Source organism: Macrotis lagotis, chromosome 6 (assembly GCF_037893015.1).
Source record: "Macrotis lagotis isolate mMagLag1 chromosome 6, bilby.v1.9.chrom.fasta, whole genome shotgun sequence".
Classification (NCBI taxonomy): Eukaryota; Metazoa; Chordata; class Mammalia; order Peramelemorphia; family Peramelidae; genus Macrotis; species Macrotis lagotis.
The window spans coordinates 108,755,298-108,827,386 of NC_133663.1; the positions used below are offsets into that span (position 1 = coordinate 108,755,298).

The following is a 72,089-nucleotide window of genomic DNA, read 5'->3' on the forward strand; positions in this document are numbered from 1 at the left end:
ATGGGGTTAATTGGCTTGCCCAAGGCCACACAGCTAGGTAATTATTAAGTATCTGAGGTCAAATTTGAACACAGGTACTCCTGACTCTAGGCCTGGTACTTTATCCACTGTGCCACTTACCTGCCCCCACTCATGTTTTCTTATAGAATAATAGTACTCCTTAACATTCAGACACCATAGCTTGTTCAGTCAGATGATCAACATTATAAGAAGTATTTCATGAAATTTTATAAATACACCCAATAGTTAGCCTTAGCTTTACAATGGCTTTCTCCTTCTGCTTACTGCTTTTTGTCTATTTTTAAACTATTTTTGCTTTTACCTTATCTGAGATCAGAATTATTATCCCTGCTTTTTTTAACTTTACCTGAAATGTACTTTTCTGCTAGTTTTTAACCTCTATCCTCTGTGTATCTCTGTATCTAGTGTATACCTTAGACACACTGCAGCATTTTGTGTTTTTTTTTTTTCACCCCACTGCTATCAACTTCCATTTTAGGTGAAATAATATCCAATTTCTATTCAAAGATAAGATTATTTATTCTGTATTTCCTTCCAAACTATCTTCCTGCACTTTGTATTTTTTTCTCTCCCTCTTCACCAATGCTTTTCTTTTCACTGCTGCATCTCACGATCTTCCCCTCTTTCTGCCAGTTCTCTTCCCTTTGCTTTCCCCTTTCCTATTATACTTTGCATTTATCTTTTACTTTTACTTTAGCTTCCCCTTTACTTTTACTTTCCTCTTCCCCTTTATCAATCTCACCTTCTCCTTTCTTTCTTCTTCTTCCTCCATTTCCCTGTAGGTGGCAGAATAAATTATTTTTTAGGTTTTTGCAAGGCAAATGGGGTTAAGTGGCTTGCTCAAGGCCACACAGCTAGGTAATTATTAAGTGTCTGAGACTGGATTTGAACCCAGGTACTCCTGACTCCAGGGACGTATTTATCCACTGCACCACCTAGATGCCCCAGGATAAATTTTTTTAAATCCATTTGGGAATGTATATTATTTCTTCTTCAAGTTAAATCTGTTGAGAGTAAGATTTACTTAGACTCTACATCCACCCCTTTTTCCCTTTGCAATAATTCATTTGTGCTTCATACTTGTATGATTTGTCCTCTAATGCCTTCCTCTATTCTAATTTTCTTTCATGTATTAATTATTTTATATCTTTCTTATAATTTCACCTTCTATCAATGCACTACTTTTATCTGTCCTTATAGAGATACAGTTCTTAAGGTTGATTGATTTATAAGATTTTTTTTCACATCCAGGTCACGTCATTGTAATGCCCTCTGTCCCTCAAGTCTCCCAATAGAAATACAACTTTCTGGACTTTTAGGACAGAGTCAAGATGACAAGTGAACATAGCATGCTCTTGCAAGCTTTTCCCAATACAACTTTAAATAATTTTATACAGACCTTAAAGCTGCCAACGTGATCAAAAAAAAGTGCCAAACAAGTATGTTCAGTTCAGGTCTGTCCTTTTGGGGTTAAAGGAAAAAAATAGCGCAGCATAGGTGAGAGAGTGGGACAGTCAGAAAAAGCCTCTTAACAACAGCACATCTCAAGTCCCAGCTCAGCAATCAAGCAGGAAGTGTTCTAATTTCAGAAAAAAAACGCTGAGGTTTAGGAGCACTGGAGCAACAGACAAGATTAGATTCAGGACAAAGCATTCCATAGATCAAGCCTGGAGGATCAAACTAAAGGAGGGAAGGTGGCCTGCAAAGGTCAAATCTAGGCTAGCAATAAACCAGGGAAAAATTCCTGTTCCCAGCACACACACACACAAACACACAGACACACACACACAGAGACACACACATACACAAACACATAGACACACACACACACACAAACACACAGACAGACAGACAGACACACACACACTCACTCACACAAAACAACACCTTGGGATTATATTCCTTTAATTCAGGTGTATATCTCAATTATCAGAATGGACAAAAAAAGGAATGCATCTCATTTAAAATTAAATTAACTAACTGCAAAAGGAAACATTAAATTTAATTGAAGAAAATGAAACCCCCAAAATTCTTATTGTACAAATGGAATCGATTCCATCAAACAAAACCGAAAGGCTGAAAAGAATAGAAGGAATGCAAAGTGCCTTTTAGGGAAAAAAAAAAAACACATTACCTGGAAAATATATCCAGGGGATATGATTATTGAATTATTGGTATATCCAAAAGACTTGAATGGGAAAGGAACCTGAAAATTACCTTTAAGGGGATTAACATGAAAAACTGCTATGATGTTTTAGAAGAATAAGGCAAAATAATCCTTAAAAGAATCTATAGATTGCCTCCAGCAAAAGACTCCATAATATAAGCATCAAGGCATAATGGTAGCTAAATTCTAGAATTCTCAGCTAAAGGAGTAAATATTGCAAGCATCCAAAAAAAAGTAATTTAATTACAAAGAAAATGCAATCAGAACTACACAGTGCTTATCAATACCAGCAATAAAGGATTACAGAGTCTGGAACATGATATTCTAGAGGGGAAAGAACTTTGAATTATAACCATTAATTAACTGCCTTTTAAAATACAGCATATTCTTTTAAGGGGAAAAAGTGGATTTTCAATGAAATATAGAGAATTCCAAAGTTTTCTGATTAAAAATATCAGAATCTTCAAATATAAGATACAAGAAAGGTGTAAATTGATGTGGAAAATAGATCCAGTAGAGAAAATTTAAGAGTTGTTAAACTACCTTATAGCAATGATCAAAAAATAGAGTTAAAATACCAACTTTCAAGAAATTATGAAGGAAAACTAACTTGATATTTTATAAGCACAGAGTAAAATTAAAATTTAAAGAATTCACTGATCACCTCCTGAAAGACATTCCCAAATGAAAAATTTCCCAGAATAATATAATAAAATTACTAAACTCTCAGGTCAAGGAGCAAATATTACAACCCAGAAAGAAATAATTCAAGTATCTTGGAATCACAGTAACACAATGTTTAGCTACTTCTACATTAAAGGATTATAGTTTTTGGAAAATAATATCCCAGCAGGCAAAACAACTTGTTTTACAGTAAAAAATCAACTAGCTATTATAATTGAGCATACTCTTTCCCATGAAACATGGACATCCAATGAAGTAGTGGGATTTCAAAGCATTATGATGAATAGACCAGAACTGAAAATATGATCTTCAAGTGTAAGACTCAAGAGAAGCATAAAAAGATGAACATAAAAGGGAAATAATAAAGCATTTAATTCTGTTTTACTGTTTATATTCCTTCATGGGCTGATGGTATGGGTAACATGGGAATATTTCCATTATTCAAGAGTAGAAGCAACATATATATATATATATATATATATATATATATATATATATATATATATACATATATATAGACAGAGACAAAGTATGTTGAATATGAAAGTATGATATTTTTAAAAAATATGAGATAAAAGAAGAATAAACCAGGAGATAAGTAAAGGGGGAAGTAAACTGGAGTAAATTTTCTCATAAAAGAGGGAAGAGAAAGCAGATTGGGTAAGATAATAAGCACAAATTAAACACTTCTGAAGAGGGACAGGGTAAATTTGGACAGAGACCAGAATAAATTGGGTAGCTAAAACAAGTTTCATTGATGAAGACCTCATTTCTCAGATAACTGGCTCAAATTTTCAAAAATAAAAGTCATTCTCAATTGATACATCATCAAAAGATATGAAGTTTTCAGATGATACTGTCAATGCTATCAAAAAGTTTTTAATTGTGAACATTTTTCTTAATTCATAAGTTGGTGCTGTTTGTCCTTTTTACTTTTATAAACATTCATTTAAAAATATTTCATCCATTCATTTTTCCAATCACATGCAAAGATGATTTTCAATAATCATTTTTGTAAGAGTTTGAGTTTTACATTTTTCTCCGTCCCTCTTTCTGACAGAAAGCAATCTAATATAAGTTATGTGTAAAATTGTGTCAAACATAAATATGAATCAATCATGTCAGGAAAGAAGAATCAAATCAAAAAAGAGAGAGGGAAAAGCAAAATAAAAAAAAATTTTAAAATGGAAAATAGTAAGCTTTTAGTTACTTTCAGATTTCATCTTTCCTTCTCTTGGTCTGGATGCCATTTTCCATCACATATTCTTAAAGTTGTCTACAATAATTGTATTGCTGAAAGTCCCTCAAAGTTTATTACCACAAAATTTTACTGTTAGTTACAGTATTCTTCTGGTTGTGATCACTGCACTCAGCTTCAGTTCATGCAATTCTTTCAAGACTTTTCTGAAGTCCTGTCCATCAGATACTATTTAAAATTTATTTTTAACTTTATTTTTCCAATTTGATACAAAAGGTGTTTTCAACATTTATTCATTTGCAAATTTATGACTTCCATTTTTTTTTACCATTCTCTCTTCCTTTTTCTCTCTCAATGGCAGTGAACAATCTGGTAAAAGTTGTACATGTACACTTGTGTATAGTATATTTCTTTATTAGTCCATTGTGAAAGAGAAAGTAGATCTAAAGATGAAAAATGAGAAAGAAAAAAACAACTTCCCATTCACATCTACTGTTATTTCCCTCCATGCTTTCACAGTTAATTTATACTTTTCTCTGCCTTTTCCTGTTATGCCTCAACATTAATATTTTTGCTTCTGACTGCTGCCTTTTAATCATTTATTTCACTTCTTTTCCCTTTCCTTTTCCCTTTCCTCTTTTGCGGTTCTTTTAAACTTTTATGTTAACTTGACCTTTAGCTTTACCATTACTTTCACAATCTCTTTTATGACTCTCTATTCTTTTCCTTTCTTTGCCCTCCTCTGCCCTGTATCCTTTTTAGGATAGGCTAAATTTTTAAACATAATTTGGAATGTTATGTTATTCCTTCTGTGCCAAATCTGTTGAAATTATTATTTACTCAGTACTCACATTCTCCATTCATTCCCTCTATGTTAACTCATTTTTGGGTCCCTTCATGCGGTATAATGTATGCTCTTAGAAAAACCTGGAAAAATTTACATGCTCTGATGCAAAGTGAAATTTTATTGTATACAATTAAAAGCTATACTGTAAGATGATGGACTATGAATGATTTATCTTTTTTCAGTAATAGTTACCCAAGATAATTCTGAAGGACTTTTTATGAAGAATACGACCCCAGGGAAAGAGTTGAATGTGTCTGTATAGAGATTTAAGTGTTCATCCTTTTACTTTATTTTTTATGTGGTTTTGGGGGCATAGTGGGGATTCTATGTTTTCTTTCAGAACAAGACCATTATCAGAAACTTTTGCATGCTAAAAATATATAATCTATATCAAGTTTTTTGCTTTCTCAGTCAGGGGGCTTGAAGTGTTATGAAGGGAGATAATTTGAAACTCAAGGTTTAAAAAATGAAAGCTAACATTCTTTTTACAAGTAATTTGAAGAAAATAATATACTAAATAAAATAATATATTTGCATATATTTACATGTGGTAAAATGTTGCAACTTACTTATATCCATCACAAACACCTCTATTAATTGTTTGGTCACTTTTCTTTCATTTCATTTTATATAATTGCTGCAATGCTCCATAATTCATACCTTTTATTTGTTTTATAGTATTATATAAAGAATACCTGGGCTAAAATTTATATTTTGTTGCTATTGTTCTTGATCTTATTATTCCCATTGTTACTTTTCTTTTTTTTTGTGAAGCGGCTTGGTATTTGCAGTGCTATGCAATTTTTCAAATGTGATTCAGCTTATTTTGTTCTTCATATTCATTTCTGCTCTCATGTAATTATCCATCTAATTCCGATATAGACACTCTGATGGGACAGCTGAATCAACTGCTCTCCAAAATCCATCTCATTATTTAGATATTAGTTTGGTATTGTCATCTTTCTATTTGGTTAGTCTGTTGGTTTTCCTGTTTGTATTTTTAAATTAAACTACTTTGTGGGCTTATTAATAGAGTTTATAAATAGCTATAGTATACTGAGGCTTGATGCAATATGCAACTATTTTAAAAGAATTTAACAGTTCTAGAATATTCTTCCTCTATTTGGACTGTGGGCTAATAATTGCCCATACACTGAGAAAAAAAATGTCAAGCAAATATATATTTATGTTGATGAATATCAAATTTTCCATTCTTGTGTTTAAGAATGAATTTTAAATGATTACAATTGGAATAAGCGAGAGAGCTCATTAATAGAGACTATTTTTTCCTAATGTAGTAAACAGTAGCACATATTGTATAAAGCACTCTACTTTAGAGATAAAGAAAAAGAAAACTAAATCCTCATGAAGTTTAGATTATAGGTTGAATCGTAGATATAGCTATAGATTAGATACATAGATAGATAGATAGATAGATAGATAGATAGATAGATAGATAGATAGATATGAATGCAAGTAAGGAGAGTTATGGTCAGAAGAGAAAATCTGATCTGAAGGAATGAAAATAAGTAATCAAGATGAGAAGAATTAAACCAAAGATGGTTTCATTGTAGTTGTGATATCTGCTCTAAGTTTTATAATAGGGCATATATGTAAATAAAACAGAGGATAGATAATCCTAATTAAAGGGTATAGACTTTCTAAACAAAATAGAGTCCAAGTGACTTAAATATGTTTAAGGAATGCCTCATATTTATCAGAATATATTTTTGAGATAGCATATAAAAGTTGATGATTATAATTCTAAAGTATTTGACTTTTATTATTAGTTAGAATGTAGCCATGGAAGATTTTTGTTGAGGTCAACGAATACATCTTTGAGCATTAGAAAATATTATTTATATCAGTGTTAAGAACAAATTAAACTGGTTAGAGAAGTCATACTTGGGTTATATAGGAAAGAATAGATGAAAACTGAAGAGACAGATTTTATAGAGTGAAAACTTAAGAATTTGGAAGGTAAGAGAGAAGTAATAGTCAAGATTGATTCAGTTCTTGAAGTTGTAACATATCATAAAAGTTTGGTGCTGTCAATAAAAATAGGAAATTTTAGAGGAGAAGAAAGTTTGGTTGGAAGATGAAAATTCCAGAGACCTAGATTGAAATTCTGTATGTTTTCTTTTCCTTTTTTTTCAGTGTAACCTTAGGCAAATCATTTTTATCCTTCTAGGGTTCTAAACTGAACAATAAAATGTGAAAACCTAATAATGTTTCATGACTCTATGATGATTTGAGATTTGGATTTTCAAGATGTCCAATTCAAATTTCAACAACAAGTTCTAGACTGGAGCTGAGGAGAGCATGTGAGACAGACATAAAGATCACCAGATAATAAAAACAGATTCTAAATGTGACTGTAAAGTAAGAAAATACAGAGATTGGAAAGAAAATGAAAAAACCTTGAATGGGGTGCCTACATTAAGGGATTGAAAGGAAAAAGGAATATATAGTGAAAGTCAGTCATATAAGGGAATCAGAAATAAACAGGTTCATGGACCTTAGATGGAGAATATCAAGAAACAGGGAATGGTCAAAAAGTTAGAACCTAGCAAAGAATGAGGATTTTTTAAGGAACAATAGTTTTGATAAAAAGGAAGTCAATGGTGACATAAGAAGAGCAGTTGTATTAAAAAAGGCAAAAAAAGACATTACTTAATGATTTAGAGGGGAAATCAATCTAAATTTGTCTCAGTAGAAGTTAACCATAAAACAAAGAATAATAGCATTGGAGGATAGTACAATGTAGGGGGGGTGGATATTTTTTTCATTTTTTCTTCAGGAAACAGAAACAGAATTCAAGAGGATGTTAAGGAACCCATGGCATATTTGACCAAACCATTGAATGCAAAGGTAAAAAATAAGAATCAGATGATGATTGACTGAACAAGATCCCAAAAGCAATTACTTGGAAAAGAGCATCAGTAAAATTGCTTTGAAAGAAGGATTTCATCCTTAAATAGTATGAGTAGGGAAGAAAAGATTATCCAAGACAAATAACTTGCCCTTGAGACATGTTTCATACCTTCCATTTCCTAGGTTTTGCTCAACTCACCATCAACCCCCCTTTACCTATCAAAATCCAAGTTTTTCTTCAGATTAGCCTCTTCATATGTAGCTGCTATTTATATTAAAACTGAAAACTCCAGACTGCAGTAAACTTCACCGACTCCTTTTTGAATTATGTTACTTTTATTGTTGCTTTTCTTTGAAATGTGTAGACTTATCTCTCCATCTATAAAATGTATGGTTCCTTCAGAGAAGCAATTTTTTTCTTATAGACTTTTTCTAAATATTAAGTCTAATAGAAAACAAAGCATGTAATAAGTTCTTAAGCATACTTATTCAATTTTTTAATCTTGATTTTTCATATAGTCTCTGAAAAATCAACTTGTCTTGTCTGATTTCATGTCCACTGATTTTCCCTGCTTATGAATGTGGTTCACAGGCATCATGCATGTCTAGAAAGAGGTATTTGGAATAAAGTAATAATTGTAAATCAATTTATGTAGCACTTTACATTTGGCAAATCATCTTCCTCCCAACCACATGAACTATGGTTTTCATACTTCTTTTGACCATGTTACTTTAGAAAGAAATAGTTTATTGTGCATAGTTATATTCGGAGTGGTTAGACTTTCCTTATGACCTAGTTAGACTAGATTTTGAGAATCTAAGAAATTAAAAATACTGTATAATGTGGGCATTTACTTTAAAGTTTTTCATTTTTATTTTTTGACATTGGAATACCGTTCTTTCATTTTTAAATATTTTTGCTATATATTTTTGCTCTTGTCCAGATATATTAAAAAAAAAGAATTGTTCATTTTTCTATTCAAAAAACCAAGTAGTTATATTCTTTTATGATGAGAATAATGATAGATAAAGATATAAGATTCAGTATTAGTAGTCTTATTACTACTGACAATAAAATGCCTCTTTTCATTTGCCCATGATATTGAAGGAAGAATAAACTTATCAAAAGTGAACATGTACTTTTTTCCATCTTTTAATGTGGGCTAATAAATGCATTTAATATCTATGATTAAAATGCATGAGTTCCCTTATGATTAAATCATTCCTGGTAATAGCTAGGTTCAAATTCTAATTATTTTAACTACTTGCTTAAAATGCTGGGTTTGTATTTTATTTTCATATGCCTTTTCTTCAGAATAGAGCAGAAAAACAGTATTTTATCTGGAAAGTAATTTCTGGAGGGACTTTGGCTCCATCTTGTGGTTTTCTTAATTTCTAATAACTTGCCTATACAATATGCCTGGTTTAAATATAAATATGTTCAAACACAAACACATATGTAAACTTAAAACATGTGTGCCAAGGTCTTTTGTGAGCTTTTGTTTTGTTTTCTTTTTAGTGCAGTAAAAAGTTTTCATATTTTCATAAGTGCATACATTCCGAGTAAATAAACATTTCATTAACTTTATATAATTCAATGTAATTGTTGACAGGGATATATTTACTTTTCATAAAGAAAGGTCTAGACTCATGGTCATCAACTGGATATAAGGAAGTTTGATGATTATTGGACATGTGAATAAAATGATTCCTACCCTCAAGGACTTTATATTGTAATAAGAGACATAATTGATAGACAAGCATTAACCTATATGAATAATCTATTTACTGTCACTCTATTTATTTAAATGTTTTAGTCTTTTATATTAGTATGATGTTCTCAAATAGCTTTGCTAAGGCATACAATTTCTATTGTTTTCCCTATATGAATCGAATCTAGGAACCAATGCAGCATATGGATTAGATGGACCCAGAGGTAAGACACCTTGATTTCAAATCCTAGTTCAAGAATTTACTTGTCAAGAGACACTGATTAATTAAAAAATCTCCCTTGTTTAGTAAAAAATGGAAAAATATAAATGCCATAGTTTGACATTGTTAGAGTAGCTGGGTCCTATAGTATATTGAGTGCCTGACCTGAAGGTAGAAAGACTCATCTTCCTGTGTTCAAATTTGTTTATTGGTCATATGACCCTGGGCAAGTCACTGAACCAGTTTGCTTTAGTTTTTTCATCTGTAAAATGATCTGGAGAAGAAAATGAAAACAACTCCCATATCTTTGCCAAGAAAATCCCTAATGGAGTCACAAAACGTACATCATTCTTGAAATAACTCAATTACAACAAAAACCTGCCATTATTATTGTAAAACTCAAATGAATTCATTTATTTAAGATGTTTTGAAAGCATTGACCAAGAATATAGCTTACATATGTGACTGCATGCGGAATTTATAATCTGTAAATATTGTTTGCATTAAATGCAAAAACTTAATTTGCTATCACTCATATTTATTCAGTTGAAATGACCAATATGATCAGTTTCTTATAAGTTAGGATACTTCATTAAAAAGTATGACCTCCTTTTTTTGAGGCTTCTTTTTGCTGTCATAATTGGAAACTAATCCTGGCTTCTTGTCTTGGGCCTTTATTCTTATCCTATGTGAGGCTCTTCAATATACTGAAATGCGGCAATAGTTCTTAACCTTTTTTGATTACTTGATCACTTTCACAATCTAGTGAAGGATCTGAAACTTTTCAATATGGTATTTAACTGAATAAAGCAAAAATACTAATAAAATCAATTTTTATCAAAATATTGTTATCCTAAGCTTTCAAATGAATGTCTTTTAAATTTTCTTGAATGCCACTGAACCATGCAAGCGAAATATCGATTATCTCTTTTCATATGTAATCAGATTCCCCTCTTTTTTTTTTTTTAGGTTTCATCAAGGCAAATGGGGTTAAGTGGCTTGCCAGCATCCTACTGAACCCTGGTAGGCTGGCCTGGCCAATTCAATCAGTAGTCCATGTAATCTCTTTTTAACTTTAAAATTACTTTCTTAATATGCTGCAACTTCTCTATTTTCTTTCCAAAATCTCCATTCCTGAATCTGAGTCTCAATTCATTGCGGGGCAGAACAGATTCCCCGCTTCTTAAAGAAAAAAAGATAGTATATCTTCTTCAAAACCTTTTTATGGCACATTCTACATGCAAGTCATCAAAGCTTATCTACATCTGCCACATGTCTTTCTATTACATAGCTGTTTATTTTTCTTTTACATTGCTTGTGATGTTCCATAGGTTATATTGATATTGGATCACTTGGATAATAGTGATGCAAAAAAAGTCTACTGCTCCAAACTAAAGCTTGGAATCATTGAAAGTGTACCACAAAATTATCAATGCATTTTTCTTATTTTCTGATCCTATGTAATACATAACTACTCCTTAAATATATCCACTGTCAATTCATATGTGCTGGAAAATTAATTATTACAAGATGTACCATGTATATTAAATATGTTTTAGCTATTCCCCACCTCCTTTTATGAACTGTTAGACTTTTATCTTTTCTGTGATTGACTATTTTCTTCACTGAAGAAGCCTTATGGAATCCTTGAGTTCTTTGAAATCAGCGGTGTCAGCTATTCATAGAAATACCAGGAAATACATCCCTCCAAAGACAAAACATCTCCTTTTTGATTTGGTCTAGTGGTGCATATCAGCTTTGAGGGAAATGTCTGTTCTATATGTTACTTACTAATAATAATGATAATAATTTCATAGAACCAAATTAATTCTGTGAGCAGATCTGAAAATGAATGTAAAAGTTGTTTGTACTCCATGATGGAGGTATGATTTTATATATTACTCTAAGGATTTAATTTTTTTGATAATCAATTATGGCAATTTTTTTTCATATTTTCCTCACTTCTCAGTCTATAGTGTGAATATGGACATAGTTTGTTCTAAAATGCTTTATGAATCAAATCCATTACCTTCTAATATTGACATACCATTAATGTTTATTAACATTTCCATGAAGAATATGTTGAAGACTTCTAAATAGACATTTTGATTGATTACTGATAGTTATATTTGAAAGCCTTTATAGAAAATATGAATATAGTAGAAACAAATTTTAGTCTCATTTCTTTGAGATATCTTGAATATTTATTCTTGAGATGAAATATTTTGGCATTTAAGGAAATTTCTTCTATATGAATTGCTCTGTCAGGCATTTTCCCAAGCTCCTTTAAGATTTGCTTTTCAAATCTTATAACACATTGGGTACTGAGGTGTGATGGACAAAATGTCATGATTCCACTCTGACAATTATTGAAACAGAAAGTCATATAAATAATGACAAGTCTATGCAAACCAGAGAGATAAACATATAATAAAGGTGTTAAATAATGAAAAAAATACTTTTTGATAACAGGACTTTCATTAATTTTAATAAAGCTAAAGTTATGGCAAAATATATAACTTTATTAACAAAATAGCAAGGCATGGTATAAAGTCCAGCTAAATTTTTACTAATTTATTTATTGTATTCAAGTAATATCACACACCTGTCAAAGGATATATTTCCTAAGTTCCTTTCTGTGTTTACTAAAACTTATGGCAATAATGAAAGTATTTTTGTAGTTCTTGATGATTTGTTGTGGTCATAATGGACCCTTCATGATAGCATTAAAGGTTTATTTGGAATTGTCTTTGAGGAAAGATACTGGTTTGCCATTTCCATTTCCATTTCATTTTATAGATCAAAAAAGCTGTCACTAACAGGATTAATTGACTTGTCCAGTATTACACAATTAGTATGTAATTTAGTCCATACTTGAACTCAGGAAGGGGAATTTTCCTCACTCCAGGAAGCACTTTATCTGCATGTGTAACCATGTAAAAAATTCCCATATTAGTCACTTTGCACAGGAAGAATCAAAGGTAAAAGAATGAAAGAAAGAAAATGAAAATATTTTAAAAAATCATTAGTTCTTTCTCTGGAGGCCAATATTATGTTTCATCATCAGTCCTTTGAGATTTTCTTAGATTGCTGAAAATAGCAAAGTCATTCACAGTTTTCCATCAAACTATATTGCTGTTACTATTTAAAATGTTTTCCTATGTCTGTTTTCTTCATTTTGCATCATTTCAAGCAAGTTTTTCTAGATTTTTCTGAAATCATCCTGCTTGTCATTTAAAATAGCACAAGAATATTCCATTATATTCATATGGTACAACTAATTTAACCATTTCCCTTTGATGGACATTGCTTTAATTTCTAAATCTTAGTCAAGCATCAATTAGAAATAGTTGCTACAAATATTTTTATAAAAATAGTTCCTTTTTTTTGTAGGATGCAGGTTGAGATTTGGGATGTAGATGTAGCAATGGGTTGCTAGATCAAAGGGTATGGACAGTTTTATAATACTTTGGTAATAGTTCAAATTGCTCCCCAAAATTGTTGGTTCATTTCATATGTCTTAGGAATTTTTTTTAAAAAGGATTCTGTAGCATGAAAAGGTACATTATTCACTATTTTTTTCATTATAAAGAAGACCTTAGATTTGTCATCATCTCTTTAGATCCTTGAAGAAAAAGCAATTCCCTATTTTAGGTGACTGTCAGACCCTTGGTATTGTCATTTGATCTTCCCTGCTTGTCCAGCACTATTGAATGTATTGGGGTACCTCACAAATTTAGGAGGAAACAAAACCAATGCAAAAGCACAGTGACTCCCAGAGCAGACAGATCATCACCACCACCATCATTCTCTATCAATTCAGATCATGGAATAAATTGTTCTTGTACAGGCAAGTGAATAGAATGTCTTTGTATAATATTGTCCTCACTATAATAAACATACTGGTGCAAGGTATGTCATTATCCATATGATCCACATGGCTGACTTTTTTTTTTAGACTTTTTTCAAGGCAGTGGGGTTAAGTGGCTTGCACAAGGCCACACAGCTAGGTAATTATTAAGTGTCTGAGGTCAGATTTGAACCCAGGTACTCCTGACTCCACGGCTGGTACTCTATGCTCTGTGCCACCTAGCCATCCATGGTTGACTTTCAAAAGATGAACTTTACCATTTACTACTATTTCATGTACTGATATAACCTTAAGGACTTCTCATCACCAATATAGACTTTGAACTCCACTTACTAGTAAAGGCAAAATTTCTCTTTTGCTCACAAATTAAAATGTGAAAACCTTGAAAATAAAACTACATATTTTTTGTCCTCAGAATTTATCAAAACACCAGGAATTTATTAAAATAAATATGTGTAGTAATCTTTTATAATCTTTCCTGTATTCTTTAAGGAAGTTTTTATTTTTATATTTCTATTTCCTCATCTGTTAAATAAAGATGATAGTGTTTCCCCTTTATTCACACAATGTGGAAACTCCCATTCAGAAAGCCAACCTCTAGAAAGTCTTTCTTGCTACCCATACAAACTAAAAATGTTTTATTTCATGAAATTCACATAGAAATTTGTGCATATAACTCATAATGTTTACACATAATTTTTCATTATTCTTAATCTGAATATGTGTAATTATTCCAAATGAATGAAAATCTTGAAAATAAAATCAATGGGATTCAAGAAGCAAGTTGAACTGTGCAATCAAATTGTTACCTAGTTGATATTGTGAGAAACTGTTCATAGGAAAATGATTTCTTTAATGTTTTCCAGGTGGAAAATATTTAAAAAATAAATTATTCTTGCTTGATAATGTGCTCTATTCTTTTAATAATTATTTATAGGAAAAGACAATAAACTGGAGGAATAAAAGTTAATGTTTTCATCCATATGACTGATTTAAACATTTACTAAATGAAGAAAATAGAAGAAATAGGTAGATTAGCAATTTTTAAAAGTTGACTGGTTCACTCCTCAATTGAAAAATCATCAAAGCATATGAAAAGACAGTTTTCAAATGAAGAAATAAAAACTATATATAATAATATAAAAAAAATGCTCTAAATCAGTACTGATTAGAGAAATGCAAATTAAAATAGAATCACAAAAAGAGAAAACAGTCAACATTGGAGATATGGGCAAATTGGAACCTTAATATATTGTTGGTGGAGCTGTGAACTAATCTAATAGTTCTGGAGAAAAATATGGTAATAGGCCCAAAGAGCAACAAACCTATCATATCTTTTGACTCAATAATACTAGTATTAGACTTATATCCAGAAGAAAACATAAAAAAATGGGAAAAGTTCCAATTGTTCTAAATTATTCATAGCAACCCTTTTTTAGTGGCAAAGTATTAGAAATTGATGGGATGTCCATTTATTGATAAATGACTGAACAAGTTATCATATATGAATGTTAGGTAGTACTATTTTTGTATAAGAAAACAGGAATAGTGAGACTCTAGAGAAGCATGGAAAGAATTTCAGGATCTGATGCTGAGTGAAGGGAGTAGAGGGTTGATCAACTTTGATGGATGCCACTCCTTTCAGTAGTTCCAAGAGTTAGGACAACTCTGAGAGCCAATTTCTATGGACAAATGTTATCCAAATCCAGATGAAGAAAAAGCAAAATGAACAAAAATAAAACAAAAAAATCTATAGAATCTGAAAACCTCTGTTACCTTTTTAAAAATTTCTCTTATATTTTTCCTTCCTGTCTCATGGTTTTCTTTGTTTTCTCTTAGACTGAATTCCTCAAACAAAAAATGACTTATCTGCAAACATGCTAAACATAAATGAATATGTACAATATTCACGAGACTGTTTGCCATTGAGAGGAGGGGGTTGAGAAGGGAGGGTGGAATAAAATTATTATAAATATGCATATACATGTGAAAACATTTTTAAATGTTCATAGTATGTAATTGGAAAAATATATACAATATCAATTGCAAATAATAAAAAGGAAGTTGACAGGCTTTCTTAAAATGTGACAAGACTAATTTACCTTTCATATTTAAAAATACAATTTACAGTTTTCATTTAAATATGACAGAGCAAATACAATTTTCCTCTGAGTTTGGCTTGGTGTTGCACATATTTCACTTCATATATCACCAGAGAAAATTGATTCTACTAGGTGTAAGTTTTAAGGATGAAAACAGTAACATTAATTGTCACCATTATTCATCACTCACTTAAGCTTTGGGAAAACTGGAAAATTTAAATTATTTCCTTATATAAACAATCAGGTTTTTATGGGAGGAAGCAATTTCTTATATAACTGGTATCTGACAAATCGAAAGAAAAAAAGAGATAATGGGTTCATATGCTCTCTCATTAAATTAAAGAAGAAAACCCAAAGAGTATATTAAGATATTTTCAAATGCATGTCATTTTTCTCTTAATAAAAACACCGTGTGTGTGTGTGTCCATGTGTGAGAGTGTGTGTGTGTGTGGTTTTTTTCTTATTCTATTCCTATATTCCTTTTTTTTCCTCTCACAGAGATTTGATTTTGTTTCGGACAATTATGGAAGAAAAGAACAGCATTAACTCTGGTCTATCGTTTGTTATAAAAATATATTGATGAATTTTATTTATTCTGCTTTATTCTCAGAAGCTATGGATTGTTACTTTTAATTCCTGGGGTTTTTGTAGGTGTACAGGCAAAAAAGAATACACTTGCAAAAGTATAATAAGTATTAAATATGTTTCATCATATGTGTATTCAATTCTATATGTCTGCCCTGACTATTGAGATAAATCATATTTTAGTATGTTATTTTTTGAAATTTTTTATTTTCCAACTATATGCTATGAAAATTTTCCAACATTCAGCCACTTGCTTATTCATAAGTTACACATTATCCTACAACCCTTCCTTTACACCCCCACAAGCAAACAGTCTGCTAAAGATTAGCCATGTATGCCCAGGTTCAGCATACCCACAAAATAGTCATTTTGTGTATGATGAATTAGGAACAAGGGGAAAAAAAAGAAAATCATAACATAATTAGGATAAAAACAAGAATAGTTTGTTCTTTTTTAAAAGTGAGCAGTTCCCATTCCATTTGTGGATGGGGTTTTGTTTTTGTTTTTTTTTTTTCTCTAAATGTTTAACAGTTTTATTAATACCAGGTCTCCCACAGTTGCCGTGGATCTCTGAATTGCTAAGGAGATTTGCATCCTTTGTAATTGATCAAATCACAATTTTATTGACATTGTTATCTTCATTCAGCATCAGTTTCTACAATTCTTTCCATGCTTCTTCATGGTCTGAATATTCATGGTTTTGTATAGAAAAATGGTACTTCATAAAATTCATATACCATATCTTGTTCAGCAATTCCGCAATTGATGAACATCCACCCTTTCAATTTCTAATTCTTTCCACCGTAAAACATAAATACTTTTGAACATGTGGGAAATTTTCCATTTTTTTATAATTCTAATTGTATATAACTCTAGTATTGGGTATAGCTGGAACAAAGGTTATGGTCAGTTTTATTGCTTTGGGGACATAGTTCCATATTGCTTTCCAGAATGGTAGGATTATTTAATGCAACAGGAAATCAAAGTCACAATTTTCCCACACCTTCAACATTTATCATTTTTTTCTTTTTGTCATTTTAGCCATTCTGTGAGGTATGTGGTAGTACATCATAATTGTTTTAATTTACATTTCTCTAACCAACTACTGAGTAACACAAAGGTTGAGTCCATGTGCCACCTACATATCTTCATATCTGTGGATCAACTACCTTTTAACTCCACAGCATTTTCTAGTGTTTGTGGTCTTCACAACATTAACAATCCATTTTTTCATTATCCTTAACATAGAACGTTCCTCTATCCTTGTAACCTTTTCAACCCAGAACATGATTCTATGATTCTACTATCTTCTCCCTTTGGTGAGTTATTTCCAGAATCAATACTGTTAAGAAAGGCCTAGTCCAGCTATTCTTAGTGTTGTACTTGGCTCTTTTTCTAGCTCCAGAATTCTATATGAATATTTATTCTGTTTCCCTTTAATTTCAATATCATTCATGTATTATCCTTTATCATTAGAATCTAAACTTCTCAAGAACAGAGTCTGTTTTTCTTTTTCTTACATTTTTAATCCCCAATATTTAAGACCATACCAACAAAATTACTACTGGGTCTATACCCTGAAGAGATGGATAATTGCAGAGCATGCAAAATAAGATTCATAATCACTCAAAAGTCTTATTTATGAAAAAAAAAGTTTAATAGTCAAGCTGTGATAAGCTACTGAATAAACAGACAAGTGAATCTATTAAATTTATCTTGAATAGATACTAGAACATTAAACATGAATTATAGAATATCACAGTCTTCAATAATGAATATTTTAGATAAGTAAGTGCAGATGTATATTTACTGTACAATATTACATAAATGCAGAATGAAACAAGGGGATTTAAAAGTTACAATTGAAAGACAATTTGGGTTTAAATGTACACCAAGAAGAGATTATTAAATTTTGACTCTCACTTAAGTGCATACCAAGGTATTAACTTTTTATTTTCATTTACTAATTTCCTCAAAACATAATTTTCTTGCTATATTGCCCTTGTATCTTTCTCCTCACTTTCTTTAATGTGTGTATTCAATTTTTCCACATTTTAGATCTTCTTTGTATCTATATTTCTTTTTTGTCACCACCATGTAATAATTTGCCTCTGTTTTTATTTTTTTCTCTAACAATTTTTTAATGAGCCATTCATAAAGGACTATTAATATGTTGTTAATTATTTCACTTATAGTGCTTTATTTAGTTAATTGAATTTTAGCTATATCCTCAGTTTTCCCTTATTTTTAGTTAGAAACAAAGGAGAATTTGTAATTTTAAATTTCTCTATAAAAATTAATGTTAATTTTAGTATATCCAATTCAACCTAAATAATTTATCATTTGATAGAAAAAAAATTTCAACTTATACTTTTCATCTTTATCAACATTAAAAATTAATTACTATAATGAAAGTCTCAATATCTACATAATTTTTCTAGATTAGTCATTAAATTTTATTGAACACTTAAAGATGCCATGTCAAAGTGGCAACATATGCCTTAGAGAAGCATGTTTATTTTCAAATATATGTAGGATTCATATATGTAGATATTGGAGAAAGAGAAAATCTGTGTTATAACACTATAGTTAAAGGACATATTATGAGGAGATTATCATTTTCATAATGATAATGTTAAGGACTAAGGTGACAAAAAACCACAACATTTTTCTGAATCTTTCACCATCTTTACCTCAATTTAGCATTATGGTTATATGGGAAATGTATACAAATCCTTAAATTGATATCATATTTGCATACTGTTCTTAATATGTTTTAAATAAAGTAAATACGGTATTAGAAGAATCTATTCATTTAGAGTGGTTATTTTCTAAGAGTCAGATAAAAGACATATTGATGTAAGAATCCATGTGGAATACATGCTTCTAAGAGTACAATGCTCAATTAACATCTTGGAATGCATTAGTGAGTCTCTTTCTGGAATTTGGCTTCCTCATTTATACATGTTGCACATGTTTCCTGAATTTAGGTTCATTTAACTTTGGCAATAGAAAATAGTAGAAAATTTGAAGTAACTCTTAGGAAATAGGATCAGTCTGAAAAAAAACCATCTAGGACAGATAATATATGTATCATTTGTTTATCATAAAGCCATGACTAAAAAAAACATGTCAGTAACTTTTAGGAAATTATCATTGAATACTACCCTGTTATGCTAGAACAAAAATATCCTCCGTGATGGCTATAGTTGAAAATATCTTTGAATTTTCTCTTTTTCTTGGTGAGGTCTATAGTGTGAGTGTTTGAATAGAGGCCACATTTATCTTTGGTAGAGAAAGGTTCGAGGAGCAATTTAGCTATGTGCCACCATCTTGGCTCTACCCTGGAAGTTCTATATAAAGTATTCAAAAAAACAGGTAAAGGAAGAACTTTGCCCAATTTCCTCTATGACACCAATACAGTCCTATTACCTAAACAAGGAAGAGTCAAAACAGAGAGAGGAAATTATAATCCAATTTCTCTAATGAATATGGATGCAAAAGTCATGAAATGATTACAGCAAGTTATCATATTAATAATTACTATAATCATTCAGGTTTTATACCAGGAATGCAGGGTTGACTCAATGTTAGGAAAACTATCAGCATAATTAAATATATTAATAACAAACCTAATAAAAACCATATGATTTCAGTAGATGCTCAAAAAGTTTTTATAGATTTCAGCACCCATTCCTACTAAAAACAATAGTGAGCATAGGAATAAATGGATTCTTTCTTAAAATGATGAGTAGTATGTATCTGAAACCATCAGCAAGAATTTTATGGAATGGGGATAAAATCAAATCATTCCCAGTAAGATCAGGGGTGAAACAAAGATTTCCATTTGCACACTATTATTCAATATTGTATTAGAAATATCAGTTTTTTTCAAAAAAATGAAGAAAACAAAGTAGAAGGAATTAGAATAAGTACTGAGGGAGCAGTATTCTTTGCATTTGATATGACTACATACATAGAGAACTCTAGAAAATAATCTCAAAATTTATGGAAACAATTAGCAACTTTAACAAAGTCACAGAATTTGAAATAAACCCATAGAAATCCTCAGCATGGCTATATTTTATCAAAAAGATACAGCAGCAACAGATAGATAAATCCCTTTTAATATAACTTCAGACAACATAAAATACTTGAGTGTCTACTTGCCAAGGCAGATTCAGAAACATTAGGAAATCAACTGTAAAATACTTTTCACACAAATAAAATCAGAACTAAATAACTGGGAAAATAACAATTGTTAAAGGTTAGGTCAAGCTAATATAATAAAAATAACTATTATAATCAAGTTCAATTACATATTTATTTTCAAACCAAACAAAATTTCAGCAAATTACTTTATTTAGCTAGAAAAAATAAAAACTAAATTCATATGGAGAAATAAAAAGTTAAGGAAATCAAGGGAATTAAGGGGGGGGGAAACAGAAACAAAGGCAGTCTAGTTATATCAGATGAAAAATTAGAAATCAATATTGTGTCATACTGGCTAAGAATCAGAGTGGTGGATAAGTGAAATAGATTAAGTACAAAAGAGCGAACAGGAAATGATAGGAATCTACTGTTCCTTAAACCCAAAGATTCTGGCTTTTGAGATAAGAAATTACTCCTGGGGTGGGGGGGGGGAATGGAGAGAGATGAGATGGCAGCCTGAAGGCAGGATTTCCCTGAGACTCATTCCCCAAAACACTCCAAAAACCATAAAATTATGACTCTAGGTAAAATTCAGAGGGGGCAGTACCCACAGAAAGATTTAATGATATAATTTCTCAGTCTAAGACAACCTAGAAGTTCCCTGGTAAAGGTCTATTTCACCAGGACAAGGGTTTGAAAAGGCCACAGCACAGTGTAGTACAGCCCAAGAATCACCAGGAAGAGCTTGAAGTGGCAGTAAGAAAACTCGGCTGCACCAGACTGTGGACCACAGAACTCAGGTCAGCCCTGCAGCAAGAAAATGGAGCAGGAATTGGGGAAACCAGCCTGCAGTCCACAGAAAGTAAGGGGATAGGGGGAGATTATAGAAATCTCTGGGGCAGGACTCAACTGTTTGCCCACACTAAGTTCCAGGTTTCAGGTTGGGCTTCCATACTAAGATAGTTGAGCAGGGACCCTCCTCACACAGCTCTAGGGCAGAGGGAACCCCTGTGGTCATCTACATATCAAAGCACAGGTAAGAGAGCATAAGGCCCTGAAGGAATAAAGGTTGCAGTGGAGCATCCCCAAAAATCTCCTAAAGCCTTGGAAGTGTGATAGATTAGGCTTAGGTTGAGGAAATGTACAAGCAACACAAAAAGAAAAATAGAACCATAGAAAATTACTTTGCTCCCATGGAAGATTCAGAAGATGACATATTCAAAGTTTCAGTATCCAAAGCCTATAAGGAAAATGTAAAATGAGCTGAGGTTATGGATGAGCTCAAAAAAGACTTTGAAAGGGATTTAAGGGAGGTGGAGGCAAAATTGGAAGGACAGATGAGAGCAATGAAGATAAATCATGAAAAGCAAATCAGCAGTTAGGTGAAAGAAATACAAAAAAAAAATACTGAAGAAAATAATATGTTAAAAACCATCTTATGTCAAATGGAAAAAGCAAAACAGAAGGCAAATGAATAGAAGGCCTTAAAAAGCAGAATTGGCCAGTTGGAAAAGGAGATAAAAAAGCTCTTGGGAAGAAAATAACACCTTCAAATGCAGAGTGGAACTAAAGGAACCTGATGACTTTTCAACAAATCAGGAAGAAATAAAACTCTTCCAAAAAAGACAAAATTAGAAGAAAATTTGAAATATCTCATTGGAAAAACAACCAAGCTCAAAATCAGATCCAGAAGAAATAATTTAAAAATTATTGGGCTACCTGAAAGTCATGACCAGGAAAATACCTAGAATTCATTTTTCAAAAAATAATACAGCAAAATTGCCCTGAGATCCTAGAAGCAGAGGGTAAAATACAAATTGAAGGACTTCACTGGTCACCTCCTGAAATCTATCCCAAAAGAAAAACTTCCAGGAACATTATAGGGAAATTACAAAACTCTCAAGTCAAAGAGAAAGTAATAAAATCTGCCAGAAACAAACAATTCAACTACCGTGGTTCTATAGTCAGGATTACACAGGACATGGCAGCATCTACATTAAGGGCTCATAAGACTTGGAATATGATTTTCTAGAAGGCAAAATACCTTGGTTTCCAACTCAGAATCAACTAGCTAACAAAACTGAACATTCTCTTTCAGGGCAAGGAAGAACTTTCAATGAAACAGCAGACATTCAAACTTTCCTACTGAAACAACTGGAGCTTAAATGAAATTTGGTCTTCAAGCACAAGACTCTGGTGAATGATAGAGGGGATGAATGAGAAGGATAAACTATGAGGAACTTAATGATGTTGAACTATTTGTATTCCTGCATGGGAAGAAGATATTGATAACTCATTTGAACTTTCGCATTTATAAGAGCTGTTTGAAGGAGCATATATAGACAGGGTAAAGGAAGGCATAGAATGTAGTGGTATAATATAATAAATAGATGGAGTCAATGGGTGATAAAGAAAAGTACTGGTAGGAAGAGAAAGGAGAGGAAGAAGGGGCTAAGATATTCCACATAAGAGTCAAGAAAAAGCTTTTTCAATGGAACGGAACAGGGGAAGGTGAGGGGGGAATGAGTGTGGCTTCATTCTCATCAGAAATGATTCAGAGAGGAAATAACAAACACACTTAATAGGGTATAGAAATCTATCTTACTCTAGAGAAAAATGAGAAGAAAGGGATGGGATAAGAGGGAATTGGGGAGGAGGGAAGGAGGGAATAGGTGATATAAAAGAGGGAAGACTATGGGAGAAGGTATTCAGATACAACACACTTTTGGACAGGGAGAGCTTGAAAGAAGAGATAGAGAGAATAGAATAAATGTGAGTTGGGGGGGGGATAGAGTGGAGGAAGATTCAGCTAGTAATACCAACTTTGCATGACATGTTGAAGCAACTTCTCTGGTGGATTGATGATAAAGAAGGAAATTCTCACCAGAGACAGAGCCATTTCAATGTGAACAAAAACTGAAGTACATTTTTTTCTCTCTCACTATTCTTGAGGTTTCTCATCTTATGGGGGGGGTTATATTTATTCTCATAAGATTATTCTAACAATATAAAATAAAAAAGTTTAAAAAGTAATTGTTGCTCTATAAAAACTGATTGGAAAACTGGAAGACAGCATGACAAAACTACTAATAGATCAACATCTCACTCTTTATCAACTTAAGGTTAAAGTAGGTGCAGGAATTAGACATGTAAGATAATACTATGAGCAAATTAGGAGATCAAGAAAGTTAACCTGCTAGATTTATGGAAAGATGAGCAATTTATGACCAAGGAAGAGACAGGGAATATTATAAAAAACAAATTGGATAATTTTTATTGCATTAAAAAGTTTTTTTTTCCACAGGGCAGTTAGGTTACACAGTGGTTAGAGCACCAGCCCTGGAGTCAGGACAACCTGAATTCAGATCCAGCCTCATACATTTAATAATTACATAGTAGTGTGACCTTGATCAAATTATTTAACCCCCATGCCTTGCAAAAACCAAGGAAAATGGGAGGCTAGGTGGCACAGTGGATAGAGTACCAGCCCTGGAGTCAGGAGTAAATGGGTTCAAATCCAGCCTCAAAAACTCAATAATTACCTAGCTATGGAGCATTGGGCAAGCTACTTAAACCCACTGCCTTGCAAAGTAACATAAAAAGAAAAAAAAACAAGGAAGAAAAAGGTTTTTGCACAAAAAACCACTGCAATCAAGAAGGAAAGGAATGTACTGAATTGGGAAACAATTTTAACAGCTGATGTTGCTTACAGAGAACTCATTTCTTTCTTTTTAAAAATTTCTTTGTATATTTTCACATTACTACAATATTCTTGTAAAAAATAATCATCCCTCTCCAAACAAAGAAAGAGAAATGTCAAGAAAAATAAAGGGAGAGCAAAAAGTGTACTTCAGATAGCATCAGCTCTGTCTCTGGAATGAGTTGTATTCTTTATCATAAGTCCATCAGAGAAGTAGCTTCAATATTTTATCCCCACAGTTACTATTGTTAACTGTATTTTCTCCATTCTATTCCTCTCTACACCCATTTATTCTATTCTCTCTCTCTCCTTTCACCCTGTCTCTCTTCTAATATATATTTATCTAACCAACATTTCCCATGATCTTCCCTGTGCTCTCTTCCCACTGTCCCTTTTCTTCCATTCCTTTCCTCTTCTTGTTTCCTATAGGGTAAGAGAGATTTCTATTCTCTATTGAGTGTATATATTATTTCCTCTCTAAGCCACTTCAATAATAATAAATATTTCACAATCACATTACACTTAGTTCTCAAATCTTTTATGTTACTTCATTGAATTCTTGCAATAAAGTTTTGAAATAAATTCTATTTTATGAGTAAAACAAGTTGACTGATGAATTCAATCATCTAATATTTGTTAACTATCTACTTTGTCCTGACAATTTCACTAAATGGATTACTGTGCTAATCACTAAGGTTAAATGACTTTCTTTGGATCACATTGTTAGAAAGATGTGAGTATAATTCAAGTTGAGTTGTTATTAAAAATTCAGTGCTCATTTTAATAAACTGCTTAGTTTCATCATTTAACTTGATTGTCAAGAGGGACACTATAAAATTTTAGCATTTTATTGTTGAAAATTGGCCTCAAATATCATTTATTTTTCCCTACCTATAAAACATGAATTCTATCTATATTGTTCATTTTAGATGGACTTTTAGAGTGCTCTGCCCTTTTTTTAAAGTATTCTAGAGACTAGGAATGAATATGCCCCAATACATTTTTTGAATGCATTTTGCAATGTCAATTTTAGCAGATCATACAGTTATTCCTTGCTCCTGTCTATTAGATCTATGATTTTATTGATGTGGAGGATCCTTTCACTAGTGTAGTTAAAATTTTTTTTACCCCTCTGTACTATGAAATTCTTCCTTAACTAGATTTGTTTGTAGTTCATGCTTAGACAATTTGCTCAACATCTTAGTAGCATTTTCCTTTTTTATTTTGTACTTCATCTACAAATATATTACTGTTTGTCTATATACTGCCTTTCAAATTTAGATATGATCAGCTCACTTTTCCCACCTGTCATACAAATCCTTACTATTGTCTTTGAAAGCACTAGAAATGGTTGTAAACTATATATGCCTAATATGTTTCACCATTGCCCTTTGGATTATTAGTGTTTGTTTCTCATTTGTAATATTATAAGATCACAAAAATCTAACCGCTATTATTGAAATGGATATTTTTAACAACCAACAATTCCATGTATCATTCAGCATGATTTTCCCTTCTACAGGATATTTATTTCAGGAAGCAATTTATGCTATCTTTCATTACATCCTGGTGGACATGCAAGAAAAATATTACCTAGAAGAAGGAAGTGTTAAGTATGATGCTAGGTGAGAGATCAACTATAGTAAAACACAGCATATTAGTATTTGGGTTTTTGGAGTTAACACTAATTCACTCTGAGAAAATATGATAATGTGCAAATCATTTAAATCCTCTAGGATCTCTGTTTTCTCATCTGTAAGATAAGGCGGATTTAAACTCTAACCTTTAAGATCTCCTTTAGCTCAAAAACCCAGGATCAGTTTCTTTATCATTAAAATTGAAATGATGGTATGAATCTCAGATGGCTATTGTATTAGTTTTATATGTAAATCAATTTGTTAATTTTTTAATGTTTATTTTATTTTTTCATTTATAAGCAAATGTAGTTTTCAATACTCTTGTTTTCGTTAACTTTTAAGTTCCCCATTTTCTGGTACTCTCCCTTGCCTCACTCTTCCCCATGTATGTGTAATAAGGTATAGGCTATACCTATTTAAACTAATTCCATTTTAGTACAGCTGAAACAGAAGAATAAGAAAGGAAAAAATGCATGTGGAGGAAAAAGAACAAAATTAAAAAGAAGTTTTTAAAAGTGTAAATAGTTCCACATCTTACACCGTATACCAAAATAAGATCAAAATGGTTGCAGGACTTAGACATAAAGAGTGACATCATAGAAAAATTCTATTCTATAAGATCTATGGAAAGGGGATAAATTTTTGAATAAACAAAATTAGAGCACATCATAAACTGCAAATTAAATGATTTCCCCTATATTAAATTTAAAATTTTTGCACTAATAAGATCAGTGCTGCTAAAATTGGAAGGAAAGCAGAAAGCTGGGAAACAATTTTCACAACAAGGAATTCTTATAAAAGTTTCATTTCTAAAATATATAGACAATGCATCAATAAGGTAAAAAGTCCTTCCCCAATTGATAAATGGTCAAAGGATATGAACATACAGTTTTCAAAGGAAGAAATTAAAACTATATCTAATCACATAAAAATGCTCCAAACCATTATTGATCAGAGAAATTCAAATTAAAACAACAAATAAGAATTACCTCATATGTATCAGATTGACCAAGATGAGAAAAAGGGGACATGATCCATATTGGATAGGTTGTGGGAAGATTGGGACATTAATGCATTTCTGGTCGAGATGTGAGTAGATCCAGCATTTCTGGAAAGCAATATGGAACTAAGGTCAAAGAACAAAAAACCTGTTCATACCCTTTGACCCAGCAATTCCAATTCTAGGTATATCCAGAAGAAATTATAAAAAAGGGAAAAGTTTTATATTTTCCATAATATTTATTGCAGCTCTATTTGCAGTGGCAAAGTATTGGAAATAGAGGGGATAACTATCAGTTGGGGAATGGATAAACAAGATACGGTACAATAATATCATGAAATATTATTGTCCTATAAGAAACCATAAATTATAAGACTCTAGAGAAGCATGGAATGACTTCGGCAATCTGAAACTGAGAGAAGGGAGTAGATCCAAGAGAAAAATGTGCACATTAACAAAATTGTGAGATGATCAACCTTGATGGAAGCAGCTCTTCTTAATAGTTCAGGAGCTAGGACAAGTGTATTAGACAGCTATGGGCAATATTATTCCCATCCAGAGAAAGAAAAACAAAAAATAAAACAAAACACACACACACAAACACAAACATACACCTTCAGAATCTGATAAACACTATCTAAAATAATCTCTTATGTATTTCCTTTAATTCTAATTTCTCATATTGAAAATAACTAATATGTAAATTTGTTTATCAAAATATATATAGACTTCTGGGCAAGAGGGCGGAAAAAAGACAGGCACAGTTCTAAAATCTCCTTATCTTCCCCCATATATGGTACAAAACAAACCTCCTAACAGAAACCTGATCAATAAAACCCAGAAAGAAAAGCCAGGAGAAAGGACATCCACCTCATGATTTGTCTTCCAAAATCATGGGTGAGTCTGGGCTCAGAGGGTGGACTCTGCCAGGAGCACCCAGACGGGGGAGAACCTGGGAGCTTGGATTAGCCAAAGATAAGCCTGATAAGAAGAGTGACTGGAGCCCAGGAGACTGAGGGCCCCTGAAGAGGACCAGTTTGATCAGGAGCATGGCTAGAGCCTGGTCAACCAGGGGGCCTTGGCTCAACTTGGGAGCAGAGGCATTGGTGCTGGTTCTGACCCTCAGTAGCATGCTGGTGGGGCTGGAGGGGAAGTTTCAGTGCTGGTGAGCTGCAGAAATCATTGCTAGCTCTTCTGGTCAGGAGGAGTTCAGAGTCCAAGCCTCCATTTCTGCTGAAACCCCTTCCCAGAACAAACCTGTGCCCCAGCCACAGGTGTGTAAACAGTAGAACCACCTCAACCGACAAGAGGGAGAGTGTTCACCTCAACCCAGGCTATAGCCCATAACTGAACAAAGTAAAAAAAAAAAAAGTAACAGCTTCAATCACCCCCTCCAGGGCAAGGGAGAGGGCCTCAATCAAGGTCACAGATGCTTCAGAGAAAGCAAATAGCACTCTGTACTAGCCAACTGGAGACATTATACTCAGTGAATAAATCCTCTTAGGATCCCCAAACCAAATCTCTGTCAACCAGCCCCTCCCCAATTCAAGGTCTTAGTAAAATGAAGACAGGCCATCAGAAAGGAAGGTCCATAGAAATTTCTTGTAAGAAGACCCTAACTCAGACAGACCTAGAACCTCTGAGGAGACTATGATCTGGTCTCCAGCACAGAAAGACATTCTTGAAGAAATAAGGAAGGAGTTTAAAAATCAATTGGAAAATTGGGGGAAAGAAACCAAATAGAAGATGAACCCATTGCAACAAGAAAACAAATCATTGGAAAATAAAACTGGACAAATACAAAATGAGAATAATTCTCTCAGATCCTGAATTGGACAAATGCAAAAAGAAAATAATTCTCTCAAAACCTCAATGTCGGGGGTCGGCTCTGACCGCCTGGGTGGATAGGACCTCCCCGGGAGTGAGGTCAGACCAACCCAGAGAAGACACGGCTCCTTAAGAGGAACAGTGGCTTCGTCTGGTTGGTCTGTGTCGCTTGCTCCAACCGGGTGGTAGGTTCCGCCCTCGGGGCGGATCGGGGTGGCAGCCCGGAAATAACTCCCTATATTATCCAGAGCCCTGAGCTATTCGGGGATCCCTCTGCACCTAATAAAACATATGCCTCCTGAAGACGTGTCTGCCTGAGTCCCTCCTCGCTGATCCCCGGGGGAGGGAAAAACCGGGGACGCCCGAAGCAGTGTCCACTGAGGAGCTCACTCGGGGGTCCGGGGAAGAAGACCCCGGACAGAACTGGCCCCCGAACAGGGACACCCGAAGACCCCGCCGAGTGAGGTAAGCCTGTTTAAGTAAAAACAGAAGAGGCAGACACCCTAGGTCCACGGGACACCTAGAGGGAGTAAACATGGGCAAAGGAATGTCTAAACATTTACAGCCAGAGGATTCAGGAGTATTAGCATGTCAAGTACATGCACTAGTAAAGTCTCATGGCATAAGAGTCTGTATAAAAGACTGTAGGGATTGGGTGGAAAAAATATTGGTTGTCTCCCCTTGGGTCTCCCACACCGGCATTGACCCTCAGAAATGGAGAGTGGTAGGAACTCAAATGGCCTCTTATAATACACAAAAACCTGGCTTTCTATCGGACACGGACTTTGTAATCTACTCCGTGGTGGCCGCGGCTCTTGACCTGCAGCCCCCACTGGGAGCCGTGCCCGGAGAAACACAAACAGGGCCCTCGTTACTAGGGGAACCTGAATGGCCCCCGGCCCCCAGATGAGGGGCTTGATGACCTGAGGGAACCAGCCCCCAAATACCCTTGGGAGGAATTGGCTGCCGCGAGTCGGCCGCCTGCCCTGGTAAAAAGTGAAAGTAAGATAGTGAAACAAACGGACATACACACAGAGAAGCAAGGGATATGTGGACCGGGTGCAGATGGCTGGAGACACGCACTGATGACAGGAAAGGAAGGGTCTGGGGCGACCGTCCCCAGCCAGACACTCCGCTGGACTCGATTACAGCAGGCCATTCATAAGGCTTTGGAGGATGGGGAGGAAGTAGAGGAAGAAGACCTAGACTATCTTACTTCCTCAGCAGCTGCTTACCCAGTATTTGTGCAAAGAGAAAACGGCCAACAGGTTACAGCTCGCCGCCCAATACCGTACAAATTTATCAAAGATCTCAGAGAGGCAGTCCATAATTATGGGCCAGGATCTGCCTATGTAAAACGGCTCATAAGTTCTAACATTCAGACCGCCGCCTGGCTCCCCACAGATTGGGACGAAACTTTACAGGCGGTGTTGGAGTCATCACATTACACAGCCTGGGCTGCCTACTGGCGGAGAGAGGCCAGGCTACAGGCTGAGATCATAGACCCAAATAACTCTGACTTAATCACTAACCAACTCACTGGAGGTGGCCAATTTAACACTGTGGACGCTCAATTACAACTTTCTGAAACCATTATAAGGGCAGTGCAGATAGCAGGACTAAACGCCTTGAACAAATTGGCTCGAGCAGCTGCCACCCCCTTACAACAATTGAAACAAAGGACTAGGGAGTCTGCTGTAGATTTTATCAGCAGAGTGCAGACCACGGTAGAAGGGAAATTCGGGACAGGGAATGCAGCACAACCATTAATCATTCAGTTGATAAAGGGAGGACTAACTCATTCAAAGGGCTTGCTAGCTACTCTGCCTGCTGACCCCTCCTTAGAGGAGATAATTGATAAAACCCTAGATGAGGAACCTCCCCCGGACCCTCTCCAAACCTCTATTAACCTCCTCGCTAATGCTTTACAAACCACAAGCCTAGTGCCTAGATCAAAGGGTAAAGGAAATTGTTTCCGATGCAGAAAGACCTGTCACTTTCAAGCTGAGTGCCGTAATTCCCAGAAGAGTGCAATGAAGTGCTTTGTCTGTGGTAAACCTGGTCATATAGCAAAGCATTGTAGGCAGAAAAACAAGAACCAGAAGTATAGCAATGGTGGGCCGCAGGGAAACGGGAAGAGGGGTCGAGAAACCGAGGGCTCGACCCCGGGGCTGATCTGCTAAATCCCTCGGTTACTATTCCCCTCTCAGAGAGCACAGAATTGAGCCCATGGACTACGACTACTGTTAAAGCCTCCCCTAGGGACTTCCACCGTTTAGTGATTGGAACTGCTCTCGCTCCCCAGGTCATTGTCCACACACAGCTCCTAAGCCCAGGCCAGACTTCTATAACTGTTACAAATCCCCATCATTACCCAATAGAGCTAAAAGGCGGTGAGCCTGTTGCTCTTGTTATTTCCCTCCCCTGGATAGATAAGGATTGGAGAGAGTGTACCAATGAGGACACATTTGTGGCCTGGACACAGGCTATATCAGCCCACCGTCCCACTTTACCACTTATAGTGGAGGGAAGAGAGATTGTAGGTTTAATTGATACAGGTGCTGATGTCTCGGTCATATCCACAAAAGATTGGCAGCCCTGTTGGGAACTTTCAAAAACTCCCCAAGACATCACGGGAGTTTCAGGAGGAACTTTGGCGAAAAAGTCCCTAAGATTTCTAAAATGGAAAAGTGATGATGTGGCAGGGACTTTTCGCCCTTTGGTACTTACTATTCCTATGTCCCTATGGGGGAGGGATGTTTTGCAAACCTTGGGCTTGTCCCTAACTACAGACATAGCTTTAAACCACTAGGGGTCACTGGAGGGCCGCAACCCATACCGCTGACGTGGCGATCCGATAAACCGGTTTGGGTAGATCAGTGGCCCCTCACCAAAGAGAAATTACAGGCCCTTGCTAATATAGTACAAGGACTTTTATCGGCTGGACAAGTAGAGCCATCCACCAGCCCATGGAATTCCCCAGTTTTTGTAATCAAAAAGAAAAGTGGGAAGTGGAGAATGTTAGTAGATCTAAGAAAGGTTAATGCCACCTTACAACCTATGGGTACCACCCAGCCTGGGTTACCTTCTCCAGTTGCCATTCCAAAGGCTTGGCCCATAACTGTTATAGATATAAAGGATTGTTTTTATAGTATACCCCTTAACCCTGTCGATAGGCAACGCTTCGCCTTTAGTGTACCTGCTGTAAATTATCAAGAACCTGCTCAGCGTTTTCAGTTTAAAGTCCTTCCCCAAGGCATGGCAAACAGTCCCACTCTATGTCAGGTTTATGTTGCACAGATTCTGATGCCCATTAGGCGAGAACACTCGGGAGCCATTATTATTCATTATATGGATGACATATTAATTTCTGCATCCCACCTGACTGTTGTCTCGCTTATTTTACAAAAGATTACCTCAGCCCTAGCAGCATATGGATTACAGGTTGCCCCTGAAAAGATACAAACAGAACCTCCTTACACATATTTAGGACATCAGGTATACAAGGATTTAGTGAAGAAATATCCTAAGATTGATACAGCTCAAGTTTCTACATTAAATGACTTTCAGAAATTAATTGGTTCAATCCAATGGCTAAGGAATGTAGTTCCTATTTCCAATGATATGATGTATCCATTGTATGATATCTTAAAAGGCTCATCTGATTTGAACTCGCCCCGTACATGGACCCCTGCAGCCATGGAAGCTGTTACCCAGATACAGGACTTGGCATCCACATCAACTGTTGCCCGATTAGATCCAACCGCTCCGGTTTATGTAACTTTGGTGTGTCATCCTTCATTGGGTAAGGCCGGAGTAGTGTTCCAAGTTACAGGTCCTTTACAATGGGTACATTCATCAAAACCCATTAAGTCTATACCCTCTAGGTTTGAAGTGGATGCACAACTCCTTTTGAAAGCAGCAGAAGCTGCGATCACTATTTTTGGCACCATTCCTATGTTACTGCTCCAGGAGGACCCTGCAATACTTACTCATCTAGCACAGAACTCCGAGGAGTGGGCTATGTTATTGTCTACTTATCCCACTTCTCAGGGTCATCCACCTCCCTCATTACGAGGATGGTTGCAACTCCCTTTGAAGTATCCCTCCAACCCAGTAGTTCCTCAACCAGTACAGGGAGTCAATGTTTTTACCGATGCTACCAAACACCATAGAGCATCTATTTATATTCCAGACAAGAAGATATTGAAGGTGTTACAAACTCCATATGCCTCAGCCCAAAAGAATGAATTGCAGGCCATTGTGATAGCCTTAGAATTGTGTGCTTATGAGCCCTTTAACCTAATTACTGATAGCTATTACTGCTTTGTTTTATTGCAACAGCTAGCTCTAGCAGATCTTTCTTTGTCCAATTCTGCAGTCATAGATCTCTTACACCAAGCACAACGGTCTCTCCTACACCGCTCTGACCCCCTCTATGTTTTACATGTCAGATCTCATGTGTCCACTTCTGGCCCAGTCTACGCAGGGAACGCCATAGCTGATTCGGCTCTCCTTGACCCTGATATAAAAAGTGAGGTAGTCATGTATGCAGATCCTTCTATTGTTCATGACACATTTCATCTCCCAGCAAAAACACTTGCACGGCTCTATGGTCTTCCTAAGGAAGAGGCACGTCGCATTGTCCGACAATGCAGGCATTGTGTCCCTTTCCGCCCTGCCCTGACTGTACGTGCCACCAACCCCCGGGGCCTGGCCCCTAATGATATTTGGCAGATGGATGTCACCCACTTTCAGGCCAGCTTGATTCATGTCACTGTGGACACTTTTTCTAACTTTATTATGGCCACTTTGCAGCCTGGTGAGGCTGTACGCCATGTGATAGCTCATTGTCTTCACTGCTTTGCCACCCACGGGATACCCTGGTTGTTAAAAACCGACAACGGCCCGGCCTATACCTCCTCTGCTTTTGCTCGCTTCTGCCACCAATTCGGTGTCACTCATGTTACCGGTATCCCTTACAACCCCACCGGTCAAGCCATCGTGGAGCGTGCCAATCAGTCCTTGAAGCGCACTCTCATTAAACAAAAAGGGGGAGTGCGTGGTAGACTCACAGCAGTTCAGGTAGCAACTGCGGTCTTCACCAGGAATTACTTGATCGGTGATGATCAGGGCATTACCCCTGCTATGAAACAAATACTACCTCCACAAACTCCACTAACACAAGAAACACACACACAGACAAAAAAACCTAACAAAAAATAAACCCATGACAGTATGGTGGAGAGATGAGGAAGGACAGTGGCATGGTCCCGCCCAGGTGATGGTATGGGGAAAGGGATTCTTGTGTCTCCACACAGGTGAAGGGACATGCTGGGTGCCCACCAGGTGGACCAGGACCTGTACAGAAGATAAAGAGAAACCGCCAAAAAAGCAGACGGAAGCGCCTCAACAGGACGCAGAAAGTAAAGATGGCACATAAATGGCTAAGTATACTAGGAATATTAAGCAGATTAAAACCCATTGACTCCCGATCCATTCCCCTTCATTGCAAAAATCTTACTGAGGCCACTCATTTTACTTATTGGACAGTAATACCAGGGTTTCCTACGGTTGTTCCGGCCACATGGATAGGAGATCCAGTGGAATTACAGTTAGCAGGCTCTGCCTACCTAGTGCTAGGAGGACTTAAAGGGGCTCCTCCTGAAAAGAAACATGATCTGAAAAGCCCTGTAACTTTGACTTCTTTGCATCTTCCGATATGCCTTACTACAGGCTCTCACTCCCTCTGTGCTCAGGTGATAAATGGAACACTTAAAGAAACCCCTCATGGACCAGATAGCAATCTTGGGCATGGTGACTTCTTGCATTTTTCTATGATCCAACATCTTATGCCTGTGGCCTATCTGACGCCAGTTGATAAGACCAAAGGAGATATACACTATGTCCCATCACTCCCTCTGCCCAATAACAGTTATATAGGGAGAATGGCTTTGAGCGAGTTCAATAAAACGTGGCATTGGATTCTGGGAGGTGGATGCAATACCACTAAAGCTTTTTGGGAAAGTAATAAAACTGATGGCCCTTGTAATTTTATGGACAGGATTAGAGTGGCTGCAGGAATGTCCCCTAACCAAGAAATACCCCATTCCCCTCTACCACCATGCTCTCCTTTACCAACTATGTTTGAAGCCGTACAGGTTTGTTCTACAGGAGTTCCAATCTATGGTCCCAACGTGAACGGCACTCAAGTGTATTTCCTGGATGGCGGCCCAGGCCCCTACTTCGCCGCTCCGGTCACGCATGTGATGAAAGACAACAGTACCAGACCACAGACGCACCTTTGGAAAGCCGCAGCAGCCTTCGATGTCATCATTCATTCTACGGACAACACTGCCCCTGCCAAAGTGAACAACACCATCTGGAACCTTTGGGCTGAACTGTTTTATGATTTATATTGGGTGTGCCCTGAAGGACAGAGAACAGACTATTGGTGTAATGTCTTTACCACACAAGCAGTGACTGTTCGGAGCTCAGATATGTTCCTCATCTGCACCAATACTTCTTTCAAATGGACAGATGAGCGTTATAGCATTACATGTAATAATGGAACAATGACTAACACCCTTAAGCCAGAGTATGTAGGGTCAAATAAGACCCTGATCTTCTTATTGCAGATACCCCCTGTAACCTTCCTCCCTGTAAGCACGTCAAAACCCTTTGCAGATTCTGAATTTCTTATGGCTATGATGGAGAGGGATAAGAGGGATGAGGAATTTCCAGTTTTGGACGTAGTTGAGCTTGTAGTTTCCGTGCTGGAGCAATTAGAAATCTCGGCTCTAGCTAACCAGATGCACATCCTGGCAGAGGACCTTCAGAGGTTTATGCAAGCTACTACACAAGCATGGTCGTTGCAGCAACAAATAAATAGAGAAATCCAGACAGAGCTGAGTGCTCTAGTCTCTGCTGTACAAGCCCTGTCTACCTTAGTGAGAACCCAGATGCTACTAGATGGGCTACCATGTCATCACGTCCTTAAACGACCAGCTTGCATGACAGCTGCAGTCAGAAATGCTAGCGAACAACTTGACAGGGCTATACAAACCCTGAATGACCATACTAGCCTACCTACCTATCTAGATGAGTTAGACAAAATAATCAACACCATAAGGAATATCACAGATCAGTATAAGAAAGATATGGAGGATAATCATGGTCTATTCCCTGATTGGATAAATAAGATAGACCTTAATCATTGGATGAATTATTTGTTGATTCTTGGTGCTTGGTGTTTAATGGCCTTATTGCTATGTTGCCTGTTTCCCCTTCTTTTTTCTCTGTTTATAAAAATGGGGCGTTGGGCCCTTGAGCAACTCAAGGCAGACATACTCATGTTAAACAAAAAGGGGGAGTTGTCGGGGGTCGGCCCTGACCGCCTGGGTGGATAGGACCTCCCCGGGAGTGAGGTCAGACCAACCCAGAGAAGACATGGCTCCTTAAGAGGAACAGTGGCTTCGTCTGGTTGGCCTGTGTCGCTTGCTCCAACCGGGTGGTAGGTTCTCCCCTCGGGGCGGATCGGGGTGGCAGCCTGGAAATAACTCCCTATATTATCCAGAGCCCTGAGCTATTCGGGGGATCCCTCTGCACCTAATAAAACATATGCCTCCTGAAGACGTGTCTGCCTGAGTCCCTCCTCGCTGATCCCCGGGGGAGGGAAAAATCGGGGACGCCCGAAGCAGTGTCCACTGAGGAGCTCACTCGGGGGTCCGGGGAAGAAGACCCCGGACACCTCAATTGGTCAAGTGGAAAGCTCTTTCAAAAATAGAATTGAACAATTTGAAACGGAGTTGCAAAAGATAAATGAATAAAATTCTTCTCTAAAAAAGAATGAAGTATGTAGAAACTAATGACTTCATGAGGAAAACAAGAGCCTGCTAAACAAAACAAAAAAATAATAGGAAACCAAGAATACCTCATCAGCAAAACCACTGACCTCGAGAATAGATCAAGGAGGGGCAGCCTGAGAATTACAGGTCTTCCTGAAAACAATGAAGAGGGAAAAAAAGCCCAGACTTAATAGTACAGGATTTAGTGATGGAAAATTGCCCTGATATCATGGAACCAGAGGGCAAAATATTTATTGAAATAATACATCACTCCCATCCAGAAAAAGATCTTAAAATGAAAATACTAAGGAATGTTGTTGGCAAATTCCAGAACTAATAGATAAAAGAAAAAAATCCTGTAAGCAGTCAGAAAGAAATAATCTAGATACCAAGGAGCCACGCTAAGTATTACACAGGACCTCACTGCATCAAGACTAAGGGACTGAAGGGGCTGGAACAAGATATTCCAAAGAGGAAGGGAGCTTGGAATGCAGCCAAGATTCCACTATCCAGCAAAGCTGAACCTTCTCTTTCAGGGGAAAAGATGGACATTTAATGAAATTGAAATGGAAGACTTTCAACCATTCCTGAAGAACAAAACAGAGCTAAATAGAAAATTCAAATATCAAACGGGAGACACAGGAAAAGATTAAAAAAAGGGGGAGTAAAGAAAAAAAATACTGATAATAAGATAAAACTGGATTAATCCCAGCATGGGGAAAAGAGTCCTATAACTCTTAATAATTTTAACTCTATCAGAGAGAATATACTTAGCCAGAAATGATGGACACTCATGTCTTATCCATGAGACTGCTACCCAATGGAATGAAACTGGTTATGTCACTACTTGGGAGAAAGACTCCAATAACACTCAAGAATAGTAACTCTGTTAGAGAGAATGTACTTAGACAGAAGTGATGGATTCTCAGGATTTTCTATGACTCAGATAGAATGATTTAAAAATACTTCCCACCTCAAAAGGGGGACAGGAAGGAGATGGGAGGAGGAAGGGGATTGAATGGGGGTAAATCTCATTGCATTAAGAGGTACAAAAGACCTATCATAAAAGATCAGAAGAAACGAGGAGATGAGATACACCTGAATCTTACTCTTATCTGAATTGGCTAAAGTTAACACACACTCAGTTAATTTAAAAAAAAATATTACCTTTCAAGTATTAAAAGGGGAAAAGGAGAGGGGGGAGGACAGAGACAGATGGGGAAGAAAAAAGGGAACTAACAAGAAAGGGGAGGGAAAAGGGAAAAAGGGAAAGGGGAAATAAAGGGTACAAGGGTGGATAAAGGAGAGTAAATACACTGAAAGGGGTGGTATTCAGAAACAAAATACTGGGGAATAAGGATAAAGGAGAAAAAGGGGGAAGACACAGGAAAGATAGCATGGAGGGAAATAAAGAATTAGTAATTATAACTTTGAATTTGAGTGGGATGAATTCTCCCTAAAAATGTAAGTGAAAAGCAAACTGGAATAAAAACCAGTATCCTACAATATACTGCTTACAAGAAACTCATTTGAAGCAGAGTTCACTTTCTTGAGATAGAACTATTTAGTAGAGCTTTAAATATAAGAGATATACTAATTGCTCAGTGGCCACCAGCTACAAGTTATAATTGGTCATTCAACAGACCTCTAATCATTACATTGCCTTTTCCTCACCAATATAAGAAGTAAGATTGTGAAAACAGATAGCTTTGGATATTATGTCTAGCTCTAGATTTTTGAACCTATCTTCTACCATTTTCAATTAGTCCATTTATTTCTAATATAATTGTATAGTGTATATTCAAATTCTCATATGGAAAGTCAACACAGAGAACCAAAAATAATTTAATAATTATGCATCTATGTAATACATATATAATGTACATGGATATACTTAGTATGTATACCTTTATATATTTACCTTAATAAGTCAGTGAGTTTTTAATATAGATATAGATATCTATATCTATAATCTATGCATATGTGTGTGTTTTGTTACAAAATGTATACACAATATTTGTGTAACCAAATATTATATGAAGGCACATATATATATATATATATATATATATACATAAAATATGTGGCTATACATATGTATATAATATAAACCTACAATAAATGTTTGCATAAATATTGTGTATACATACAATATTTTTGTAATCGAATACACACTCATATATAAACCTGTAATAATCAGAAACTGACTTGTCAGTCTTATGGAAGATCTTTAATAGGAATGAAATGAAATCATGACTATTTGAAAGGCAGTGCAATATAAATGAAGAGAAAGGAAGACATGGTCATCCAAGATAAAGCATTATTTCTGTTATTCACTGTTTCTCAAATTTTTTTCTTATTGTTGATCTGTTCAAGCATGAAGGGATTCCTGTCACATGTTTTGATAACTTTTAAAGGAAAAATCTATGGTAAACTCCATGTCAGTTACATTAAGGGTACAGGGATGGGGTGTTTCCTCTCACCATTTGATACATTTTGTGCTTATACAGAAATTTGTAGGAATGATGCAAGTCTTCTATTACTTTAAAATTTTTCTTATCACATTGTTTTTATTATCAAAGTAGACTTGTGACTTCAGTTGCTTGGAAGATTACCATGAAATTAAAATTTTAAGTGATTTAACTATAGCTACATTATTAGTATGTAAGACAACAAGAAATTGCATCAGAGTCATCCTGACCCCAGGATCAGATTGTCTGTCCTTTACATTAATCAAAAATCATTTCTCATTTGTCTCAATGCTATCTATCTATCTATCTATCTATCTATCTCTCTATCTATCTATCTATATCTATCTATCTATCTATCTATCTATCTATCTATCTATCTATCTATCAATGTAGAAATATATAGGTATTGAAAATGGAAATCAATTTACACTGGGAGATGATAATACAGCTCTTCAAATGATTGATAATTTGGGAAAAGCATGTGAGACTGGGAGAATGGAGGCATTCTTTTTGGTTAACAGTTAAATGTTACTTTCTCTGAAAAGACAATTGTCTTAAATTGTATATGCTACATATGTTCCCATTTTTAATGAGGGGAACACAATCTTTTCATACTCTAAATCATCTTAGACTTTTATGTCTTTTCAAATTTTGCCAAAATTAAAGGATTTCATAAATCATATTATATCTCCTGTATGTCTATGTATATTACATTCTGTAAGATTAGCTTTTATTTTGTATTGTTTGTCATTAAACTCTCAAAAACTAAGACAATGGCTGACCCTTAACATCTCAATGTGGAAAATAATAAACATTTGTTGAAATTAACTAAATTAAATGCTTGATTGTAGTGTGGAATAGCCTTTGAATTCTTTGTATTTCTCTCATGTGTCCTAGTTCATTTACTATCTAAACAAAAACTTACTAAAGATAATTAATAGAAGAGACATTTTGTGATGAGAAAAATTCCTAAATGATATTATCTAGTTAATGTAATCATTCATCAAATTTTTAGCTAAACTTTATATGGGGATGAAAGGGATGGGAGAAAGTTGATAGAGGGAAGAGAGGTGGGGGTATAGATTATAGAAAAGAGAGACGATCCTGGAAGTGTAGTAAAATAGTAAAATATATCACACTTTTTTTAGGATTTTGCAAGGCAAATGGGGTTAAGTGGCTTGCCCAAGGCCACACAGCTAGGTAATTATTAAATATCTGCAGCCAGATTTGAACTCAGGTACTCCAGACTCTAGGGCCAGTGCTCTATATACTACATCACCTAGCCACCCCATGTGCCACCTAGCCACCCCTATATTACACTTCTGAAGAAGGTCAGGTTGAAAGGAGGGAGAGAATAAAAGAATAGAGAGAATATAGAAGATTAGGAAGAGAATAAATAGGATAGGGGAGGAATAAAGTGGAGATAAATACAGGTAATAATGGCAACTGTGGGAAAGATATTGACACAACTTCTCTGATTGACTTATGATAAAAAATACAGCTCATCCCAGAGACATAGTTGATAGTATCTGAACACAGACTGGAGAACACTTTTTTTCCTCTCACTTTATTTCTCTTGAGATTTCTCTAACATTTTTTGGGGAAGGGGGTTTATGTTTACCTTTATAAGGTTTTTGTAGTAAATCTGAAAATAAATGAATAAATCATTAAAAAAATAGAAAAAGAGAGGACAAAGAACTATCATTTTCACAAATCAAAAAATTGCATGTGAGGTACTTATCTCTCTCTTCCCCATTCTTTATCTCCCTTCCCTTTTCTTTCAGAACATTCCTCTCTCACCATGTAATTATCTTTCTTTGCATGTATCTCTGCTTCTATCTCTCCATCTCTCTGTATTTTTGTCTCTGTATGTCTGTCTCAATCTCTCTCAATATAGACACACAGACTTATATATACATGTTTTTGTTGCTGTGTATGAACATATACATACTTAAAACATGTGTGCATATATATCTTTACATATCTAAGAATACATACTATATATATATATATATGTACTTCTACTAGCTGTCCTAATAATAAGAAAGTTAATATGAGTTAGCGGTATAATCTTCTTATATCCAAGAAGACCATATATTTTCTTCTTCCTATGCATCTTTTTCACTTGTCTTTAATCTTTTCCAAAAATAAAGAATGGTTTAAATTATTACTCAAAAAATAGTCAAGTAAGTGTTTTAATAATGGAGTGGAGGGGGGGAGTTGAGAGGGTAAATGATGGAAGAGGTTAGGGAACAGTGAGTGAACTTTACTCTCATTAGAATTGGATCTAAAAGGGAATTACATAGACCCTCAAGTGTGTCTAGAAATCTATCTTATGGTACAGGAAAGTAGATGGGGAAAAGCATAAGAATATGTGGGTGATGGAAGGGAGGACATATTGTGAGAGATGATAATAAATTGCAACATACTCTTGACGAGGGACTGTGTCAAAGAGAGAACAGAATAAATAGAAGGAAGAGAATGGATGGAAATATAGTTAGCAATGTCAACTAGGAAATAAATTTGGAAACAAGTTCTCTGATAACAGTCTCATTTCTCAAATATATAGAAAATAAATCAAATTTATAAAAATGAATCATTCTCAATTGATGAATAATTATATGATATGAAAAATTTTCAGATATTTTCTTTTTCTTTTTTATTTTAAAACGTTTTAAAATTTAATGTTTATTCTCATTTTGTACAAATGTTTATTTTTACATTAATAAAATATACTTGTTTAAGAGTAAATGAATTTCCTCCTTCCCCACATGAATATAGATTTGCTTGAGTGATAAATTAAAGGGGAGAGAAAAAAAATTAAAATAAATAAATAATAATAATTGTAGTTATGGCCAGGTGGTGCAATGGATGAAGCACCAGCCCTGGAGCCACGAGCACCTGAGCCCACATCTAGCCCCGTAGACCCAACAATCACCCAGCCGTGTGACATGCAAGCCACCTGATCCCCACTGCTCTGCAAAAACCAAAAAGAAAAAAATGACCCAAAATAAAATAAAATAATGATAATAGTAGGGGTGGCTGAGTGGCTGACAGTGCATTGGCCCTTCAGCCAGGAGCACCCAGGTCCAAATCCAGCCTCAGACACCCAAAGATCACCCTGCTATGTGGCCCCAGGCAGACCACCCAGCCCCATTTGCCCTGCACCCTCCCCCAAATAATAATAATAAAAAATGTGCTTCAGTCTTTGTTCCAACACCAACAACTCTGTCATGGGTGAATCACATTCTTTATGGTAAGTCCATCGCAAAAATTACTTCCATATGTTTCCAATGTTGCCATTGCTCATCGCAAGTTTCTCCTTTCTTAATTCTCCACTACCATGTACTATATTTTCTCTCTCCTTTCACTCTGACTCTGCTGTAGGGTAGCTGAGTGTCACAACAGACAGATCCCTGGTCCTGGGGCCAAGAGGCCCTGAGCCCCGATACCACCCCTTAAGCCCAGAATCCACCTGGCCCCATGGTCCTGGGCAGGCCTTCCAATCCCAGCCCCTTGCAAGAAGTAAAAAAGAAAATGTGTTATATCTGACCACTCTCTCTCCATGGTCCATCCTCTCCTCCTTTATGCACATCCACACCGCTTCCCCCTGCTCCCCCCTCCTTCTTACTCCAAATGCCTATACCCCATTGAGTATATATATGCTGTTTCCTCTCCTAGCCACCTCTGATGAGAGCAAAGGTTTCCTCATTCCCCCTTGCCTCTCCCCTTCCATATCATTGCAATAGCTCACTGTAATAGGGAAAAATCTTATTATATGAAATATCTTGGCCTATTCCCCCTCTCCTTTTTCTTTCTCCCATTACATTTCTCTTTTTTTCTATTGACTCCATTTTTACACCATATTTTATCTTTGAATTCAGCTTTCTCCTGTGCTTCAACTATAAAAGCTCCCTCTAACTGCTCTATTAACTGAGAAGGTTCATATGAGTATTATCAGTGTCATTTTTCTATGCAGGAATACATGCAGTTCATCCTCATTAAGTCCCTCATATTTTCCCCTTTTCCTCCAATCTCCATGATTCACCTGAGTCCTGTATCTGAAGATCAAACCTTCTGTTCAGCTCTGGCCATTCCAAAAGGAACCTTTGAAATTCCTCTGGTTCCTTGAAAGTCCATCTTTTTCCCTGGAAGAGGACATTCAGCCTTGCTGGGTAGTTCATTCTTGGCTGCATTCTAAGCTCTTTTGCCTTCTGGTATATTGTATTCCAAGCCCTACAAGCTTCCAGTGTAGTTGCTTCTAAGTCCTGTGTGATCCTGACTGCAGCTCCACGATATTTGAACTGTGTCCTTCTGGCTGCTTGTAATATTTTCTCTTTGCCTTGGGAGTTCTGGACCTTGGCTATAATATTCGTAGGGGTTTGTTTTTTGGGATCTCTTTCTCGGGGGGGGGGGGGATCTGTGGATTCTCTCCATTTCTATTTTGCCCTCTGCTTCTAGAATATCAGGGCAATTTTCCTGTGGTTATTCTTTGAAAATGATGTCAAGGCACTTTTCCTCATCATGACTTTCAGGTATTTCAATAATTTTTAAATTATCTTTCCTAAGTCTGTTTTCCATATCAGTTGTTATTTTCAATGAGATATTTCACATTTTCTTCTAATTTTTCATTTCTTTGGTTTTGAAGTATTGATTCCTGATTTCAGGTAAATTCATCAATTTCCCTGAATTCTGTTCTTTGTCTGAAGGATTTGTTCTCCTCAGAGAATTTTCTTATCTCTTTTTCCATTTGGCCAATTTTGCTTTTTAAAGCATTCTTCTCCTCAATAACATTTTGAACTGTTTTATCCATTTGACCTAAGCTGGTTTTTAGCATGCTATTTTCTTCAGCGTTTTTTTGGATTTCCTTAACTAAGGTGCTGACTTCATTTTCATGTTTTTCCTGCATCTCTCTCATATCTTTTCCCAGTTTTGCTTTTAACTTCCTCATTTGATTTTCAAATCTTTTTCTGAGCTCTGTCATAGCCTGATCCCAGTTTCTGTTTTTCTGGGAGTCTTTAGATGCAGGAACTTGTGTTTTCTCATCTTCAGACTAAGTATATTGATCCTTCTTGGGATCATAGATAATATATTTCTCAATGGTGTTCCTTTTTTTTTCTCTGCTTGCTCATTTTCCCAGCCTAAGCCTGTTTTGAGGGTGCTTCCTGAGCTTTTGGGGCACTCCCACAAGGGTCTCAGTGTGTGAGGCTCTGTCCTCCCTCCTGGTCTGTGAATGACCATAAGCACCCCCCTCTGCCACGGGGCTGAGGTGGGGGGGCCCTGCTGTTCTATGGGGTGACCTAGATTGTGATCAGGATCTGAATGTGGTTAGAGCTCCAGAGTCCTTTTCCAGGGGCAGAGGACAAAACTCTGCAGTCTCTCTTCACTCCCCTCCCTCAGCTCAATGGGCTCATGCCCTGGAGGGTCCTGCTTACTGGCTCAGCCTGCTTCTGTTCCTGGATCTGGGCTACAGAAAGGCCAAGCTGCTGGCTGTGTGCCCTGAGGGCTGGACTCCATGTGCTCTGGCAGAGGTCCCCCGCTGTTCCCCCACTTTGTGCCTTGTGCTCCCTGGGTTGTAACTCAGGAGACTCCCCCACTGCTGTGAGCTAGGTCTCCCAGCGCCCTGGGGCTGCCTCCGGGAGGCTGAAGTTATTTTGCTCTGGCCTGTCGCCCCTTTGGCAGGCTGCCCCTCCGACCCCGGGAGCAGATCCTTTCTGCTCTTTTCCAGGTTACCTTGAGTAGGAGAACTGCCTCTCTGGGTCCCTTTGTGGGTTCTGTCTCTCGAACGTTTAGTTAAGAGTCCTTAGTTTAGAAGTTTTATCAGAGAGTGCCTAAGACTCGATCCTTTCTTGTTGCCATCTTGCCTCCTCCCCTCAGATGGTATTTTCAATGAAATTTATACCCACATAAATATGCTCTAACTCACTAATGATTGGAGAAATACAAATTAAAACAATTTTGAAAAATTATATTTTACCTATTATTGGCAATAGGAGAGGAAATGAATTGATAAAGGTTGGAGGGATTATAAGGAATAAAAGTCATTAATACATTTTTGGTAGAATTATGAACTGACCCAAAAGTTCTTTAGAGCAATTTGAAACTATGTCCAAAGGCCTGTAAAACCTTGCATGCCCTCTGACCTAGCAATGCCACTGCTGACTCTGCATTCCAAAAGAGATCAAGAGCAAAATGAAAAGTTCCTATACATAAAATAATATTAGTGGAAGACCTTTTTTGGTGGCAAATAATTGAAAACAGTGATGATTTACATCACTTGGGTAATGGCTGAAAAAACTGTTCTGTGTGATAATGATTGAATGATATTCTTCTATAAAAGCTGATAAGCAGTTTTTTTTTCCAGTAAAAACCTTACATGAGCTGATAGAACATGAAATCATATATATATATATATACGATAACACCAATGTTTTAGGATGATCTGCTTTTAATGATTTAGGTTTTCTCAGCAGTTAAATGACTCAAAACTCTGAAGAACCAATGGTGATGAGTGCAATCCATCCCCAGAGGAAGAGTTGATAGTTTTCAGAATAAAAATTGAAGCATAATTTTGAAAAATTCTTTATTTTTATTGCGATTATTTTGGGGGTGAGGTGGTAGCATCTATGTTTTCTTGAAGAACTTGTCTATTATAGGAATGGTTTCAAAATAATACATTTATGACACTTATCAAATTACATCTTTCTTACTAAAAGAGAATAGGGAAGGAAGAAGGGAAACAATTTGCAACTCATAGTTTTGAAAGTGAATGTTGAGAATTGTTCATTCTCGTAATTCAGGAAAATAAAATCTTAATTTATTTTTTAAAAATGATGGACCGAATGCAGACCAAAGCATATTTTTCTATTACTTTGTTCTTTCTCATGGTTATATTTTCTTTTTGGAATGTTTCTTCCACAATTAAGATCAAAATGGAAATATGTTACACACAATAACTCAAGTATAAACTATATGAAACTACCTATTATTTTTGGAAGGGGGGAAGAAGGAAGGGAGCTCAAAATCTTGTAAAAATGCATGCAAAAATTTTCCTGTTATTTTATTGGAGAAAAGTAAAATGCCATTAAAATAAAAAAGAAAAGTCCATAAGAAAAAAGTGTTTATATATCTAGGTCAATTCATTTATTCAAAAAAGTTTGATTCACATATTATGTTCAAGAGATTTTGAATGTAACTACAAGAGGATTGGTCCTGCCTTCAGTGACACAAAAGGATAAAAGTTAATATATAATATCTTCAGTGAAAATACAAGAATTTTCATTGTATTTGTTGTACATATGATTGCAGATACCTCTCCTCCTTCCTCTCTTCCAGGTGTTTCAGTTATTTGACTTTGGATTCATTTAAGGAACACCATAGCAAAGAAAATTAACATCCTAATATTGTTATTAGTTTTCATGTAAGTTTTTCAAGATCAGAGCATCCATCTAAATCATCTGAACAGGCAAAGACTTTGAAGTTTATAAAAATCTCATAAGAAATGAAAGCAAAACAATCAACCTGCATTTCAGATTATTTTCAAGTTCTTTCACTGAATTTTTTTTGTTTCCTTTTGAACAGTGAAAATTCCAGTGATGAGGCTTTCAACAGGAAATTAAAGCTTTTGGAGAAAACTAAATGGCTTCATTTTAAACTGCAAGGCCAATTAAATGTAAGATCACAGTGTAAAAATTCTACTGTGAAACTTTTATATAACTGAAATAAAAAAGAGAGATTTCAGTAAATTCCATGCAATATTTTCATTTGTGTAAACAACAATTCTTTGTCCCTTATTTTTCTGTTTTTAACTACTCATTTATTTTAACTTTACAGCAATAATCTTTTTGAAGAAGTAAATTAAAAGCCCCCTCCCCCACAAAAGATGGAGAAATCTAAAGAGAAAAAAGTAAAAGAACAAAAAAGTGTTCTTCAGTCTGTGTTCAGATACCATTAACTGTGCCTTTGGAATTGACTATATTCTTTGTTATAAGTCAATCAGAGTAGTTATTTCAATATTTTTCCCCAAAGTTGCTATTATTAACTGTATTTCCCTACACTCTATTCCTCCAAACTCCCATTTATTCTGTTCTCTCTCTCCTTTCACCCTGGCCCTCTACAGAAGTGTGATATATCTCACTATCCCCTCCCATGATCTTACCTTTCTCCCATCCTTTTCCTCCCCTTTTTCCTTCAGGGTAAGAAAGATTTCAATACACTATTGAGTGTGTGTGTTATTTCTTCTCTGAGCCGTGTCTCATGAGAATGAAGATTTATTTATTCCCCCTAATCTTTCTCTCACCTCCCACCGCATGGCAAAAGGTTTCTCTTGATACTTTTATATAAAAATATTGTAGAGGCCACACAAGTGAGTTTGGGGTCAAGAAGCCAATTATGACCAAAATAACCTGATCTCTGGTGACACTTGAGCTGAAAGATCCCACAGAAGTCTGATTTGATAACACAACTGCATCATTCTTGGCCGCACTGTTCGATAAGCTGTTTCAAAACTTCTTGATCTGGGTCACATCCTGCTGTGTTAATTCCTACCCATAACAAAGCTACATCATTATTTTTATCCTACATGCTAATTTTGTGGTTTTCTTCTATAAGAACTGTTTAATATTTTCAATAAATTGGCTCTGTCAGATATCCTGAAATCCCCACCTGAGGATAATGTGTTTTTCTTTTCTCTCCTGAGCCGAATTCATCCACTGGTGGACAGGGGATCAAAACATTTGGCATCCTTAATGTGGGACAAACATGGGACTTTAAATCTTCTGGAGACTGAGAGAGTCCTTCAGGAGAAGAAAACTCCCTGGCTAAGCTGTGAGGAGTCCTGGGATCAGGTGAGGGGAAAGCTTAGGGTGGAGCTGTGAGCAGAGCAAATTTTTTACTATTTTTTTTCTAAATGGGTATCCCAGGTATAATGGGGAAGGAAATCTCCAAAGAACTAAAAAATGTCAGGACAGGATGGTAAAAAATATTAGAGAAACTGACTAAAGAGACGAGCTTAGAAATTATTAAAAAACAAATAAGATAAGTCTTTACAGACTGTTTATGATGCTCTACATGACTTCCAATGATAGGAAAATTGAGCATAGAAGGTACTTTGAGTAGGGAAATGACAAAATACTGTTGAACTTATCTTTTCCCTGCTTCTCCACTGTAATTCTGCCAGAATGTTCCCCACTCCTTCTCCCAATCTGCAGCTTCTCTTTTTTTTGTAATCAAGCTCTTATCTTTTGACATTGGAGTTACTAACCTGAGCGACAGAGAGAAAAAGAGAGAGAGAGTGAGAGAGAGAGAGAGAGAGAGAGAAAGAGAGAGAGAGAGTTACTTCATAAAGATACAGATAAACAAATATTAAAAAGGAAAAATTCATCTGGAGTTAAAAGAATCAGGAATTACAGTGCATGCTCCAATATATATAGTATAAATACATAGAAATCATAAAAAGAATACTATTTTTAATTTAATAAAGTTTGGGGGAAATAATTATTCCAAAAAGACAATTAAGTCAGGTTAATTCTAAAGTATATAATTTGGATACTACCACTGCCAAAAATAAATTAATAAAAGAAATAAGGGGAGGGGCAACTAGGTGGTTCAGTGGATAGGGCACGGACCCTGGAGTCAAGAAGACCTGAGTTCAAATTTGACCTCAGACACTTAATAATTGCCTAGCTGTGTGACCTTGGGCAACTCACTTAACCCCATTGACTTGCAAAAAAAAAACTAAAAAAAAGAAAGAAAGAAGGGGAAACTAAATAGTTAATCTTTTACCAAGATGATATTGCCACATTGTAGCTTCAGAAGGTTATCTATATATATATATATATATATATATATATATATATATATATATATATATTCTAATAATGCTAGTTATTTCAGAAAATTAGGAATCACATGAGGATTTAAGAACAGAAGGACCCCCCCCCACACACAGAAAAGACCTAAGACTTGTCCCCTTTGAAAGAAGTTAATTGGTGTATTCTAAATTAAGAAGGGGGGGAAAGGGGCTATTCCAATTAGGCTGAGAAATTTTTAAATGACTGTTTTTCCATCTCAAATGCTATACTAGTTAAAATAAGTATTAAAATATTAATACCCTTTTATGAAAAAAATATATTTTGATATTTTAAAGGTTCTATGTCTTTTATCTTCTGTGAGAACTAGGTGGGGTTTTCCCCAGAGATTAGGGTCCTCTCTTGTTCAATGTGCTCTGAATCTATTTATGTGTTGTCTATGTGCTTGTTTTAAAATGCAGTCAGAGAAAAACTGTTAGGTCTCTCTGCTTGGTCAGACTTGCTGTCCTATTTTTGTGTTTTGATTGGACAATCCTCTTTTCTGTCTCTCTTTTCAAAACTGGATCCTTTTCTTTTATCAAAAACTCCCAAACATACTTCTGGTATGCCAGAAAGTATCAATTTAAATAAAAAGAAGAAACTATAAGAATTATGAAGGACCTGACTGTATCAACATTAAGAGATCAAAGAGGCTGCAACAAGATATTCTGAAGAGTAAGGGAGTTAGGAATGCAGCCAAGAATCCACTATCCTGCAAAGCTAAGCCTTCTTTTTCAGGGGAAACAATGGACATTTAATAAAATGGAATAATTCCAAAAATTCCTGAGGAAAAGACCAGAGCTAAATATAAATTTTGGACATCAAACAGGAATTGCAAGAGACACATGGAAAGGTTAAAAAAGGAGGCAAAGACAAAAAATACTATCCAATAAGCTGAAACTTGTTATATCCCAATATTGGAAAAAGATTCTCATAACTCTTGAGAATTATAACTCTAACAGAGAGTTAACTATGCAGAAGTGATGGACACTCATAACTTATTCATGAGACTGCTTTCCAATGGGATGAAACTGGATATAAACTTGCTTGTGATAAAGACACTAATAACTCTCAATAACTGTAAGTGTATTAGAAAAAATATACTTAACTAGAAGTGATGGATACTCAGAATTTTCTATGACTCAGAAAGAATGATTTAAAAATACCTCTTCCTTAAAAAGGGGGACAGTCAGGAGATGGGAGAAGGGGAGGGAGGGGACTGAATGGGGTAAAATGCATTACATTAAGAGGTACAAAAGACATATGGTAATAGAGGGGCAGAAGGGAGGAGAAGAGGAACACCTGAATCTTCCTCTCATCAGACTTGGCTTAAAGTTAACTTACAGACATACTCAGTTAAATTAAAAAAAATCTTACCTTTCAAGTATCAAAGGGGGGAAAAGGGGAGGGGGGATGGAGAAAGGGAGGGGGAGAAAAAAAGTGTAACTAACAGAAGGAAGGGAAGGAGAAAGGGCAAAAGGGAAAGGGGAAATAAAGGGGAGGGGTGGTGGATATAGGCAGAAAAACACAGTGAAGGGGAAGGTATTCAGAAACAAAATCCTGGGAATTAAGATAATGTGAAATGGGGGAAAATACAATCAGAGGGAAGACAGCATGGAGATCAATAAAGAGTCAGGAATTATAACTTTTAATGTGAATGGGATGAACTCCCCCTTAAAACATAAGTGAATATCAGAGTAGATTACAAACCAGAATCCTACAATATGCTATTTACAAGAAACTCTTTGGAAGCAGGGAGATACATGTAGAGTATAGGCAAAAGATTGGAGCAAAATATATTTTGCTTCAGCTGATGTGAAAAAGGCAGGGGTAGCAATCCTTTTCTCAGATAAAGCAGCTGCAAAAATAGATAGTTTTAATAGAGATAAGGAAGGAAACTATATCCTCCCAAAAAGTATGATAGGCAATAACGTGATTTCAACAATGAATCTATCTATCTATCTATCTATCTATCTATCTATCTATCTATACACCCAATGGGATAGCATCTAAATTCATAGAGGAAGAGATGAACAAACTACAGGAAGACATAGACAGCAAAACTCTACTAGTGGAAGACCTCAACCTCCTGCTCTCAGATCTAGATAAATTGAATCAAAAAAGAAGAAGTTAATGAAGTAAATAGACTGTTTGAAAACCTAGATGATGGATATATACAGGAAATTGAATGGAGATAGAAAGGAATATACCTTTTTTCTCTGCAGTACATGGCACCTATACCAAAATTGGCCATGTGCTACAACATTAAAACCTAATGATCAACTGTAGAAAGGCAGAAATAGTGAATACATCTTTCTCAGATCACAAGGCATAAAAATCATATGCAATATGGGCTAGGAAGATACAGAACCAGAATTAATTGGAAACTGAATAACCTCATTTTAAAGAATGAGTGGAATAAACAATAAATTATATATAGAATTAATTACTTTAACCTAGATAATGACAATAATGAAACAACAAACCAAAACCTATGGGATTCACTCAAAGAGGCTGTCAGGGGGTATCTTATATCTTTAAATGCTTACATGAATTAATTAGAGAAAGAGGAAATCAATGAACTAAGTAAGCAACAAAAAAATTAGAGAAAGAACAAATTAAAAATTCCCAATTAAATACCAAATTAGAAATTCTAAAAATTAATGCAGAAATTAATAAAAGCAAAAGCAAAAAAATCTGTTAAATTAATAAATAACACCAAGAGTTTGCTTTATGAAAAACCAATAAAATTAATAATAATCTGGTCGATTTGATTAAAAAAAGGAAGAACACCAAAATGATAGTATCATAAATGAAAAAGTTGAACTCACCCCAATGAAAAGGAAATTTAAGTAATAATTCAGAATTATTTTGCCCAAATCAATGACAATAAATTTGATGATACAAGTGAAATGCATGAATATTTACAAAAATATAACTTGCCAAGGTTCAATGAAGAAGAGAATAAATACCTAAACAGCCCAATCCCAGAAAAAGAAATTCACCAAGCCATCATTGTACTCCCTAAGAAAAAAAATCTCCAGGGTCTGTTTGATTCAAAAGTTAATCCTACCAAACATTTAAGGAAAAATTTCTTCCAATTCTATATAAACTCTTTGGAAAAATAAGGGAAGATGGAACTCTGCCTCTTTCTGTGAAACCAATGTGTTTCTGATAACTAAACCAGGAAGAGTTAAAACGGAGAAAGAAAATTATAGACCTATCTCCCTGATGAATATAGATGCAAAAGTCTTAAATAAATTCTTAGCAATATGATTACAACAAGTTATCACTAGGATAATAGATTTTGACCAAGTAGGATTCATCCCAGGAATGCAGGGTTGGTTCGATATTAGGAAGACTGTACTAAAATCAATTATATCAAGAACAAACTATTAGAAATTATATGATCATATCAATAGATTTTGACAAAATAAGCTTTTGACAAAATAAGGCACCCATTCCTACTAAAAACACTAGAGAGTGTAGTAATAATGGACTGTTCCTTAGAATAATAAGCAGCATCTATCTGAAATCAACAACAAGCATTATATTCAATGGGAAGAGGCTAGAGGCATTCCCAATAAGATCAGGGGTGAAAAAGGATGCCCATTATGACCACTACTATTCAATATCATATTAGAAATGCTAGCTTCAGCAAATAGAGAAGAAAAAAAATTGAAGGAATTAGGAAGAGATAAAATTTTCACTCTGCAGATGACAAGATAGTATACCTAGATAATTTCAAGAAATCATCCAAAAAACTCCTTGAAAGAATTAGCAATTTTAGCAGAGTTGCAGGATATTAAATAAACCCTCATAAATCCTCAAATTATATATATATATATATATATATATATATATTATAATATATATATACATATATATTATAATATATATATATATAATATATATATATGACTAGCAAGATACAGCAGGAAGGCTAGAAAGAGAAATCCCATTCAAAATACTCTCAGACAATATGAAATATCTGGTAATCTATTTGCCAAGGCAGACTCAGAAACTTTTTTTGAAAACAAATATAAAACACTTCTCCCACAAATTAAATCAGATTTAAATAACTGGTTAAACATCAACTGCTCATGGACAGATCAAGCTAATATAATAAACATGACAATTGTACCAAAACTAAACTACTTGTTTAGTGCCATGCCAATCAAAATTCCCAAAAAAAATGCTTTAATGAATTAAAAAAAGTTGTAAGTAAATTCATATGGAGAAATAAAAAGTCAAGAATTTCCAGAAATTTAGTGAAAAAATTGCAAAAGAAGATAACTTAGCCCTACCAGATATAAAATTGTATTATAAAGCATCAGTCATCAAAACTGGCTGGTATTGTTTAAGAAACAGAGTTGTGGACCAGTGGAATAGACTAGTTGCAATAGCAGGAAACGATTATAATAATCTGCTGCTTGATAACCTCAGAGTTCAAGTATGGGGATAAAAACTCTCTCTTCGATAAAAACTGCTGGGAAAATTGGAAGTTAATATAGAAGAGACTTAGATTAGCCCAACACCTCACACCCCTGTACCAATATAAGACCCAAATGGATCCAAGATTTAGACATAAAAGCAATACTATAAGCAAACTAGAAGATCATGGACTAGTTTACATGTCAGATCTATGGAAAGGGGCGCAGTTTATGACTAAGGAAGAGATGAAGAGCATCACTAAAAACAAACTAGATGATTTCAATGACATTAAATTAAAAAAGCTCTTACACAGACAAAACCACTGTAACCAAAATCAAAATAAATGGGGTAAACTGGGAAACAATCTTTACAACTAATCTTTCTCTTAAAGGACTCAATTCTAAAAGAGAGAACTGAGTCAAATTAAAAAAAAAAAGGCCATTCCCCAATTGACAAAATGTCAAAGGATATGTAAAGGCAATTTACAGATAAGGATATCAAAGCAATCCATAGTAATATGAAAAATTGCTTTAAATCATTAATTATTAGAGAATTGCTAATTAAAGCTTCTCTGAGGTACCACCTCACACCTCCCAGACTGGCCAATATGGCCAGAAAGGATAATGATCATTTTTGGAAGGACTTTGGGAAATCTGGGACAGTGTTACATTGTTGAGAGCTGTGAACTCATCCAACCTTTCTGGAGAGAAATTTGGAACTAAGCCTAAAGGGCATCAAAAATGTTCATACCCTTTGATCCAGCAATAGCACTACTGGGTCTATAACCTGAAGAGATGATGAAAAAGAGTAAAAACATCACTTGTACAAAAACATTCATAGCAGCCCTGGTTGTGGTGGCAAAGAATTGCAAATCAAGTAAATGAACTTCAATTTGGGTATGGCTTAGCAAAGTGCGGTATATGAATGTCATGGAACAATATTGTTCTATTAGAACCCAGAAGGGATGGGAATTTAGGGAAACCTGGAGGGATTTGCATAAACCAATGCTGAGTGAGATGAACAGAACCAGATAAACATTATATACCCTCACAGAAACATGGGGGCGATAATCATCCTTGATGGACTCGCTCATTCCATCGGTGCAACAATCAGGGTCAATTTGGGGCTCTCTGCAATGGAGAATACCATCTACATCCAGAAAAAGAATGGTGGCGTTTGAAAAAAGACAAAGGACTATTTCCTTTAATTTAGGAAAAAAAGAATGGATGTCTTGTTGTCTGATTTTGCTGTCTCTTATAATTTATGTTTCTTCCTTGGGGATATGATTTCTCTCTCATAACATTCAATTTGAATAAATGTTTTCCATCTAAAAATGTGGAAATTGACAGGTGGTCTTCTGTGGGGGGTGGGAAGAAGGAGATAAGATAAGGGGAAAATTGTGAAATTCAAAATAAATAAAATCTTTATTAAAAAAAAAAAAACCCGAGTTGCTCTGGAGCAAAACTTATAAAGCAAGGACTCTAACTATATTTTCAAGAGACAGAGGGATCCAGTGAGGCAATTTTCCAACCCAAGGTAACCTGGAAAAGAGCAGAAAGGTTCAGCTCCACAGGGTCAAAACGGGTGGCCCACCAGAGCAAAGGTACTTCAGGTTCCCAGAGGCAGCCCCAGGCCACTGGGAGCTGCCGCTCACCTCACAGCAGTAGGGGCAGTTACCTGACTTACACCCTGGGGAGTACCAGGCACAACTTGGGGGAACAGCAGGGGGGGACCTCTGCCAGAGCTAGCTCATGAAGCCCAGCCCTCAGGGCACACAGCAAGTAGCATGGTTGGCAGCCCAGATCCAGGAACCAGAAGCAGTTGGAGCTGATAAGTAGGAGCCCCCAGGGCATGAGCACTCAGCCTAGGGAGGGGAGTGAAGAGACACTGCTGAGCTCTGTCCTCTGTCCCTGGAACAGGACTCTGGAGCTCTGACCCCATTCAGATCCTGATAGCAGTCTAAACCCCTCTCATATAACAGCAGCCCACCCGCACCTCAGCCCCATGGGAGAGGGGTATACTTGTGGTCATTCACAGACCAGGAGGAAAGACAGAGCCTCACAAATGGAGATCCTTGTGGGGTTATCCCACTAATACTCAGAAGCTAAGGAAGCACCCCAAAACCAGGCATGGGCTGGGGAAATGAATAAGCAGAGAAAAACAAGTAACACCATTGAGAAATACTTTGCCTGTGATCCTAAGAAGGATCAAAACACTCAATCTGAAGATGAGGAAGTATAAGCTCCTGTATCTAAATACTCCAAGAAAAACAGAATTTGGGTTCAGGCAATGACAGAGCTCAAAATAGACTTTGCAAATCAAGCGAGGGAGATAGAAGAGAACTTGTGAAAAGGAAATGAGAGAGATGCAGGAAAAACATGAAAATGAAGTCAGTAGCTTAGTCAAGGAGATCCAAAAAATGCTGAAGAAAATAACATTTTAAAAACCAGCATAGGTCAAATGGATAAAACAGTTCAAAAATTGAGGAGAAGAATGCTTTAAAAAGCAGAATTGTCCAGATGGAAAAGGAGATAAAGCTATCTGAGGAAAACAAATCCTTCAGACAAAGCATAGAACTCAGGGAGATTGCTGATTTTACGAGAAATCAGGACTCAATACTTCAGATCCAAAAGAATGAAAAATTAGAAGGAAATGTGAAACATCTCATTGAAAAAAACAACAGATATGGAAAACATATTTAGGAAAGATAATTTAAAAATTATTGGGATGCCTGAAAGTCATGACCAGAAAAAGAGCCTTGACATCATTTTCAAAGAATTATTACAGGAAAATTGCCTTGATATCCTAGAAGCAGAGGGCACAATAGAAATGGAGAGAATCCCCTGATCTCCCCAAGAAAGAGATTAAAAAAAAAAAACCCAGGAATATTATAGCCAAGTTCCAGAACTCCCAAGTCAAAGAGAAAATATTACAGGCAACCAGAAGGACACAATTCAAATATCATGGAGCTGCAGTCAGGATCACACAGGACTTAGCAGCAACTACATTAAAAAGTCATAGGGCTTGGAGAATAATATCCTGGAAGGCAAAAGATCTTAGAATCCAACTGAGAATCAACTACCCAGAAAAACTGAATGTCCACTTCCAAGGAAAAAGATGAACTTTCAATGAACCAGGTGAATTTCAAATGTTCCTGTTGGAATGGCCAGAGCTGAACAGAAGGTTTGATGTTCAAATACAGGACTCAGGTGAAGCATGAAAACTGAATTTGAAGATATATTGTGGTGTAAAAATGTAGTTAATAGGGTGGATAGGTGGTGCAGTGGACAGAGCACTGGTCTTGGCGTCAGGAGTACCTGAGTTCAAATCCAACCTCAGACACTTAATAATTACCTATCTGTGTAGCCTTGGGCAAGCCATTTAACCCCATTGCTTTGAAAAATCTAAAAAAAATTGTAGTCAATAGATAAAAGGAATATGTAATGGTAGAAAGAAAAAGGAAAGGAGGAATAAGCTAAGATGGTTCATAGAATAAGATTTTCCTTTATTACAATGAGCTATTGTAATGATATGGAAGGGGGAGGCAAGTGGGAATGAGGGAACCTTTGCTCTCATCAGAGGTGGATAGGAGAAGAAACAGAATATATACTCAATGGGATATAGGTATCTAGAGTAAGAAGGAGGGTGCGGAGCAGGGGGAAGGGGTGGGGATGTGAATAAAGGAGGAGAGGACGGACCATGGGGGGAGAGTGGTTAGATATAACACATTTTCTTTTTTACTTCTTGCAAGGGGCTATGATTGGATGGCCTGTCCGGGAAAATAGGGCTGGGTTGATGCTGGGTAAGGGGTTGAATGTGGGCTCAGGGCCTTCTGGCCCCAGGGCCAAGGAGCTGTCTGCTGCACCACTCAACTACCCTACAGCAGAGACAGAGTAAAAGGAGAGAGAAAATATAGTTCATAGTAGTAGAGAAGTATGAATGGATGGAGTTGCAATCAACAATGGCAACAGTGGAAATATATGGAATTAACTTTTGTGATGGACTTATTCTAAAGAATGTGATCCACCTGTGACAGAGCTGGTGGTGTTGGAACACAGACTGAAGCATACTTTTTATTATTATTATTTTCTTTGGGGTGTTGCAGGGCAAATGGTTCTTGGTGGCCTCCCTGGGGCCGCATAGCTAGGTGATTGTTATGTATCTGAGGCCGGATTTGAACCTGGGTACTCCTGGCTCAAGGGCCAATGATCTGTCTGCCACCCAGCCACTGCTACTACTACTACTACTACTACTACTACTACTACTACTACTACTACTACTACTACTACTATTATTATTGTTTTATTCTGGGCTCTTTATTTTTTGTTTTTTATAGGGTAATGGGGTTGGGGTTGCTTGCAAGTGGTCACACAGTTGGGTGATTGTTGGGAGTCTGGGGCTGGATTTGCACTCTCCTGGGAGCTCCTGGCTCCAGGTATGGTGCTCCATTCCCTGATCCACCTGGCCATACCTATTATTATTATTATTGTTGTTGTTGTTGTTGTTGTTTTTGTCATTGTTATTATATTATTGTTTTTATTTTATTTTTTATGTTTATTTTATTTATTTAATTTCATTATTTATTTAATGTTTTATGTTTGCTCTTAAACAAGAATATTTTAGTAATGTAAAAAAAACAACCTTATTTATACAAAATAAGAAAAAATTTTAAAAAAGATAAAAAATCTCACTAACAGCTCCACAGGAGATTTTCATGAGAATTATGTTGGAATTTTTTTTTTTTTGAGAAAGAAGGGGTTCTATTAAATTGTCTTATATTCTATTGTTGGTTTTCTGGTCTGATTGTATAACAGAGTTTAAATTACTGAACTGGCTAATCATACTTATAAGACACCTAGTAAAAATTGAAATTATCCCTGATTTTTTTTCACTCGGATGAATTTATCTGAAGAGTTTATGGAAAAGGAGAAAGGGACATTGTATTAAGGGAATAAGTAAGTATTTCAGTCTGAGTAATGGGTTCTGAAAATATTTGGATAGAGAAAATAGGGTTGCAAGGAAATATGAAAAGGCTTATAGAGACTGTGGGGTTTTTTTTACCTTTTGTGAAGTAGAGAAGTTGGTTTAAGCATGTAGCAAGAAAGTAAGAATTGGTTTGACTTTGTATATATATATATATATATATATATATATATATATATATATATATATATAAAGTTGGATTTGGGGAACTGTGTAGTGTAATATACAAATCTATGTAGTGAGAGAAAAAATGTATAGAGAGATATACGATTAAAAGTGTTTGGAATAATCTGAAAATTACATCAAACCACTACTTTTGCAATATCTGGCAATGAATTGATTGGAAAAGTAATAATCCCCATAAAGTGAAAAGTTTTGATATGAAAGCATTTGCTAAGTAAATGACAACTGTTTCTTCAAATTGGTTAAATCTGTAATGTGCAATCCAGTAAACAAATTTCTCTTAAAATATATGTAATTGAATTAAGAGATTTGTAATAAAGAAAATAAAACAATAATTTTTATAATATTTTTTGATTCCTCCAGAGTTATAAGGAGGAAAAAGAATTAATGGGAAAGCTTATTCCTGAGGCATGTGTTTTTAATCAAGTTTTATAATTTGTAAAAAAATTTGCAAACTTTCATATTTTGAACAAAAAGAAAATGATTTACGTTAATTTTGAATATGGGTTTTTCAATTTATTAAGAGAACTATGAAGAAAATCTTGCAATCATAAAACATTTTTAGAAATATCTGGTCTTAAGAAATTTTTTATTTCAAAGATTTGGGGAGTAAAAGGAATATACTTTAAATTGAAAATGTGATTATGTATAATCAGTAAAGTGTTTAAGAACAGATTCAAAAAATTTTTTGAAAATTTAAAATTTTGTTACAGTAACAAAATATGAATGAATTAAAGTGTCACCCATCACACTTGTAAAGATTTGTTATAAGAAAATTAGAGAAATCCTTGCCCATAGGTTATATGTCTCAAAGTTTTTTTGGCCCAGAAAGTTTGTGGAAAGTTTTGTTTTTCCATCAAATGTTTATGATATTACATTTATTAAAATTATATATATATATATATATATAATTACATCTGATTTTTTGAAATTAATCAAGTATTTCCAATAATTTTGAATATATACATATGAGGGACTTTGAAAGGTGACTGGGAAATTGAAAATTATGTAACCCTTAATTAAGTAACTTGTTGATGAACAAAATGTTTAAAAAGTTATTTTATCTAGTTTTGCCTATATAAACTATTTTAGTGTAATAATGTCTAAGCCTAGAATTAAAAAATAATTATTTTTAGAAATCATAAGAAAAAATATCAAAAATTATAACCCTCTGGGTTCTCTGAAAATTTGAAACAGTATGATGGGCCTTATTCTAAACCTGTAGGCCCAAGAATATATGCAATAATAGAAGAGAAAATATATACTCCTTTTACATCAATACAAAAGAATGAGTTATATGCCATATTATTGGTATTAAAAGAACAGCCACAAGTCTTTAATATTTTTACAGGTAGCAAGTATAATTATCATGTCATCAGGTGCATAATAATAGTCTTTGTTAATCATAGCACTGTCATATTATATCAGCTCTTTAAGAAATTACTAAATGTTATTAGAAATGGATATAATTACTTTTTTATTGAACATATAAAATCTCATCTTGGATTACCTAGAAATACACACACACACACACACACACACACACACACACACACACACACACACATATATATATATATATATGTATATATACATATATATATATATATATATATATATATTGGTAATCATAGGACCAATCAATTAATGCTTCCTCTCATTATAAGCTTATTAGAAGAGTAAGCTAAACTGTTTTACAAAAAAGCTTCATCAGAATGCCTCTTTATTAAGGAAATAATTTAATATCACCAGAGTGCAAGCTAGGAATCCCACAAAGGGATATTTACCTATCCCTCTAAATTATTTAAAGAATCCTAGAGGTCAGACTCCTAATGAGTTATGGCAAATGGATGTGACTCATAAAACTTTTGGAAAAATGAAATCTATTCACGTTACTGTAGATACATTTAGTTCACATACAATGGCAACATCACAAATTTCAGAGGTTGCTCTAGTTGTGATTGATAATTTATTCTATTGTTTTACAGGGATCCAAAAATTTATAAAAACAGAAAATCGCCCTGGATATACTTCTATGGCATTTAAACAATTCTGTCTATACAATATAAAACATATTATAAGCATTCATTATAACCCATTGGATCAAGCCTATGTTCCCATGTAAACAGAAAAGAGGAAATGTGGGGAAGCAGATACCAGACTATGCCTAAATAAAGCTTTGTATTCATTAATTTTTTGACTTTGGATAATAAGAATAATACCTGAGCTGAAAAACACTTTGGTTACAAAATTACCATAGATAACAGAACAAACATCCTTAAGAGTAGTCCTAGAGTACTGTGGAAGTATACAAAAGAAGGACACTGGAGAAGACTTGCTCAATTACTAACCTGGGGTCGAGTGTATGCTTTTATTTTGTCCACAGGTGGACAAACTGTCTGGATGTCAGAAACATCAGACTATGCAGACCAGATAAATCAAGTAATACAGAAAATGAACAGCTTACACTTAAGAAATCGAAAAAGAAAGCATAAGAGGAGAAAGAAGGACAGGCCATGCAAAAGGAAAGCCAATTTGGCAACCAAAGGAACTGCTTATTGGATTTATATGCAAAACCCTCCATGGCTAACCACTATCCTATGGAGAGAAAAATATGACTGAAGTATTTTGATCGAAAAAGTTGTAAATTTATTTGGAATATAGTAAAGTTATTATTGGAAATATCAAAGAAGAGATGCTTAGAAGTTAGGTATAATTTTTTGACTTAAATTGTATCACACCCCATATAGAAGAATTTATGACATTACTAAGAAAAAGAGGTAAATTACAATTACATTATTTGAACAACAAATTGTATGATTGGTTGTATTGTCCACCTGTAACTGATCCACGATTACATGCTATTATCTGTTTTCAGCTTTGTTGTAATTATGATATTGATAATTTGCTGTTTATCTCTCATTTTAAAAAAACTCTCTTTTGGTATTGAAGATTTATATAAATTGCCTAAAGACATCCAAATAGCCTCCCAAAGAGACTTGATGCCTGAAAGACAGCAGATAAGATAACTAAATGGTGTTCCTTCCTACCATTTTTGGGGCATTGGAGCCATAGTATTATACAATTATGTCTTATATTGATTCTCTTTATGTTTCTCTTTTGCTGTTTACCAAGTTTTTTCAAAGTCTTTTTTTTTTCTGTAACCAGAGCCACTACATATGCTATTAATAGAGTTCAGGATCATGTTACCCAGGTTGAGCATCAGGTTGGCAATTGTGAGCTTGTTGTGTAAACAGAAAAACATGGAAGTGTTGAGGCTGCTCAAGTGAGTTTGGGGTCAAGAGGTCAATTATGACCAAAATAACCTGCGCTCCGATGACCCTTGGGTTGAAAGATTACATGGAACTGTGATTTGATAACATAACTGCATCATTCTTGGCCTTAATATTAGATAAACCCTTTTTCTGAACTACTTGACTTGGGTCACATCCTGCTGGGCTAATTTCTGCCTATAACAGTTACATCATTGTTTTTCATACTGTATGCTAATTTTGTGGTTTTCTTCTATAAGCATTGCTTAATAAACTGGCTCTGTCAGATGTCCTGATGTTAGCCCCACCTGAGTGTAAAGTGTTTTTCCTTTCTTTCCTGAGCCGAATTCGTCCCCTGGTGGACAGGGGATTGCTACATTTATCTTAGTCCATTCTATTTTACCTTTCACTTTCTCCCCATTCTTTTTTTCACCCATTGACTTCATCTTTTTTAATATGTTATACCTTTATATTCAGTTCTCTTCTGTGGCTTATCTATATAATCCTTCTAAGTTTTCTTATAAATGAGAAAGTTGATATGAATTATCCATATCATCTTTTAATCCATGCTGTTCAACGTCAATAAATCCCTCATAATTGGGCCTTCATGTCCATCCTCTAGATGTTTCACCTGAATACTGTACTGTACTGCACTGGAAGATCAAACTTTCTATTCAGCTATGTTCTTTGCAACAGACAGGTTCAAACGTCCCCTATTTCCATCATTTCTCCTGAACAAGATTGTTCAGTTTTGTTGGGTAGTTGATTTTCGGGCCATAATCCAAATTCTTTTGGTTTCTGGAATATCATATTCTAAACCCTATGAAACCTCATTGTAGTAATCCTGACTAGAGCACACAGTAATTGATTTTTTTTTCTTTCTGATTGCTAGTAATATTTTCTCTTTAACTTGGAAGTTCTGGAATTTGCTTATAACATTCATGGGAGTTTTATTTTTTTGGGGGGGTCTTTTTCAAATGTGATCAGTGGATTCTCTCAATTTCTATTACCCTTTGTTTATAATATATCAGTGAAATTTTGATGGATTATTTCTTGAAAGATGAAATCATTGGCTCTTTTCCTGGTCATGCATTTCAGGTAGCCCAGTAATTTTTTAAATTATCCCTACTTGATCAGTTTTCTAGGTTAGTTGTTTTGCCCCATCTTTTGAATTTTTTTCATAGTTTCTAGATTTTTCACTAATCATTAGTTTCCCTTAGCTCCATTCTACATTTGAAGATGTTGTTTTCTTTAGAGATCTTCCTTAACTCCTTTTCCAACTGGACAATTCTGTTTTTAATTTCCTCATTGACCTTTTAGGACTGCTTTTCCCATTTCACCTATAATGTTTCTTAGTGTTATTTTCTTTGGAATTTTTTTTCTTTCTATCTCCTTGACCAAGCTACTGACTTGGGTTTCCTGATTTTCCTGCATCATTGTCATTTCTCTTTCCAATTTTTCCTCTACCTCCTTTTCTTGCTTTCCAAGTCTTTTTCTGAGCTCTTCCACTCTGTGAGACCAATTCTTATTTTTCCTGAAGGCTTTGGATAGAAAAGGTTTGACTTTGTCATCTTCTGAGGGTATCTTTTGATCCTCCATGAAAACAAAGTAATTTTCTATGGTCAGATTCTTTTTTTTCCTGTTGTTTGCTCATATCCACAGCTTAGGACCTGATTTTAACATACCTCTAACGCTCTGGATGAATTTTGGGATACCCCTCCAGAAACCCTAATTCCTCCAGTGTCTTATGAGAGCCTCTGACTGCTCCCCTGGTCTGTGCTCTGTTCTGTGGATGATCACAAGCACTCCCCCTGTCCTGGAGCTGTGAGAAGGGTCCCTGCTCTTCTATGTTAGTATAATAGCCCAACCTGGGCCATGAATGTGAGATTAGGCAAAAGAGCAGAATCCAACCCCAGGGATTGCAGAGAGATCTCTGTAATCTTTCCTGACCTCTTTGCCCTGTATGGACTCTGGCAGCAGCTGCTGAGGTCCCCCATGTGGGGCTGCTTAGAGATCAGTGCTAGGCTGGTCTCCAAGCTCATCCTGGTGCAGAAGAGTTCCCCCACTGCCATTCCAAGATGCATCCGGGGTTCCCTAGTTTTGATATATGGAAACAGCTCCCATTGCCATTGACCCAGGTGCCCCCAGGCATCCCAGCACCTTGTGGATTATTCCTGGAAAGATGCAACTAGATTGATTTGACCCAGAGCTGTGCTTTTTCCAACCCTAGTCCCAGTGAAATAGACTGTTGTCAAGGAACTATCAAATTACTTTAGGCTATAAAATTGTTTCATTTAATGTTTCTGTGGCTTCTAGCCCTCTAGAATCTGGGTAGATTAATAATTTTATGGTGGTTGGGGATTTATGAAGAATTGCTTCTGGGAATTACTGCTTTCATGTTGCCATCTTGGTTTTTCTATTTTTAAATGATTTTTTATTATTTTCACATTACTACAATAGTTATGTTGCAAAGTAAACAGAACCCCCCCACAAAGAAAGAGAAACCTCAAGAAAAATTCCCCTCATCCATGGAACCTCAATTTCTTCAAGTGTTATGAATTTCTCTGAAAATGGGGCTTAGACAGCGACCTGATCTGAGTATGGGCAAAGCAACAGTGTCTTGCCTTAGAGATGGCAAAGAGTCCTCTGCAGTCTCTTCCACCCTTCTACTATTTGTGGTCTGAGTACTCTGGTAGCAGCTGTCAAGTGGCTCAATGTTCAGTGACTCCACAGTCCTGCTCCTAGTTGCTGGGGCTGGGTCTATGCTGAGACCTGTGCTCCACTGGGCTCCATACTCATTCAGATGTGGCAAAGTTTTCTTGCTGAGTTTCCAAGTGGTCTTTGGCAATCTCTGAACTGAAAGGTCTGAAAACTCTCCCACTGTGATGACCCATGTACCCGCAAGGATCCAGATGCCTGCAGGTTGTTCCTGGATGACTGAAGTTGGTTTTCTGTGGAAGTCAGCATGCCCAGGTTGTGTTGAGATATGTTTTAACCCTGTTGTAACATACTCAATGCATATTATTCAAGGTGCTTTGGCCTGGAAAATTGTTTCACCCAGTCTTTCTGTAGGTTCCGCCTCTCTAGAATTTGGGTAGATCAATTTGGAATTAGCTGGGGGAGAGCTGCTAGGAATTTCTACCTTCAATCCACCATCTTGGCTCTACCCCCTTCCTGCTGTTTTTCAAAGTTATGAAGTAATTTCAAGGAATTTTAGAAAAAGCAAATGACTTGATTTCTAAACTACTAAGCTAATAACATTTACTGCAATATTTTTATTGACAAGTTCTCCCCTGCCAGAGCAGGTCTAGTTTTAAGCACTTAATATACCCATTTTAACAGGTACATTGAAGAAAAAATACTGATGAAATCCTGCTTCAAATTCAGAGTCACTCTAAACTTGCCTGGGTTTTTTTCTCAAACTGGCAGCAAAATGATATAATGGATAGACTGGCAACCTGGAAACATAGAAGTCAAGGTTCAATTCATTTATAACACATACAATTTATATGACTATAAAATGAACTATAATTTAATTTCCTTAAAGATTAATTAAGCATATAAGTTCCAGAGAAGGTGTTGACTCAATGAGTTGTCTCACCTGAGAATTCCCTCTGTCAAGGTAATCATACATATCAACTTTATCTTCTTCTTAGCCTTTATCAAAGTGTATAGGGCAAGGGGGGTTGATCAGGAAATCTCTTTTCACCAATCTGTGCCTATTCCTTCACTTTTACAAGCATGATCATTGGCAGATGAAGTACACAAACGTGCAACGGCTAAGGTGAATGAAGGATAAAAGGAGGGAGTATATGTAGTTGCAAAGAAAAGCCCTCTTCCCACCAATCGTTAGACTATTGTCAAGAAGAGGCCGGAGTCTAAAAACTTTGGATAAGGATGTAGCATATTTTTACAGAAGATTCCAAGTTCTAGGGTGCTATGACAGCACTAGCACTCTAACACACCTGAATATCTGAAGCTTTTTGTCCCAGGAAGGGTCTTACAAGTGATGTTCTGATATTTAAATATGACAAGTCTAGTGTCTGAGGCCATAGTCATGACTGAGGATAGGGGGAAGGGAAGAATCCAGGTAAGGGAATCTGCTCCAGCAATATGAACTTTATACTGATCTCCCAATTCTATTGTCCTGAGGGGTAGAGAGCCCTGTTATTATAAGTATGGGAAGAACACTGATAAACCCTAAGAGAGTAGTTTGATAGGACAAGTAGGGGTGAAGAGTGAGAAGGAAGACTAAGCTTTAACTTTGGAGACTAAGGTAAGTTAAGGTATACTTAAGCTGAAAAAAAATACTACCTTACCTCCCCTATGGTGATTAATGCTTCTTGACTCTGTCATCTCAAAGTTTCTATGCTTCCCTTTGGGCTGTTCCATGTCATGTGCCAACAGGCTCAAAAAATTATATACCTGACTCATGTAGAAATTGCCTTTGTTATGATCTTTCATTTATTCGTTATTTTGCCCAATGGATTCATACTGCCACAGTATTTTCTTAACAAATTCTCCTAAGTCCATAGTAAATTAGCATATGGTGATAATTTCAGTGAGCATTATAATATAAAAGATTATTATTTATAGTTATTGAGAGCCATTTATAATACATAATTGTGGATCTCTAATATAAAAAGAGCCCCAAGGTGACTGTGGAAGAGATTTAGTACTCCATGAATGTCACACAAAAAAGCAACCATTGCACAATTAGCATCAATAAGTTCTTCACAAACTGTGAAAAAAGTAGGATAATTTGTGCACAACAGTAATCAAGTTTATGAACTACAAGCTAAAAGCCTTGAAATCAAGCCAGATTCTTTAATGGCCTAGACAAGAAAGCTGAAACAGAGACAAACTGTAGTTAGTATTATCAAGATCTGAGCACTTTAACCTTCTGTGGCATACACTATTTAATCAGTTGAAAATATATATTATAAAATGCACTGTTCTAACTTATATGCTTGAAATATTGATAGGATTCCTGATTCACATTTGTATGTTGCATAAGTAGTTTGTAAATTCTTTTCTTTATAAATAAACTATGAGAGCGGGAGTTTATATGTCTCTACCAATTTTTCCTCCTTGTACTTTAATTCACCATTTATACTTTATTGCACAAAATAAGCCAACCTGATGGTTATTAGAGAATTGCATAGTTTCAGAAACAAGTCCTTATATACCTGTACTATGTGAACTATAAAATAATTCTATTACCCATAGAAACAACTCTGAGGTAGAAATAAATCATTCACATTTTCATGTCATATGTCAGAGGGAGATGAACTTTAAGAGTAATAGGAAGAACCGCTCTCAACTATTATCCTTACTCTAGTGTCAAGGAAATTTCTTTTGTTCTCCTGACTAACAAGGGAAAAACAAGTAGGATTTAGTAAAGGGAATTGATGGATGACTTTTTTCTAACTACAGATCTAGCCTCAGTTATGTCTATGGGGGCTACACCATTTGGGCTATGAGATTGTAATGTAATGAATAGAATCCAATTGTAGTAACTCAACTGGAAGAAATGTTTAAGGATCTTTCATGTAAATGGGCAATATTACACCTGTTGTACTATCCTGAAAGAACTTTTTCTCTACCAGCTAAGTAGGACTTTGAGTAATAAGAAAGTTTGTACTTGCATTTCCAAAGAAGTGTCAGTATAAAAGAATGATCATTTTCCTATGGTAGGAATGGAAGCAGCAATAGGGGAGACATAGATAAAACAATTTAGGTATCAGTTATTGATAGCTATTATTTTAATTCTGCTATTGTTTTCGAATATTGCATTTTGCTTACTTGATCTATTGATAGTTTAGACCCCAATTGTAACTTTGACACATTGTTATTTGAACACTGAACTTGAAAATAAAGCATCATGGAAATTAAATACAGAGGAAATCTGAAAGTGGGTATAAAATAAATATTGCACATACATATGTTCTGAAGATTTCTTATTTAAAAAATGAGTTCCATTTTTTGTCTTTTTAAAGTACATGAGATAGAACAGATGTAGAAAAGACATTGAATTTGTGGTTGTAGAACATATGTGTTAATGTTGACTTTGCCACTTTCTCATAGAGCTTCAAGTGTTTGGAACGTCTCAGTTAGAGAGAGAGAGAGAGAGAGAGAGAGAGAGAGAGAGAGAGAGAGAATTGTGTGATATAATATGTATGGTCTCTTTATCTAAATCTATGCTTCTTTGATTTTGAACATACTTGTGTAAGACTATTCTCCACACAACATAAAATGGCTCACAAGGAGTAATTGTTAACTTTTCAAGTAAAAATTTACACCTCAGAAACTGGCAAACACTAAAAATCATACCAGATTCATTATTCTGTTCATTAATGAGATAGAAGACTTTTATAGATAAAAATTATAACAAACAGATTAATCTCCTCCCCTCTTATTATCTGTATTAACACATAAGCGAAAGAACAATTGAGATTGAAAAAAATAAATCCAAGTTATATCTCTAATGTTTTTTGAGTTTATCTTTAAAAATAAATTTCACTATTAATTATGATTTGTTTAATTGTTTAATTTCAGTGTTAAAAAATGTTCTTGGGATCTTACAATTTCCTAAAAATAGGGTCAAATACTATAAATATTAGATTTCATAGGTAGCAAGAAATAGCTTACTCTAAATGATATGAGGCTGTGGAGAACTGTTTTTCCTTGCCTGGGCAGGCAAAGGCAAACTCTGGGAATCATTAATTTTAAATATAATGATATAATGGGAAAGAGGAGCATCAGGAATTCTGGACAGTTGTTATGAAAATTAGTAAAAGCATACCTAAAATGTAAGCATAGAAAAAAGGAACATGTAAAAATCAAACTTAATTTTTAAAACTGCTGATTATATTAATCATTTTATGAATTTTCATTTATATCATTTTCCTTTCCTAACTCTTAATCTGAATTCTTGCACACTATTAGTAGTGGATTTTTAAAATACCAAGACAAAAAGAGACTTTGAAAACTCTTTACTTTTTTCATTTAAGAAAATAATCAAGCCACTTTACCCCGTTTGCCTTGCAAAAACCTAAAAAAAATGACCTATCATTCCAGCCAAATGAGCATTTGTTGAGAAGCAATGTTAATAGTAGAGTTCTAATTTATACATATCAATTTTGTATATTTTTCTCAAGAACTTAAATTTATAGATCTTAAATAATGAGTTTCGATAACAAAATTTGGATTTTTTAAAATATTTTTTTGTTTTTACACAATTTTCACCATGATAGTATAGAAAGAATGGAGCTTAGCAAAGTTAATAATAATATTTGGTAAAGAACCTATGAATATAACATAATCTCTACCATTATTTTTCCTAAAATGATATTTTCTTTACTTTAGTATATGAGTCAAAATGCAGTTACTCAGTGGTTTCAATCTCTTCTACTCACATGGGTCAGTGCCTGTTGCTAAGGAACCCATAATCCAAAGATGGCAATAACATACAATCAAAATCCCTACAGGATAAGTTAACTAGAGGGGAGGTAATAAGAGAGGTTGGGAAAGGCTTCCAGCAAAGGTGAGATATTACTTGACACTTAAGAGCAACCAGGGAAGTCAGTAGTTGGAAATAAAGAGGAAGAATATGACCAGAGTCTTGAGATGGAATTTCAAGTTAATGGATAAAAATAAAATAAAATCATAAAAAAGTAGATGTTGTAGAGAAAGATTAAAGAAGACTGAAAAGGAAGAAAAGGACTACATAAGGTAATTAAAGACTTTGAATGTCAGAACATTTTACATTTTATCCTTGAGGTTATAGTAAGTCACTGTAGGTTGTTGAGGAGGGAGAGGGTACATAGTCACAACTATCCTTTAGGAATATTAATTTCATGTTATATGGAAGAGGAATTAGGATGGGAAAATATTTGAGATAGGTAAACCCAAGAGCAGCCGAAGCCAGGCATCAAAAGATAAGGGCCTACAATAGATTGTAGATAGTGTCAGGTAAGAGAAAGAAGCATCTCTATGTTATTTTTGAATCAATTAATCAAAAAGTAGTTATAGAGCTCCTACTGCATTCATCATGATTATGGGCTTACAGGAGCAAAAGGGGACCCTCTGATAGGACTCTGATTTCAAGGAAGACAGAAATTTATTATATGTGCAAAACTAGATTTGTAGGCATTTGCATATGATTGAGGATAACATCAGAAGACTTTAAGGATAGTGATGCCCTCAAGTTAAATAGGTCAAGTAAAATGAGGGACTATTTTGGAAGAAATATACTGAATTTTATTTGTCATATTTACTTTTTTTATTTTCTCTATGAGTATTTTCCTTAGGAAGTTGATAGAAGTACTAGAAGTCAGGTAAGAGAACAGAGATTGATTCCTAGAACTGGGATTAATTTTCATAGTCTTTATAACTGAAGAGAGAGAAAGAGAGAAAGAGAGAGAGAGAGAGAGAGAGAGAGAGAGAGAGAGAGAGAGAGAGAGAGAGAGAGAGAAGAGAAGAAAAAACTTTGGAAAAAGCCTTGGATAATGCTAGTTTGATGTCTGCATGGTATGATAATAATAAAATAAATGTTTTGAAGTAGGAGTCAGGAGATCTATAAATCTATCACCGACAATAATATGATTCTGTTCAAATCATTCACTCTTTCTACTTCAATTTCTTTAGCTATAAAATAAAGGATCTCAATGAGTTATTTTAATGCATATTTAAACTTAAAGTGATGTTCAAGAAGAAAAATTAAATAAATAGTTGAAAAATGGAAATAGAGTAAAAGGATTATTTAATTTTGTTTTAAGAATGATTAAAACTCTAATTTGAATCTCAATGTTTAAACATGCAAAAGACAGAATGAGAACTTTTAATAGCACATCAATGAATTAAAACATAATATACAGTTTAGGATTCAATTTTTTACAATAACCCTATATATATAAACTTTATTTATCAAAATTTACTTTTAGGATAATTAGTACCATGTTTTCCAAATGTCTGCTGAGTTCATTAAATCACTACTCATATATGAAAATTATCACCTACTAATACTAATTAGTGACTAATAATATTGCTGAAAAAATAATTGCAAAATATATATGTTCCATGAAAACAAAAAAGCAATTAAAATATTTAGAATGAGAGTATTCAGATTTTTTTTTCGTGGAAATAAAGGACTCATAGAGTGGAAAATTCCCTCTGTCCTTATATAGGGGCACCTGCTCTCCAACTTTAGGCAAAAATGACTGATACACTGAGAAGTAAAGTGAATCAATTTGAATCCATGTCTCTTTTCTGCACTACTTCATGTTACTTGAAACAAACAAATATTGGCATATATTTTTCATATTTAAGTAAGATTTCTTAATAATTAAAATATAGTTTATTGTATATTGAAAGCAATATTTCTACCTACATTTGATTGAAAATCTAAAACTTTTTTCATAAAGTATTCTCAATATCACATGATGATTCAGTTTGTTTTTTATTTATAATGATAATTTTTTTACAGAAATATTGAGAATAAACTCTCCTATTTCAATTAAAATTAACACAGCACTCCTCTTTCCTTTATATTAATGGGACTGAAAATAGTTTATTAGTTTTCCACAAATATTCATTTGATTTGGGAAAACAAAATTATACTATATAGTTTCAAAACTTAACAAAACAAGTAAGATGGTTGATTTCTATGTACCTGGAATTAGTCTTCACCCATACCATTGGAACTTATAGAAAGAAATGCTTCTTCATATATTTGATCGGGTCTTTGGCCTGATACTTTGCTGCATATTTTCTTAACTTTCTGACTTTTCAATAGCCATTTCAATCAGATATCAGTCTAGGAATTCATCAAAGCTTGAGACTCTGATGTTAAAAAAGTGCTCTCCATCTCCAAGCTTTCAGCCTGTGATCATCAGATTTTGATTAAATTCTACTAACATTAAGAAATGTTGAAATGCTCAGTCCAGGAATTAAAAGAAAATATCTTGGGCACTGATGCAGAAACTCTGTTAATTTATAAATTAGTCTGAGGGTATTTCCCTCTTTCTCATGTTTTATATTTATACAATACTTTAGGAAATATCTTAGATTGGTTCTCTGAGGCAGTATGTTGAAAATACTTAAAATCTCGGCATCTGAGTTTACTTTTAATCTCTCTCTATAAGTATGTGACTTTGGACTATTATTTACCCTTTTGTGACTCAGTTTCCTTTTAAATAAAGTGAGAATAAGTGTATTTCCATCCAGTACCCTGAGATAGCTTTATGAAGGAATAAATTAAAATTGTATTTTTGTTCTGCATTGATGAAGAAAGTTGCTACTCTAGGAAATTCTGCAAAAGGAAAAAAAATTACACCTAAAGGCCTATCTGTTAAATTATGTGGTACCGTGTTTAGTTTCTCAACTTGTAGAGTACAAATCAAATCGTGCTTATTGACTGAGTCACCTTGAGCAGGTCACAACTTCTGTTGACC

The 72,089-nt window shown here is 35.1% G+C and overlaps 1 protein-coding gene across 1 annotated transcript; it reads left to right on the forward strand.

Annotated features, from left to right (window-relative positions):
- The first annotated feature begins 28,889 nt into the window (after positions 1-28,889).
- LOC141491781 (uncharacterized) lies at positions 28,890-36,011 on the forward strand. The gene is made up of 2 exons (XM_074192605.1): positions 28,890-29,062; positions 33,919-36,011. Exon 2 carries the CDS (start codon positions 34,030-34,032, stop codon positions 36,004-36,006), a length of 1,977 nt encoding a protein of 658 aa, XP_074048706.1. The 5' UTR covers positions 28,890-29,062; positions 33,919-34,029; the 3' UTR covers positions 36,007-36,011.
- The last annotated feature ends 36,078 nt before the right edge of the window (positions 36,012-72,089 follow it).

Coding starts and splice junctions, on each gene's coding strand:
- LOC141491781 (XM_074192605.1), top strand. CDS start 34,030: ATGGCACATAAATGGCTAAGTATACTAGGAATATTAAGCAGATTAAAA.